Source organism: Limanda limanda, chromosome 12 (assembly GCF_963576545.1).
Source record: "Limanda limanda chromosome 12, fLimLim1.1, whole genome shotgun sequence".
In the NCBI taxonomy this organism is placed as follows: Eukaryota; Metazoa; Chordata; class Actinopteri; order Pleuronectiformes; family Pleuronectidae; genus Limanda; species Limanda limanda.
The window spans coordinates 18,716,826-18,787,176 of NC_083647.1; the positions used below are offsets into that span (position 1 = coordinate 18,716,826).

General features: G+C 42.6%; 6 protein-coding genes across 7 annotated transcripts in view; all 6 read right to left on the bottom strand.

Moving 5' to 3' along the window:
* Window positions 1–4,282: 4,282 nt before the first annotated feature.
* col10a1a (collagen, type X, alpha 1a) lies at window positions 4,283–7,883 on the bottom strand. The gene is made up of 2 exons (XM_061083292.1): window positions 7,754–7,883; window positions 4,283–6,105 (listed from the first exon to the last, which is right to left on the bottom strand). Exons 1-2 carry the CDS (start codon window positions 7,881–7,883, stop codon window positions 4,283–4,285), a joined length of 1,953 nt encoding a protein of 650 aa, XP_060939275.1.
* A 17,827-nt stretch (window positions 7,884–25,710) lies between these two features.
* si:ch211-266g18.9 (transforming growth factor-beta receptor-associated protein 1) lies at window positions 25,711–30,477 on the bottom strand. The gene is made up of 11 exons (XM_061082130.1): window positions 29,790–30,477; window positions 29,411–29,605; window positions 29,091–29,245; window positions 28,109–28,191; window positions 27,641–27,991; window positions 27,414–27,471; window positions 27,188–27,331; window positions 26,662–26,796; window positions 26,438–26,582; window positions 25,932–26,353; window positions 25,711–25,848 (listed from the first exon to the last, which is right to left on the bottom strand). Exons 1-11 carry the CDS (start codon window positions 30,475–30,477, stop codon window positions 25,711–25,713), a joined length of 2,514 nt encoding a protein of 837 aa, XP_060938113.1.
* Window positions 30,478–32,193: 1,716 nt separating this feature from the next.
* On the bottom strand, window positions 32,194–34,405 carry fhl5 (four and a half LIM domains 5). The gene is made up of 5 exons (XM_061082955.1): window positions 34,241–34,405; window positions 33,909–34,083; window positions 33,103–33,272; window positions 32,766–32,952; window positions 32,194–32,345 (listed from the first exon to the last, which is right to left on the bottom strand). Exons 1-5 carry the CDS (start codon window positions 34,400–34,402, stop codon window positions 32,194–32,196), a joined length of 846 nt encoding a protein of 281 aa, XP_060938938.1. The 5' UTR covers window positions 34,403–34,405.
* Window positions 34,406–42,330: 7,925 nt separating this feature from the next.
* On the bottom strand, window positions 42,331–45,800 carry fut9a (fucosyltransferase 9a). 2 transcript variants are annotated; one of them, XM_061083139.1, is made up of 3 exons: window positions 45,760–45,800; window positions 43,643–43,756; window positions 42,331–43,306 (listed from the first exon to the last, which is right to left on the bottom strand). In XM_061083139.1, the coding sequence occupies exons 1-3, from the start codon at window positions 45,798–45,800 to the stop codon at window positions 42,331–42,333; spliced, it is 1,131 nt and encodes a 376-aa protein (XP_060939122.1). The 2 variants fall into 2 exon arrangements, with proteins under 2 accessions (XP_060939122.1, XP_060939123.1); XM_061083140.1 differs by lacking the exon at window positions 43,643–43,756 and having other exon boundaries at window positions 42,331–43,421; window positions 45,760–45,769.
* Window positions 45,801–50,153: 4,353 nt separating this feature from the next.
* Window positions 50,154–58,224, bottom strand: manea (mannosidase, endo-alpha). Its single transcript, XM_061082365.1, has 5 exons — window positions 58,107–58,224; window positions 56,725–57,334; window positions 51,767–51,876; window positions 51,279–51,355; window positions 50,154–51,122 (listed from the first exon to the last, which is right to left on the bottom strand). The coding sequence occupies exons 2-5, from the start codon at window positions 57,224–57,226 to the stop codon at window positions 50,489–50,491; spliced, it is 1,323 nt and encodes a 440-aa protein (XP_060938348.1). The 5' UTR covers window positions 57,227–57,334; window positions 58,107–58,224; the 3' UTR covers window positions 50,154–50,488.
* A 795-nt stretch (window positions 58,225–59,019) lies between these two features.
* Window positions 59,020–70,351, bottom strand: part of LOC133015203 (serine/threonine-protein phosphatase PP1-beta catalytic subunit-like) — a 15,136-nt gene continuing 3,804 nt past the window's right edge. Inside the window, exons 2-8 of the mRNA XM_061082345.1 lie at window positions 68,515–68,646; window positions 62,497–62,727; window positions 62,300–62,404; window positions 62,135–62,206; window positions 61,751–61,902; window positions 60,600–60,734; window positions 59,020–60,497 (exon numbers count right to left, since the gene is read on the bottom strand). Coding sequence (XP_060938328.1) covers window positions 60,393–60,497; window positions 60,600–60,734; window positions 61,751–61,902; window positions 62,135–62,206; window positions 62,300–62,404; window positions 62,497–62,727; window positions 68,515–68,646 — 932 coding nt within the window. The 3' untranslated portion in view covers window positions 59,020–60,392. The remainder of the gene's footprint in view (window positions 60,498–60,599; window positions 60,735–61,750; window positions 61,903–62,134; window positions 62,207–62,299; window positions 62,405–62,496; window positions 62,728–68,514; window positions 68,647–70,351) is intronic.

Below are 70,351 nucleotides of genomic sequence, written 5' to 3' on the forward strand. Positions count from 1 at the left end.
GTGTGAAAGTGCGAATGTGAGTGTGAGTGTATTTTTTTTTTCTACATGAAACCATGACTGTGTTGACATGTTGCTGAATTTGACATATTTAATCTTAAGTATTTGGTGCTGGGCAATTGGATGTAGCAGCTAAAGCTGTGTTTCTGCAAGATGTGACACATTGTGATCTTTTTTAAAGGGAAACCAAGTCTTACATGTTGTCTTTGCAGTGCACAGTTGTTTACAATTCTTAAAGCTCGATGCTCCTGTGGACACGACCATTCCGGAATGAACTAGACTTAGTTAACTGTCAAAAACAATAGATGCTCATCACTTTCCATTTAGATTTCCACCATTTCAAAACTCTGTAGTAATGCACGTTGTATAGACTTTGATATTACTGGTTTTATGACTGAGATGTACCTAAATGACTGAAGTTTTTAACAGATTACCCATTGTAAATGAAGTTTTTTCTTGTTTTTCACCATTTGTAAGATTGAATAAAATTGGGAGATGTTTTAAGCAGATTTTTTGCATCAAGCTGTGATGACTACACCACTTCAAATCGACGCTACAAAAAAGCACAAAAACGAGGGGCCAGGGGGCGCTAATCTCTGAGCAGCATCTTTTTTTGTACATAATGAGGCTTCACTTTATTCGATGTGGAATGTAACATTGCCGACAAAGTGTTCCGTTTGTTTTTTCTGTGAGCACTGAAGAATAAAGGACTGAAGTGTGAATTGGCTCATTTTGTTTAACGTGTGGAGCGAATATAAAAACATTCCTCACATTAATACCCGTAGCTTTAGTTGCTCTGAGATTTCTCTTTAGATGGAGAAATGCACCCCTTGAATTCTTTGCCTTATAGTGCCCTCATGTGGTAAAATACCAAAAGGATAAAAGACATGTTACAGGGGCAGTTTTACAAAAAAAACTTAAATAGTTTGTACAGTCTCAACTCTTAATAGATGAGATGCAATAACTTCTCACACTGAATTATAAATGGGGTGTGTAATTACAATAATTAGCTTAAAATAATGAAATTACATACAAAGTGTCAAAATATTTGAGAGCTTTTTGGATGTATTGATTGACACATAAATGCTCTATCCCATCTTTATTTATCAAATCCAACAAAACGGCATGTGACTGGCCTGTTTTGGGCCTTTTCCTATATTGAAAATCCAATAATTAAATCATTGAATATGAGCTCACACAGACAAGGTGAAAATACATGAGTATGAAATGCATAAGTAAGATCTCAGCCTTAAAACAAAGGGAATACCTCGTTAAACCATTTTTCAAATAAAAAAAAAACAATGAATAAACCCTCTATAGTATAGAATATAAAGATGAACACATGTAGAAAATAGTCAGCAGTGATCCACAACAGAACACCTTCACCACAACCTAAAAAACGTGATAGTCACAAACGTGTTTTTTTCTCTAAACCAGACTCATTTGCATTGATGCAAAGTGAGATGTGTTTTCTGCCTCTGTAGTTTTGAGGTAATGACTCCTAAAAGAAACCACAGCGTAATTATGTGATGAGATTCTGGGGTTTGAGCTGCATCTCATTCAATCACAGAGCTGCTGCTTTTCACACCATAAACGACAGCGTTTGAAACAACAAACATATTTGGTGATGAAAAGAAAACCACTGCAGCCAACCCGACTGAACTGGTGCCTGCGCTCCCCATCACCGCGCAGGGATTCCTTCCTTGAAACCACCGGGATCTTTTCAAGAATAGAAGAGATTACAGCAGACCTGGCTGTTTTTAGACGCCCACAGCTGCAGCACGGCACGCTCATTTCAAACCCATTTATTTCCTTTGCACACATATTTACCCTGTGTGCTGCAGCTCTGGACACCGCAGGAAGGGTGTGTTTTACACATAATCTTTCTATTTTTGCTTCCTGGTCATTACATCCATCTTGGTCAGGCTGTTCAGGCCTTTGCTTCCCATTCTGTCCCCCATGCTCAAATGCAGCTCACAGCCATGACAGTTCCCATCATGCCACGGTCTCATCCTCCTCAGGGTGTCTTCATATACCAGGTTGTTCCTCAGAGCATTTAAATAAACACAGATGAGTGAACCCTCCAAAAAACAAATATATTCCAAAGGGAAATGGTCTCAAGTGCAGCAGATAATTTGGGAGTGTGGCTTGTGGAGTTGACCAGAGGCAGCTCCCCGTCTGGGCTGCCGTGGTCCCACCTCTCGCACTGACCACATCTCTGAGTCCCCTCAGCTGTAAGTCCCCAGTGGTTTCCTTCAACCAGCTTCCTCTCAGTTCGGTCCCCGGGGCCCCTCACCTAACCACCACCTCCCTCTCCCTCCCGGGGCAGATCAAACAGCTGCTGCCCGGCGAGAGGACCATCCCTGTCCCTCGTTCCACACGCCGACTATTTTCAGCACACCAACATCCAGACTAGCACGGTAGAGACGTTTTTGTAAACTGTGGCTGCCAACAGAAAACCAGCAGCCATCATGTGGGCAGAAGATTCATAAATTATGATCCTCATCCATCTCAGCTTCTTTACGGGAACCATTGCTGGATTTCCTGAGGCCCCATGTCAGCTGGTTAAAGCATTAAAGTGGACTATGAACTTAGTTGTGTTTATTTTTTCCATTTCTTATTCAAGTGATGCAGGTTTCTAATAAATCTAGGAATGTTATTTTGATTCTGTTCCTTCTATACTTCTACTTCACAAGGTAAATATTTGGCTGAGTTCCAATTTGCATATGGTGAATATGAAATGATAACTATGAAGTTCCCCAAATGATAAAACATATTGTGAACCTAAAAAATAGGGTTCCTTGTTACAGGAAAATAATTACTTTTACCTGACACAAAACATGCTATCAAATGCTTTAAAATGCAGTAACATAATAATACAACATTTAATAATATCCATCGAGTCATTCATCCTCTATAATGCTTATATTTCAAGTGTTGTAGCTGGAGCCGGAGTCAATCCCATGCTGACATTGGGTTCAAGACAGGGTTCACCAGATTGCTAGTTTACCCCAAGTGAACACTGAGCAGGCACACTGATCATGTGGCTGCTCGCCTGTTTATACTGATCATATGACCACTGGGTATAAAACAGCCAGAGGAAGTGTTTGCCCTTGATGAAGGCCTGAATTGCTGAAACCTGTAGGCATGTTTCAATACCTGGTTCAATAGCCTTGAGTTATAGAGGCTTTTGAATTGCATAACTTGCCTTTTGATTGAGCATTACAGCTTTTACTTCTGTAGAAAGGAGGTGAATTATTATATTGGCATAGACTCATGAGAATATGTTGAGTAATATGACACCTAAGTGAAGTATTATTTCCAGCAGCTTATCAAAGGGGGATGGGATCACCTATGTTGCTCTGGGGATGATATTTCACCAACTATTCTCAATGGTTTACAATGAACTTATTTATATTTTTGCATTTATCTTTTCTTTCTTACTCAGTGGGGCTGATTCTGTGTTGCAAAGGGAAGTAAGCAGATGCAATTATTAGTTTGTGACTAGTTGCAAAAATATAGTGTTGAAGTGCCCAGGAACAGGAAATCAGTGTAACCCCAGTGCATGAGGAGGCTGGTACCAACAAGTCATTTGTCTTTTCCCATTTCCCATTCAAAAAGTGCTCATGAGACAAAACGTTTGTTAAGACATCTTTTATTTTTGGTCACTATGCTTTACATGACATAATGCCTGTTCAGGGATATAACGATGTTGAGGTTAAACAAATGCTGTTTGTATGACAGAATTTGACTGACTAATTTCATCATAATGATCAATTTGACTGTCATCATTTCACAATATTCAAGTCATGTACAAGGACAACAGTTACAACATGCTGCACAGACAGTATTTGTGTAGTTTTGAAGATTATTGGTCATCCGAACAAAAAACAAGGTTGTACAAAAACAAACAAAGAAACAGACAAACACTTAATTAAGTCTAACCAGTTGAAGTCGGTATAAAAGAAACAGAGTGGAAAAGAAAAAGTCATGACACAACACAGTTGTAACGCCTCCATTTCACATGCCGTCTCCATTACAAAAGCTCACTGGTACCTTTGTGGATTGCTTCCCCCATCCCTGATCACCTGTTTTCATAAATTAGTTTTCCTTCCTCTAAGCACCCATTTCTTGTAGATTTCAAGTCGAGATGCTACTACTCCTCAAAGAACTGTTAACTGCCTGTCTGTTTGGTTGAGATGAAATTAACAGGGAGTTTACTTTAATTTGAGAAATAGATTGCAAATTTAGTTGGTTGGCTTTTGGGAACTATTGTATCAACCTATCACGTTGAAGCAATGAGGAACCCAGAGAAAGAGCAGTGGACATTTTCGGCCGCAAAGACACCATTGGCCTCATCATCGGGGATCTGGATGAAAACTGTGTCCTGCTCGTCGAGCAAGAGGACGGCACTGCCGGACATCTGGTCCAGGAAGCCCTTGCTGTACTCATCATAAGTGAACATAACAGGCTGGCCATTCTTGTACAGAGCAACCAGGGCATTGGCTCCATTGACATGGATGCTGTAGGAGAAATAGTAAACTCCGGGAATCTGGCAAGTGAAGATGCCAGACTCGGGGTCATAGTGATTCTCAGCATTGTACACTATCTGGTCAAACTTAATGGGGCTGCCAGCAGCAGGGTAAGGGGTAGCCAGAGAAGCAGTGAAAGCAGACATGGGGGACTTGACCATGACCTCGCCGTAGCCTTTGCCCTTCTCAAACATAACCTCACCAGGGGGACCTGGGGCACCAGGAGGTCCAGCTGGGCCAGATTCTCCATCAACACCATCAGCACCAGGCAGACCAGGGGGACCCTGTGGTCCGGGGATACCCTTAGCAGCCAACCCAGAAGGGCCAGGGTTACCAGGGAGACCTGGGTGTCCCTTAAGACCGGGAGCACCAGCAGGACCTTGAGGACCACCAGAGCCTGTGGCACCTGGAGCACCATCAGAACCAGAAGCACCTGATTCACCTGCACGGCCGGGATGACCTTTGGGTCCAGCAGGGCCTGGAATACCGGGGGAACCTGGGGTACCTGGGGCACCTACATCACCTTTGGTGCCTGTTGCTCCACTACCACCTCTGGGTCCAGGAGGACCAGCAGCACCTGGGTAACCCTGCTTACCTTGGAAACCTTGCACTCCCTGATCTCCCTTGTTTCCCTTAGATCCCTGAGCTCCAGTTGCACCTGTGTCACCTTTAGAGCCAGCAGCACCAGATTCACCTGAGAAACCTCTCTCACCCTGAGGTCCAACAGGACCAGTAGAACCAGTAGCACCAGTGGCACCAGTATATCCTGTATGACCTTGCTCTCCCTTTGAACCTGTGGCACCAGGGGCACCTGTGGCTCCGCTCTGTCCCTTCTCTCCATTTGCACCTGGCTTTCCATAACCTGGGACTCCAGGGGCACCAGTGGCACCAGCAGGTCCTTGATGGCCTTTAGCGCCAACTGGACCGGGCATACCTGGGGCACCATTGTCGCCTGGTTTACCTGAACTACCTACACCTGGGGCACCAGTGTGTCCCTTAGGTCCCTGTGGTCCCATGGGACCAGTGGCACCATCTCTACCTGAGCTACCTGACTTTCCTGGCTCTCCGGGGGCACCTGTCCTACCTGGCTTTCCAACTCCAGCAGCACCTGGTTCACCTGATTGGCCCATAGCTCCTTCAGGTCCTGTCTCACCCTGTGGTCCAGGAGCTCCCACCCCTCTATCTCCCTTTGCACCTGGAAGTCCAGGGATACCTGGGTGTCCCTTCAGACCAGACTCTCCTCTAGGTCCCATTGATCCAGGAAGACCTGAAGATCCAGGCTTTCCAGAAGCAGAGAGTCCAGCAGGGCCGGGGGTTCCAGGAGAACCTGGTGCTCCCCTAGGTCCCTGAGAGCCATGAGCTCCAGTGTCACCTTTCTCACCATTTTGTCCATGGCTGCCAGGTTTGCCAGGTCCACCAGGGGATCCAGGTTTTCCAGCAATGGAGCGGCCGGGAGCTCCAGGAGGTCCTGGAGGTCCCTCGGGTCCAGTCAGGCCTTCGGCACTCTCACCTGGGGGACCAGGAGGGCCAGCAGGTCCCTCAGGGCCGGGCTCACCTGCAGGACCAGGCTCACCAGCTGTGAAGAATGAAAGAGTGAGCATCATTGGTACCACCAAACAAACAAAACCACTAACACAAGTGAAAGTAGTCATCAGCTGTGTCTCACTAAAATTAATATACTATTGATTTACTTTTCATAATATTTTTGATTAGTTTGCTTATGCTTTTGTGTGTTGTTCCCTGAGAAAAAAAAATTGATAATTGGTCCTTATTCATTGGTATTTTATTACTGAGGTGGATCAAGTTTTGTTCCTATCAACAAATCCTGCACTTTTGAGGAATGGCCACATGGAGCTAATTGATTGATGCTCTATATATTAAAAATTCAAAGTATTTTTATAAAATGTAAAAAAATGTCCATACTTTCTTATTTATAAAATACAAATATTTAAAGTGTGCTGGTCCTAAAGCTGCACAGAGACCCGTGGGGCTTGTTTGTGAAACAGTGGGTCTAAATGAGACGGAGTCGTTTTTATTTGTTGCCTTGATGTGGTCACATGTGTAAAAGGCTCACTCCCTGGCGAAATGTTTGGATAAAGCCAAACAGATGTTTCTACTTCTGTGCGAAGCAGGCACACCCAAACCAACCACACTGCTGGGTGACTGGACTGTAATTGACAGTGTCAACCTAAAAATAATTCACTAACAGCTACTTTCTCAAATAGAAATAGCAGTAAAATTTCGTTTTTTTCAGCAACAGCAACTTTTCATATTCTGTAATGCATTTTAGTCCACACTCTAGACCAGACCATAATTAACTTCTTTTTTTACATGTAGTAGATTTCTGCAAGACTCTGAAGATAGTAGAAATGTGGAAATTGTTCTGCTCTGATTAGATAATCGTATTTTAAAGCAAAGTTAATGTACGTTAGAGAATGACTGAAATGTGCCTTGTATGAAGCACAAAACTGGCAACATTTACTACAAAATTCACTGAAAAGAGAGAAAATAAATACCAGATTTGATAAAAATGCATTACATACAAAGTACTAGTAGTAGTCTCTAACATTTGTGCTCCCTAAAATATTCAGTTTCAATTATCTAAACAAGCACAATGGAAATGCTTTACCAGAGTTCAGACAGAAAGTTATAAAAAAATATAGAAACATTAAAAAAATATTAAGAAATAGTGTCTATTGTGATAACTGAAATGATCGTAAAATACAAATAAAGTTGTAAATGTGTTTGCCTTAAATGAATAAGAGGAAAATTCAATATTAAAATAAAAAGAAATTGTGAAATGATCTTTGTATCAAATCCCAGGACTTCCAGCAGAATGAAACTGTAAAGCTCTGCACTGAGTAAATATCCTGGTGTTCAGACTCCAGATCTAAATGGACTGTGTGATTGGAGCAGCACACACCCTGTTACAGCCTATCAGAGCACAAGGAGGTTTCAGAGCGAGCTGGAGTTGAGTTTTCAGAGTAAAGTGCAACTGGCTGTGGCTAACATCCGTCTGGCTACTCATGCTGCAGCTCACACTGGCCACAATAAAGATGCTTATTCCCTCGCAGAGGTAAGACAAGTTTAACTTGAAATGTTCCACAAGGAAAAATACGTTTTTAGGGGAAAAGATCTTGACCTTAAAGGCTGAGTTTGTGAAAAATAAAAAGTAGAAATGTGATGAAGAAACTTTTAGAGCTAGGAAGTTTTGCTTTTCTTACCTTGGCTCTTCACAGAGTAGGGCTGATACTGAGGGGCGGCCTTCACCATCTTCTTCACCATGTACCGCTCTCCATGGGCGGCCGTCAGGGTCACCACAAGGAGGAGGATGCTCGCTACACGCATGTCCATCTTGCAAGGTCAAATCTGCAGGGAGAAGAAGAGGAGCAGTCAGCACAAGTGTCTACAGGAAGGTTAAGTTTTCTCTCTTTTTGAAACAGTTTTTACAGCTAAGTGCATATGTTACTCAGCTTCACAGAAATGCAATAAGCTGCACATAAGACAGGAAGAGCTGGAGTAGATGTAGCTAAAGTTTGGATTTAGTTAAAGCATTCTGGATCATCATGAAGCCAAAATCTGCCCCCTGTTCCCCCTTAGCCTGCATCGGCCTGCACAAAGCCTGGATGTAGCCTGAGCTCATCCAGAGATAGAGCAGAGAAGAAGAGGAAGAGAAAACACAAACATACCGGCTTCCAAAGAAGGTGAAAAAACAATTTCCTCAGCACCAGTGAACCTCTGGTGCTTCTGTATATCCTTAGGGTAGGAGCACAAGTGAGGATATGCTGCCTCCCAGTACAATGATGTGGGTATTTATACCATATCTGCCCCTCGCATCATCACAAAAAAAAGGAGCCCCCACCATGCAAGTACCTCCCTCCTTGGTGCGAGGCTGTAATTAGCAGACAGATCTGCCCAAAGCGGGGCATGACACATCAGGATGCCTCCATGTCTTGAATATCCAGACACATGATTACCTCTTATTTCAGCTCTTCTTTCTGAACTTTGAAAATAGTCGTGTTTGAGGCAAAAAACATAAATAAACGGATGAATGAATGGACCACTGCACCGAACCGACGACACATTTTCTCTCCCACCCTTGTTCCGTTTATATTTACAAGTGTCGAACATTAAAAGTTTATATGCTCGGGGCATGTTTATATTAATGGATGTTTATTGTACGGCTCTGAAAATAGTCACCAGAATGGCAGAGGTACCTGTGCTGCTACACAAAGTCCGCATTGAGGATGTACAGGACCAGACTGCAAATTTACATGGAGACTCGCTTTCACCTGTCCTGACCGTCTGGGCTGCTTCATGCCGGCCATGATAAGGTAAACAGGAGAAGTGGTGGAGGTTGTTGCACGGATGACAAGAAAGACGGAGATTTTAGACGTCTTAGATCGAGAGAAAAATAATCCTGTTTATTTCTAAAGCAACACCGACACCATATTTAGTTTTTTATTATTTATTTCTTGTTATTATTTGTGGGGGTGTGGCCAACAGGGGACAAAGTGGCCTTGATTTCACTCTCTATTTCAGGACAAACATTTTTCTTAGGTTTGTGTAATTGAACTAATAAAACTATATAAGGAGCCACTGGAGGAGACATTTGCTGCTAGTTCCTTGTGAATGCAATCTTCTGTCCTAAGGCCCTTGTATGCACTACTCATGTTGGGACACCAGAGGGCAGGTTTCCACCGCAGCCCCTCCACGGAGCAAACAAGGTTCTGCTCCTGCTGTGAAGGAGAAAAAGAAGAAGAGGGCCCTGCCTGCTGTGGTCACTTGATATTTTTGGCCCCCTCAGTGTGTATATACATCATCAGAGGTTTCAGGCCTTTTTCCACAATTACAGCTGGTTTCTGTCACAATGTTGTATTTGCTCAATCAGCTCCATCCTCCAGTATTATCCTCCCTCGCCCTCACCCTCCAACTCGCCTCGCTTACTTTGAGATCCTCCAACTGTAATTTCTCAATTCCAGGCCGGCCACATAGGAAATGCATACACCCAAATAATCACATGTTCTGGAACGGGCGAGTGGCCGTAAACGATGTGTAGGGTACTCTGTGTCCCATCCCAGAGTCACCCGGAACATGGGAGTGTTTGTGGTACATGCTCTTCCTGTGTTCATATGATATATATAATGTGCATCCAGCTGACACGAGTGTATATTTGCCGAAAAGACTGGGATGAGTTGCACAATTGAGGGCTTCAACCATGTTTCTATATGAGGCGCCTTCTCTACACATAAGTGTGACAGCCATCCCTCACCAGGGTTATGATTAAAGATGCTACAACATGAAGCTTGTGTGAACCCCATACCATCTTCTTTTTTTTTTTCCAAATTAGAGCAAATTATCTGTAATTTTCCAAAGTGCTACCTTCTCTGACTTATAGCTCTTCATCATGTTTGGCAAGCTTTGTTTAAGTTTCTCTCTTCCTGTCAAGTGAAAAGATAATGTAATTTGTGATCTTAATTTCTTACTGTTTTAAATTCTGACAGGAGAGATGATTTACAGTGAAGGAGCAGAGGTGTGGTACATGTGACATAGGAGAACCAGGGCCGTGCAGAGACATTTAGAGGGGCAGGGGTACACGGAACAAGATTTCTAAAACACTGTACACCAACACAGTTTTCAGCATAAACCACTGAATTATAGCAACAAACAAACATCATACCATCTAATTCCACAAATATCTGTCTGAATATATGAACACAGATCTCACAAACTGTTCAACTGTTCTACGTCCTCAGATAAACTACAGCAGCGGTCTGTAAGTGAATCAAACTCAATCGCTGCCAGAACACTTGGATAATTTCATTATTTACCACAGACAGCCACACAGCAAAGCTGCTGATCTTCGCCATGGAAACAATATTCCTAGAATCACACAATTCAACATTCAATTTGTTGCTGCAATGCTTTATATCGAGCTGAATTACGGAGCTTTGATTTTGAAAAGTTATGAACGAACGCTTAACAGATATAAAATATCGGACATGCATGTATGAAAAATGAACAGCTTATTAGTAAATCTTTCAAAGTTATATACGAATCACACAGAGGAACAGAAATAAAGAAATTCTGTTTCATTTTATGAAAAACACGGACTATAAAATCATGTTTGCTTGTTGAGAACAGGCAATGCACTAGAAGTCTAAAAGTTAGGAACAGAATTTCCCCGAGAACTGAAATTATAAATTATCCCGTACTTCTCTTTCACGTAAAGTACATGATGTGATGTAAATTGACCAATAACAGCCGGGTCATTTTCTTTACAGCAGTTAAGTTATATATAATCTTTAAATGGGCCACGGGGCCCTCCTTCACACACACACACACGCACACACACACACACACATACACACATACACATTTTATTTCACATGTTCTCTTTTATTTTATCAGCTGAATAATAAAATCCTGTTTACCCGAGTACCAAGCAGCGGGAGCTTCCTGTTTTGATGAGCTACTGGTAAACACCACACCACACGATGCTAGTGCCACCAGTTTTATATATATTTTGTAGTTATACTATATTATTTTTAAATCTCTGTATGCCGGAGCCCCGAGTGGAGGCCCAGGCCATTCCACTTTTTGTCAGATTGAGCTGAAATGACAGAGCAAGGGAGGGTGGGGCTAGGACTTTATATGTTTATAGGTTCCGATAATTTCAGTTTATTTATGTTTTTCAAACATGGTGAAACCACCGCAGAAGAGGTTCTCCGTTCTTAGTCTGAACGTGCTCAGAAAAATGAATCATCTCTTTATGCAAAGAAAAAAACAAACAGCAACAACTTACATCTGTAAAGAGGAAGAAACATCCAAGCAGTGACCTTGGAACCAGAGTAAACTCTGGTTGTTGTTTATAACCTTGCAGCATATTCTGTATTTTCTAAACTCGCCACCATGCTCATTTGAACAGGACTCTGTGTCCTTGTCCTTGTACTGGCAGAGTTGAAGGCTGTGAAAGTGCACGACCCGGCCCGTCTCTGCTCGGCTCATTATGGCGCCGCAGAGGCTTGATGTGGTCGCCAGGGCTTATTGTAATAACCATTAGGAATTAGGTTAACAGCCTTCAAACTGAAGGCGGTGACGCTGCTTTTCTGTTATATTGAAGAGAGCCTCTCACTGTAAAACACACACATGCTTTCAGTTTCATCTCACTTCACACACTTGATAACATAAAGTGATTTTTACTGAGTTCAGACAAGGCGAAAAATGGTTAATTATGAGTGAGACACACCCAAAGTCTCAGAGAAAGCTGCTCAGCCTCTTTCAGCGTTCGGTTCATTGTAGATTTTGTGTTACGCTTGTGGATGATAGTTAATATGTAGAAGAATATTATGAAGCAAAATGTTCATGTTTTCCAAGCGGTAAAATTGAAGACAAAAACATGCATGGGAATCAGTGACAGGGCAAAAATGTCCTTGTCTGATCTTCCTGAAGGACAAACGCTGGCATTGTGAGGTCCAACTTTTTGTTCAGGCCTGAGTCCATTTTTAACTACAGCCTGCAGATTGGGCTTAATTCCCCAGAAAGCGCTGCTGGACAGTTTTCCTGGCAATGTTTGTGATGTTTGTGCTTGTACTCTGCAATGATAACAGAGTTTGAGGAAAGGCCTTTGCATTTTGTCTGTTTTCGTTCGCTCCGCTGGCCAGGAATTGATGTTTCTGGTTTCCTCGCCGTGCTGACTGAGGCTCAACCCACACCCAGGAGGAGAACATAATTGGCGGTTGATGTAAGGGGGGGACTCGACCGAGCACGTGAGTTAGTCAACTGCTAAAGATACACCATCACTGCTGGGATACAAATTTAATGTTTCAATAAACTCCAAGGACCACTAAGAGCTACTTTAAACTTTATGAATGGCAGACTTGACGGGGGCCTGTGTGAGTGATTGTTGGGGAAATTAGAGAGTCCTGAAAACAAACACGAGCCCAAATGGAGCCAGAAGTGTAAAAGTAACTGAAAAATGGTGGTGGTGCTACTGATGGTGGTGGTGGGAGCCAAGTTTTAAGCTCCACAATGGAAGGAAAAAATGTTGTGGATGAGAAAGTAAACGCTGGGTGTCGTCCAGCAACTCTCAGGTGTGTGTGTGTGTATGAACGCAGAGCAGTGAGTTGACGTGCAAGCTTTCCTAAGCTTCAACAAACAGTCCGACATGAGTAAAATGCTCAAAGTTTTCTTAGTTCAGGGTGTTTTATCGCGTAAACACATGAAATGTTCTACATAATTAAGTCGATAAGTTGGAAAATAGTTGGAAATTTGCACCCATGCGCCGCTCGTGATGTTATCGCCCGAAACCGCTGTCAGACACGCTCCTGAAAGCCAGAAGCGGCTCGCTGCCGCTCGACCACGTCCAGCGCTGCTCTATCTGATATGATTTGTTTCTGCTCTCGTAGCTCAATTTGCTGTTCAGTTTATTTCTGGAAAAGTCTGAGTCAGCCGCTGCTTTTAGGCGTCGTTCCTCGTCCTTGTTTAACCGAGGAAATCAAGAGTTTCAGAGTGGCAGCAGCCAGAAAGTAATTTAACGAAAAGACCTCAGCCAGACGCTTTATGAGGTGCTGCAAAAATGATTATTGTGCACACGATGCACTACAAAGGTAAAAAGGTCAGAATAATGCATAGATTTTTTTGTTTTGTCCTGAAGCAAGGAAACAATCCCTACTTCTCATTCATTATGACTTTCCACTCTTCTCTCTGGTTCACCTTCAAAAATTCCCAGCAGACAGGCTTCTCGAGGTATCTGCTTATTGTGGGATCATTTAAAGATATCAAAGCTAAATCAAACCACCGAAATGGGATTTTGGAGCTTAAGTATAGGTGGTGGCTTTCTGTATTTAGGGATAATAACTAATCCGCTACATCAAGCCTGCAAAAAGTTGAGGTTTTACTGTCTGTATCAGGCAGCGTCAGCCGTTTCACAATCAGCGCTGGAATAAAAAGAAAAAAAAAACTGTCAGTAAGTCTTGAAGAACAAGGGGGTGAAAACGTGCAGCAGCGCAGAGGCGGATTTCTATTTGATTTGTCAGTTTATAATTAAATGGACTTTAATGTGTGTGTGTGTTTTTAGGGGGGGGGTGTTACTTTCTGTGCCTGAAATACAGAACGATAACCAAGAAACAATATTTAAAGGTTCAGTGTGTAGAATTTAGTGACATCTAGAGGTGAAGTTGCATGTTGCAGCTGAATACCCCTCACCTCACCCTCCCCTTCCAAACACAAAAGAGAACCTCTGGTATAGCCTTCCGCTGTCATGAAAACTCAAAAGGTTTTTAGTTTGTCCAGTCTGGGCTCCTGTAAAAAACATGGCTGCTTCCGTAAAGAGGACCCGCTCCCTATCTAAATATAAAGGGCTCATTCTAAGATAAAGAAAACAACAATTTGAACAATTTAGATGACACACACGAGTGAAAACATCACTAGGATTATTTTTATATTAAATTTCTGCCAATAAATCCCATTCATCTAAATCTTACACTCTGAACCTTTAAACAACAGAATGTCAGATCCCTGGCAGGAGCCGATAGTTAGCTCGGTGCCATAATGAGGGACAAGACAAGTGTTGTTTCCCAACACCATATTTGGACTGTCTCACAGTAAGTGTCGGAGCTAAACTGTCAGTTAGCGCCCACACAGTTCACATATCTCTGCCCGTGCTCTTCAAGTATATATATATACTATATATATATATATATAAAGACGTGACCACAGGAAGTTAGCCGGAGCTTAACACGCAGCGTGTGCAAAACAATGCCGAGGTGGAGGCTCGACCAGCCTGTGGTTTCGAGGTTTGTTTTGCTGGCTGATGGACGCTGTGTGGGCCGTTACTGCCACCAGAGCCAGAAAAGTAGTTTAACTGCGTCTAAATGGGAATAATACTACATTATATAATATAAACAAACAAAACGGTCCTGTCCACTGTCTGAAAATAACTTTGTCGTTTTGCCTTTCTAGTTAGTCATGGCGAATGATGCACACGCAAACTTTGATGCTATGTCATAATATGAATTATCACCTTGAACCTTAGTTTTAAGAACTGTTGTACAAGTATAATTGATCGAATCCAAGTTTGGGGACAATCGTGGATCAACATGCAACTGACCCAAGTAGGATCAGAATAATGGGTCAGATCCAGGCATGTATTTTTTTTGACTTTCTTTATCTTTGTGAGAGTGATTCATGTATTTCAGTGGAAAAATCAGACACCTTTAGGGGACTGATATTTAATAGTTAGTCAACAGTGGTTAAGCAAATTACAATCAGGATCTAGTGAAGGTTTTATGAGGGGAGTGTTGGGCCTTGGTGGAGTAGTGGACTCTACTGAGTGACATTCTTGTTAAAAAGGTTTTAGCCCAGACTCTGAATCCATTGTGAACCAGGTCTGCACCAGATGTGAGCTACAAAAGGCTGTTTCAACCTGCCCAAACATTAACAGATACATATCATACCATCTGTTTAAGTCCTATTAAGTAATGGCCTCATCCCTCTGGTTGCCTCGAGTCAAAGGGCCTTTAGTTACAGGCCACGTCGAATGTCTGGATTCTCGTGTACCTGTTTGCTGGTCTAGAAATATCAAAGCCACTTGGTTGAAGTGCATTTGAAACATCACAGAAACCAATAACAACTCGCTGATGTGACTATTATATACAATTAAGAAAAACGCCAAATATGCAGTTGGTTTGTTAATTGAACTCGGTTGTAACCGAGCAGTCAACACAAATCTTCCCATAAGACCAACACTCCAGGATTCTTTGAACGCGCTCTCACTTCACGGTGCAGATGTTTTCGGAGTGTGTTATTGGCGATCCACAGACACAAGAACATCCCAGAATAAATCAAGACGAGAGAGCACACAAACTAAAAGTTTCATTCCCTATGGTTTGCACTCTGGTAGCTGGCTCCTGGTTGTGTTTGTTTTCGGGGTTTACGGGGACCAGACTTCATGTTTGCAGGATATTTTGAAGAGATGAACCAAAGGTGGATCCTGAAAATGCAAAAACATCGGTGTCAAGAGTTTGTCCAGAGCCTCACATGGCCTGCGACTGTGGAAAAGGAAATTTGTCTAGCCCAGCATGGGTCCAGGGTATTTCTTGGCTTTGCTGTGTCTTTTGAATGCCCACAATAGAGGAAACCATGGCACATTAAACACGTCTAACCCCAGGTCATTTCATAATGTCCCAGACAGTCAGACAATACAAATCTGAAAACAAAGCTCAAAGGCTAAAATTGTCCATGTTGCGTTTGGTGAACATTTACTCTGAAATGTTCTTCAGGAAGCTTTGAAAGCACGAGTGGTTTAATTTCTTCCTCTCACAAAGAAACAGCTGAGCACATCTGTAAAGGGGCTATTAGACCTGCACTTATATGTAATGAGCCATTAACCCCCATCCATTTTTTAGCAGGTAGTGCTGGTGTTCAGGATGATGTGAGCACTTGTAATTCTATAGCTTCTTACATGCACTTCTTGATGAAAGGCTTGTTGTGGAAAGGTTAAGAATTGTGCTTAATGGGCTGAATCCTGGCTGGATTTGTGTTAAATCATGTATGTGAGCCAGCAGCGTTACACAAATGAAAACTGTGGTGATGTAAATGTATCAATGAAATTCTGAAGAGCTTCTTGGGGGGTCGTCATGTTCTATTGCTTTTTTATACACTTCTCAAAGGCACCAGCCCTGGACGCAGAATTCAAGGTATTTCTCCTCGTGTTGATCAACATAAAAAGACAGAAATAATAAATTCTTCGAGGTGGTCCGCGAGGCCGAAGCTGCAAAGCAGAACAAAGAGTTTGTTATTTTGATGAGCCAACAGTTTCTGTGTGCAGCGCCTGTTTTACTGTGAGGGCTTGTCCCGTCCCGAGGCCGAGCCAAGTGGTCTTAAACACAGAAAGAGTGTGAGTCATGGTGCTCTGTAATTTGGGCACGCTGCAGCTGTCTTAAGTGACCACGGCTGTAGACCTGTTAACCGGGGCCTGATCCACATGTAAAACTTTCCTTTCCTTCTAACATAATAATTATAATGTCACTTCCCAGGGAGCTCTACCTCAATTGCAGCATGTACAGGTTTAACGGCAATGACAGCTTGCTGGAAGATCTTTCTAGGACAGGCCTGATGACTATTTTGGGTCTCTGACCTTCTTTCCCGACAAAGATCCTCTGTTAATCTCTTCTATAATTCCTGTACCAAATCTCCCTTTTCCTGCATAATGCACTTACTGTAAATACCATTTTCAAAGGTTATGGGTTTTGCTTCCAAGGCACATCCGAAGCCAGTAAATATATGTCTTCCTCTCTGAAGCCGGAGCTGGACAGTTCAGTCTGGATGGCACAAGGTGAAGCGCTAGTTGTGCTGAATGGCAAATATACTGTATGGGGCTTTGAAGAGTTTCCGATTGGTGTTTTTCTCCGATATTTAAAGGTCTGTATTTTAAACAAAAATCTCCAAATGTGGAAGTTTGAGGTCCTGCGGTGAAGGAAGAGAGAATTACAGTCCTAATACTGGTGTACTTCTTCTGCTGCACTGTTTACATTGGGCTAGTCACATTCTGGTCAGTTTGCGAACAGCTCGTGGTTGAATAAACCTGTGGTTGTAGCCGCTGGTAGAGTCCAGACAGACAGAGAGACAGACAGGTGGACTGAAACCATGTCTGGAAAGTCCTGTAGTGACATACTTCATGGGCAGCAGCTTTCTCAAATGACCGTTTAACAAAGTGACAGACATTTGACAACATGGCTCCCAAAGATGGAAAAAGGCTTAAATATAGCAATGGCTGTTGCTGCTGCATCTCATTCAGGTTTTTCTTTCTTCTTTTTTGTATTTCCGCAAATAATTAGTTTTAAGCTGCTACAGTAATCATCTTTATAATTTTCATAGCAACAAATATTTCGTTAAATGCACTATTTTTATGTCTTTGATATTGCTGCATAGTGTAAGCATTAACAACAATCAGCATTAAAGTTACTACTTTCACTTTCCAAAAGCCAGTGAGAAAAAACAACGTTAGCTCTTGTAATGCTTCTACACGTGTTTGCTTTTTCGTAGCATGCTAACCAGCTAGCCCTGGCCTGATTGGCTGGTCTCATGACTGTATGGACGACATGACGGCTCCCAAAAAGTGAAGCCAAAACCTCTTGATCACCTCTTGGTGGCCGACTGTAGAAAAGGTCATAAACCCTCCTCCTCCATGTTAGTGGACGGGACAGAAAAATCCACGTCAAATAATTATTTTTTCAAAGATGTGATTGACAGGTAGTTCTCATCACACTGAGGGTTGTTTAAATGCTGATTTGTTTTGGAAAGTTTGAATTTAAATTATTATTTGATGCTATAAAAACGTGGTGAAACATTTTTGTAGAATGGGACATGGAGACGTGTGTCGTCCATCAGTCTACTTCGCAGCTGAGAAGTGACGGCGCTGATCATTGTGCCGCTACTCCTGTCACTTTACATGTACCAATTTGATGCTACATTAATATAAATATACAGCTCTAATTATTATACTTCAACATTTGTCATTAGAGTATTTATTTCTGGTTTCATTGTGCTTTTAAAGGGAGGAACAATGAAGGCCCACAGCAGGTTGAGTAAACGCCTCTGTGCTCCACCTCTGTTCATCTGAGGATTCCAACAATACTAGATATATTTTTGTTGAACAATAGCATGCAAGATATTTTGGTTGACCTGAACGTGAGGTCAAACCGAAGCAGAGCGATTGGAGTCAGGTTTTCATTACAGTGCGTTTCTAATGACAGAGGAAGACACAGTCCCTCTCCTCCTCCGGCTGCTCTGTCGTTAAGCCGGCGTGAATTGCACCCATTTGCTGTTTTTGCAACAGATCTGAAATAAGAGATTAAAAACCTAAATGAGATTAGCTTCATGTTTGGACTCTTATTTAAAAGGCCGTCGCTATGGCTTCATACACATTGTGTGAAGCACCTCAGCTGATTGCTCTGAGCATTATCCCACCTACACCTCAGAGACAAGCGGTTTGCTTCATTGAAATTAAGCTAATTATATTCCGCGCCTGCACACATGCAGCCACTGTAAGCTATACTTTCACCCGCCATTATCTCTCCAAGGTTTCGTGACTGCGAAACACCCTCTCCAAATTAAAGGTCGGAAATGTGCCAAAACCTGACATTATAAACTCAGGAGCTTTTTTTTAATGAGGAGTAAAAATCTGGCCCAGTCTCTGCAGGCTCTTCTAGTTTGGCTTAACATGAGATGCATCTTGGTTGACTTGTTCTCCGGTCTGTGCACGAGTCGAGGAGCTGAGGAGCCGAGGAGCCGAGGAGCTGAGGAGCTGAGGAGCCGAGGGGCCGAGGGGCCGAGGAGCCGAGGAGCCGAGGAGCTGAGGAGCTGAGGAGCCGAGGGGCCGAGGAGCCGAGGAGCTGAGGAGCCGAGGCGAGTTCCTCCAGACGGTTCAAACTTTCTGCTCTGTGATGAAACGCTCCTGTAAACTGCAAATGTCAGTAATCACCGGGGAATAAGGAAAAAAAAGAGTCTGGTATGTGGAGTCGCACCTACGAGTCGCACAAACACACACTTTGTCAAACACGCCTTCAACAGACAGCTGCGAGATGTTTCAAACCACAACCATCACAAAAAATGAATCGTTCAACTGCGGCTTTTACATTTGAATGTAGAACATTTTGTTTTCATTCACGATTTGAATGAAAAATCTCTTTATTTGTATTGGTATTAGTAGAATACAATAATAAAAAATAATAAAATCATCCAAAACCTTTTTTAGGTTTAACTTTAACAGGGACTTTTAGACAAATGAAACTGTTTAAACCTGTTAGTGTTGTGTCTGTTTTACTGAAGATTCTTTGTGCTTCCAAAGAACAATTCAAAGCATTTAAAAATAGCTCCAGCACTTGTTGCCTCAGATACCCCCCCCCCCCAGGTTTTTATGGGCCTCTTGCTCTGTTTTACTCATACATATAATCCTTGCTGTTGCCATGGTTTCGTTGCGTCATTAAGCAACATGTTAACCCTACATAATGTCATGGTACAGAGCTCAAGCGGCGTCGGTGACTCTGTTCAGACAATGGAAAGTTAGAAAGCTTTATTTAAAACTCTGTGATTCACTATGCCGTCACCACAACCATAACTTGGCTTTGATATCTTGTTGTATCTGGACCCACAGTGTTTGAGCATCTGCTGAAAGCTGAATGACTCAGTCAGCAAATTATCCGTCACAGATCACATGGACCGAGCAGTGGTGAGAACAGCATTCAGATCAGGCTCACAAGCTAAATCTGGAGGCTCCTGAGGGAAAAACTAAATTCTGCTCTTTCAAGTCAATGTTGATTTATTTGATTTTATCATCTGAAGGTAACCTCAATTTTTTCAAACAATCCCTGACATCTGAAATGATACGAGGGGCCTCAACAGTCAAAATCACTGGTTTTATCTCTGGCGTCAGGCCTGTTGTTACAGTTCAAGCAAAGCAGACAACTGCCTGGGGCTTAATACTTAACCATTTCTAACAGTTTTTACCTTATTCATCATTTTGATATCAAAGCTGTTTAAAGATTGGAATGTTTGGTATCATATGTGTCTTTGGTCCCTTTTGCCTGGGGCCTCCAAATTTCCCTGAAGCACTCCTGTTTGGCACACAGTTCATAAGATGCTTCTATCAAATCATAATTTTTTTATTTCCTTTTCAAGTTTTTTATCAGACTCTGTGCCTTTTCCTCTGCAGGTACAAAGGGTCTCATACAACTTTTACATACATGCAGTATTACTCCCTGAGACACGTATCAAGTCCTCTCCATGTGTCACACTCGAATGCACTTACAGTCGTTACTGTGCACATCAGGTTCCAAGTTAACTGATAAGATTAGTCGGAGTGCAAAGTTCACACAAATTCATTTGGTTTAATCAAAAAAAAATTACATAATTTTTTCCTGTGTACATTTCGTTTGGAAAACATCTTGTACTCTTTGGTAATTGTTATTTGCATGTTTTCCTCGATGCTGATGCTCAGGCACTCCTGAAATACCCTCCAGTACGGGTAAGTGTTGGTTCATGAAACCACAAAGTGCAGAGATGCCGTGCAGCTTCACGTCAGCAGAGAATCCTTCCATTCTTCTGCGCTCGGGTGTAGTTAGAGATCATGAAAGACTCAATGAAAACCCTGCGTTGGATGCGCCCAGAGATATATTCGATCGGTAGAAATAGAATTGTAATTCTATGCTAAAATACAATATACCTCTAATTTGACTGAGTTCATGATAGTTTGTGATAGTTCAGGGTTGTTCATGGGACTTTTTCCATCTCTAAATACAATATTTAAGATTTCTTCTGCAGATGCTTCAGCTCAATGGATAAACGAGGCCTTTTTGGGGTTGGTGTTGGATTTCTCCCCCCCCGGGGCCTTTACCGTGCGGGTTACAGTAAGCGTCCAGTGGTTGCTATTAGGGGACATTTTTAACTCCTGGCCTATCTGTTGTGGTGAAGGGTGTGTGCATCTGTGGGGAGGATTGGCGCTAAATGTCTAATTATGCGTGATTCTATGGTCTCAACTTTCCCAGGGTACAGTAACAGTGACGTGCGGCACATGCTCTGTAATCAGTGACGTCAAACACCACATGAGGCGCGAGCTCTCAGATAGAGATCAGGGACCCTGCAGTGCCGAACTCCCATCACTTCTGCCTCTTCAGAGTTTTAATTGGTTGTTTCACACGGGACAATCATATTTTTATCACCTACAGTTTGCCAAATTGACGTCTTTCATTATAAGCAAAAGATGTACAAGACAAAGAAATCTAAATGAGGCAAACTGTCGACAATATATATATGTGCTTGGTTGTTTAAAATGAATTTCTTTCGAAATATGAGGTGATCTAATCTCTTCGTTTGGATTTTGTGCTGCTTAAAATATAGATAATTAAAATCATTTTTAACACAAAATGGTATGTAACAATGAAGGAAATAGTCAGATTGTGGTTCCGCCCAATTTTGAATATTCTTAGCAGGTCCATTTATGTTCCTAGAAATCCAAAAGCTCCAAAGATAAAAGTCTCAACATTAAATAAGAAAAGAAAAATAATATTTCAGGTGGCCCACCACAACTAGACAGCTTGTGCCGAGTACTTAACTCAAATTCACTCCTAGAATAGAGCATGAGTTGCCAAAAACAACTCACACTCCAAAAATTAACCCTCATACTTCATCTAAAATGGAGTCATTAGTCAAATGCATCACAGTTATGTTAATAACTCATAAAGTGTTAGGGAATAAATCTATTTGTGGCTGAGTCTGGGGCAGAGAAGCAAGGGAAGTTTGATGTTTCTCTGAGATTGATGGTGAGTTTGATGGAAACTGCCCCTGAGGGGCAAACTGCAGGAGAACAGAGTGTGAGTTAAACATTTTAAGCAGATGAGCATTCACACCCTTTCATGTAGGAAACACAAACTGTAAACAACCATATCACGAAACACAATGTGACTCATATGTCAGATAAAAGTGGCTGTCAAATTAAAAAGTGAATATGGGGGGAAACAACAACTTTCGTGTTCCCCTCTAAAGTCAGACTACCCTCCCTTCTCTGACCACCTTCTCCCACCCATTCATTTTCATACAATCCCTAGGCACTATTTATAATAATAAAACTTACTTATTTTGGAAAACTAATCATCTTGAGGTAAATAAATGGTATTTTTGCGCTAATGCTATTTATCCCGAAAGTACCAGTTATGTGCGTAATTAAAGCATAAATCTCCATTAAAGCATCCTGTCAAACAAACTGTTTTTAACACTGTAAGTGGTGAACAGTGAACAACAGCAGCCCTGTGGAGGCGATCTGACTCTATAGCATGCAGCATGATGTATATAACCGGAGCCTCCATGGATCAGGGCAGGGTGGGTGTCTGTGGTCTCTGTCTCTGCCCTGTGTGTCTCCTGTGGGCCACCCTACGCTGCTCTCCCAGTGGCGCTCAGCCAAACCCCAAGGTAGCAAGTCATGAAAATGAGAGTGTTGCTTTAAGGGTTTAAAAAAGACGCGCTTTGATCATCCTCTTTGGCTATTTATTCCCATACTTGTTCTGCTGTATCTACAGAATTAGTATTGCCGGGGGAAAGTGGGAATTAAAGTTCAATCGCTTAGGTTTTCTACTAACTTACCATTATTGCTACCAAAAGGGTTGCAAATTAAGATTCTCCTTGTCTTTCACCAACCACGAAAAGACTGAAAAATACGTCATAAGGGACATGATACAGTAATTTGTGGCTTTGACTATAAATATGATGCACGATGCACAGAGAAGCATTGTGTATTCATCTTTCCCAAAGGCTTTATTTAGTGAGGTACCTGCTGTCATTTTTAGGATCTTGAGGCAGCATTTTCTCCATGAGCTGTTTGAGAGTTGGTGCCAAAGAGTGGAAAATAATCTCCACTAAAAATTTGAGATTAAAAATAATTGACTTAAAGGTAGTGAATATTAAAACCACACTTTTTACCCTTTTGGTCTAATGGTGTCTTTCTTGTGGCATTTATCGTGTTACATGATTGCAAAATCAAGCTTTGTTTTCATTTAAATATCTTTTCGTTTTCTTCTCATCCTCTTAAAGCTCAATATGTCGAAAGCAGTGAGGCGGTGAATACTGCAGAAAGTACCTTAAAGCTGAATCATTACACTTAACAAAAATATTTTATTTGTATAGGTTATATTGGATATCATTGTTTACAATTTGTGTTATTTGCAAAACATTATTTTACAAAGACATACAAGTAAATAAAAAAGACATGTATGTCAATGTAATGTTCTTCACGGTGACCTTATGTAAGGTCGGTCTGATCCCAGAGAGATCTGATTATAAAACTCACTGCTATAAAACATATAAAATTTAATGTGTTAAACCATGTTTTATAGCTGTGGTGCCTGAGTCTGAACACAAGTACTGTATCATTTTCTGGAGCAGACATCTGAAACATGTCATCGCCTCAAAATCACAATTATATACAATCCTCAGTGAATTCACAGTGAAGTAGAAAACTGATACCCCAATGTTATGCATATATATTTTTATATACATACCATGAAGGCACACAAGGCTCTATATGCATCTCCTATAACTGCTTCCTTCCCTGCATGTAAAACTATGTTAACATGTAAACAATTACATCCTACAGTCCAGACAGCAGACATTTTTCCCTTAAATTTAGACGAGCACAGGAAGAAAATGTTCCTATTTTCCCTCCTAGCACTGACTCTGTGGTGACGGGGATATTTATAATGGGAGACCAATGTCTGGATCCCCACCATACTTCCCTCCAACTGTTGACTTTTGCATCCAATCCACTCCCCTCATGTGTAAAATGACCATCTGGCCAGCACCCCAGGGTGCCCTGAGTCCAGGCTGACGCAGGCACCAGACTCCAGTATTCAAGAGGGTTACATCCATCAGGGACTCATGATTTCAACTTATTTTATTTAATGAGAGATTCCACCAAATGTTGGGAGGTGTATTTGTTCTTGTGTCTGCGTATTTTTACCTTCTGGCTATTCGTGCCTGTTGGTCAACATCAAAGATGAGAAAAACATGTTTTGTAACCTCAAGCGTTCAAAACAACACGAATGTTCCCTGAGGATGTACCAGAGAGGACAGAAGTGGACACGATCCCAGGCCCTCAGGTCTAGCCAGCGGTCACTGGTCGCCAGGCACCGGCCCGAGGCCCAGGCTGTCGCAAGGCAGCAGGCCACACAGCGGGCCCATGTAAACTGTGAGAGGCTCCCTTCATGCAAGCGAGGGAGGAGTTGATGCTTCGGGCTTTTCTTCACACTCGCTTATTCCACGAGTGCTCAGATCGTGATTGAATGAGAAGCAGATTATCAAAATTACAAGGAGGTGGTGTGGAGGAGTGTGCATGGCAATTCTCCTGCGACCACATCAGAGAAAAAATAGCTTCTTCTTGAGGTTTCCTCGCATATGGGTCTATTTATTTATACGACTCAGGTTAAATTGATACGGTGAGAAATATAATGAGGTTTAATCCTAGTGATGCCCTCGAAAGGCTTCACCGCACTGAGAAATGTGGATGCAGCTCCTGATTGTCCTCTGCCCTCAGTGGGAAACAAAAACCTCATTAGCACGAAATCTTGGCGGAGGCTTCACAAAGAGATAATCCCATCCAACGGGCTCATAATTCACTATTTATCTACAGTGCAATTAGTCCCTCACCCCAGGCCAAAAACTTATGAGCAGTCCAGCCAAGTCGCGGCTCAAGCCCCTGTAGGCGTCTCCGCAGCTCCCGTCCCGAGTTGGGGTTAGCGCCGCGTCTCGACATTCTGACAGACGCAAACAAATATATCTCCACTCCACTGTCACCCGGCTCGCGACATGTGATTAAGTTTTATCTACAGTTGGTTACATGTGGACGGTGGAGTTCGTGTGTGATTATTGGGAATAGACGTCTGTGATAATGACACAGGGACGAAAAATAAAAACTGGCTCGGATTTCATATTCAAAGCAAAGCACACAGATGTTATTTGGCTGCATGGGAGATAAGTCTTCAATAGAAGTGACTCAAAGCTCTGCACCTTTTTACTTATCATTTCTAACCGGCCTTTTGCTTTTGAATGTATATTACTGCACAGGCTGGATGGAAACAGAAGTATCTCACGTGCAGCATGTTGACTTTCTATTTCCAGCTCCATGCAGACAAATATACACAGTCAGTGGAAACCATGATGGTGGGGATGCGTATATACAGCACTGGAGGATGGTCAAATTCCCTCTGGTCATCAGGGCGACCACGGGTGGTTTCCATGTAAAACACCACTGTCTGATCAGTGAATATACAGTATGTCCCCGAGTGTCCTCCACAATCCAATTTATGGCTATTGCTGTCTCTACAGTGTCTCTCGGAAAAAGCTCAGACATGCCGCCCTAAAAAAGTGCAACCCGAGCTCTATTGCCTTTTTGAAACCAGTTATTTACACTATGTATTTTCTTTTTTCTAATTAGGGAACCTGTCTGGTCCCGGGTCCATGAATTGAACCGTTGATGGCAGTTTGCTTAGATGACACGGTCTAATCTAGATAAATCATCAGGTGAGAAGCAGACACTTAACCGGCTTGAGATGAATGTGATTCCCGGGAGTGCAGAGGAACTCATAATGTGCACGAACAGGCAACAGACTGGGCCAGCGTTGTCTTTGCGATGCTAAAAAAAGCCAGAGCAGCCCACGTGCATGAGCTCGCCGTGCAGGTCACAGGCAAAGTGAGGCTCGGCGAGGACTCGCTGACAGACCTGACACTTCTGCTCCTTGTCCAGTCTGAGCATTGCTTTTGAGGCCTGCATCTGCAGAGGGGAGGGGTCAAAGGTCAGGAGGGTTCAGGGAAAACAAGAATAAACACAAAATCAGATTATGTTATTTAACTCACCCAAGTGACCTTGTGCCGCATGAGCTCCACCTGGGCCAGTGCCTTTTGCAGCTTCACCAGGCGACTCTGGTGGAGCGTTGCCCTCACGGACCCGACTAAGAACTGGGAGACAAGCTGAACAGACCAAGAGTCGGGCAGGAGCTGGACGACCTTCTCCGCTGCAAAGGCCCGCGGGTTGTCGTTCAGCAGATCCACCGCAGTGCCGCTGGGATCCTCGGAGCTCAGGTAGATCTGGAGCAGGGTGAGCAGCAGGGCCTGTCTGAAGGGAGGGTCCTGGCCCTGGGCAGCCCTGCAGCAGTAGGCCTCTGCAGCCTGGGGGTCTCGCTCCCGGTGAACAAGCAGCTGCAGCGCCCGGGAGTGGTCCCCACTCCTGCCGAGGAGAATGGCTGTCTCTACGTGTAGGGTCGTTGACTGGACTCTCTCTGCAATGAGGAGACAAAAAGACTCCTGCTTTAATTTGTGGTAGATTCTCCAATGATTTGTGTTCCTATAAGACGTCCACACACCGTATACAGTGGAGACGTCGTAGAATTTGGATTCCCATAACAGATGTTGCAACTTCCCCCTGGTCGACCTCAAATCTGCTTCCTCTTCCTCTCGCAGTGTCTGAGTAACATAGGCCAAGGCCAGACGGCTGTGATGACTTTCCTCCTGAGGGCAGATCACACCCGATGGTTATCATTGATGAAAGGGTCAGGCTGTTCGATCAGGCGGCTGCTGCTGTACTCACCTCGCTGCTTAAATCATGGATCAGGAACTCAAGATACAAAACCGACGCCAGCGGATATTTCTCCAAGAGGAGGAAGACGTCCTGTGTCTCCAGTCGATCGTCTGGAGGGCGGTTGGTGAAAATGTGCACACCTTTCTGTTTCAAATAAAGAAAAACTGTTTTTGGAGGATTTGATGACCCATAATTGCCCCATAATTACCTAATATGATGGAGTGGGTGGTGTTTTGCTGTGTGTTTGAATCTAGCTGTATTGTACAACTCTGCCCTCTGCAGTCGGCTTGTGAGCATTAACCTCCTGAAATCTGACCTTTGCTCGAAAATTACATACACAAAAATAATAGAGTATATTTCTGCAACTACAGGTTCTATATGACTATACCTGGTCTCTATATAAAGGTTAAACTTGTTACTATGTCACAGTAAATGAAGATCATGACATAAAGGAAAGATTTCATGATCGCCTGAAAAATACTATTTTGGAATGAAGAAATCAGATGAAATCATCCATTAAATGATAAATAGGCACCTCTTGATTTTTTTGCAGAGTCCAGTCTGCAAACTTCCTCACGATATCTCTGTCTTCCAGCTGACTGAGAGTCTGCACTATGTGTCCGTACACATCTGAGCAAGAGTCGTGTTGGTGGGAGCCGTCTGCAATCGTTACCCAAGTCTGACAGAATAAAACAAGATAAAACACATAATGTTTCAACATGGAGTTAATATAGAAGTGTGGAGTTTAAGGGGGAAATCACCTTTATTGCATCAGTTTGCCTCCCTTGGCTTTGATAGAGGGAACCTAACGCAAAAAATCTGAAAATAGAAAGAGATCAATTAGGAGATGGCCCATCAGAAATCTTTAAAATAATAAAATAATATCACAAATGCTGAATTATCCAAGAAAACGTTTTTATATCTGTGCACTGAGCGAAATCTATAGTGTGATCACAGCTCATCTATGTAAAAACATATTTATTCTCACCTGTTGTTTTTCTCCAGAGCAGGAACACAGTGATCCAGCCTGCACTCATTAGGAGAAGTGACAAGCTGCTGCAGGTTCCCAGTGTCTCCCAGTACCACGTACAGCCTCAGGAGGGCGCAGTCCACCTCCGCACTGCACGCTGAGTCTCTCTCAGTCCCCCTGACAGCTCGGAGAAAATCTGCCAGGAAGTCCAGGTAGTGATGAAACATGTTTGTGTCCTCCCCCCAGAGCACCTGGAGAGCCCCGCCCTTCTTGGTCCCCTGATCAAACTGGGACTGAAAGTCGTTGCCGAGACACGACCTCATGTCTGGGTAGAGGAGGATGAGTTCTCTGGGGTCCAGCTCGCCTGCACTGTTCAAGGGTGAATGCACATGGATTTGTTTTAAGACAAACTCACAACAATCTGTGATTTACTTTTCACAGTTTTAATATGGAGGGTCGTGTTGACTCTGTGGGCTTTACTCTCACATGAATAGTTCTCTGGCCTCGGAAAAACCCTCCCGGTAAAAATGAACAAATCCAGCCAGGCAAGTGACGGCCTTCTGCAGCTCCTGTCAGTGGAGAGATATTCGGTTCAATACAGGCGAACGTGACACGGCAGCTTCTTCAATCTGCCGACATGTGAGCTGAACTCATTGAGGCAGACGACTGTGTGACTCTCCTTCAAACCCAAGGGCAGTATTTTCCTCTTAAGGATATTGAGACAGAATAATTGCTGACACATTATTGTCAGTGGGCTATGAAATGATGAATTCAGAGAAATACTGTAATATAGCCAACAGCTTTACATGCTAATCAGCAGATGTTAGCATGCTAATATGCTGAGCTGGTGAACTATGACTGTATAAAAAGATGACGACATGACTGCTCCCCAAAAGTGAAGCCAGAGCATCTGTGTCTCCTCCTGGTGGCTGGTTGCAGTATAGGTCACATATCCCACCTCCTCCATTTAAGTGAATGGGACATGGACCAAACTAAGAAGTAAAATAAAAGTCAAGTACACGTTCTGTTGTTCATATCATGCTCATTTTTCCAGTTTGTTCCACCTATCAGTTTTGGTGAGGATGCAGATAAAGATCAAGGAATTGCAGACTGCTTTTCCTTTTTTATTCAATATAAGTAACTACTATAAGAACTAGACAATTATATAATCTACAGTGATACCTCTATTTTTAAAATGTCATATTTAGTTTTTATTTCCTTTTTAAACATACAGTAAAATAGATTAATATGGTAAAACAGCTGCTGAAGAAGTCAAGCAGTCTCTCAAAAGTTTTATTTTACATGATTAAATTAAAGAAAGAAGAAATAAATGCATATGTTACTAAATTATCCCCTATAATGTTGTTGTGTACCCTCTGAGGGGAAAAAAACACATTTGTCAGAGACATAATTTTCAGAGCTGAGACACGTTTTGCGTCTCGCTGTAAATTTACAGATCACATTTCACCTTGTATGAGTCAAGTGGACGACGGCTCTGAACCCCGTCCAGCAGCAGTAAAGCCTCCTCGACCCTCTCGTGTCCTACAAGCGTCTGGATCTGCTCTTCAAACGGCACCAGATGCAAACTGAAAATCTCTCTCTCTGTGAACACCAACACGCCATCTGAGGGGAGATGTGTAATGTGCAGGAACTGTAAGTGCAAGGGATGATGCAGTGGATCGGGGCAAACTGGGGCTAACGTGGCTTCATCATTCAAAAACAAACCCACAGATGGACAAGCTTTCAATGTGCCAGGATTAGGTGATTTATTAGCATCGCCTGGTTTACCTGAAGTGGAGAGCAGACCCTTCCCTCCATGGAGGCTCACACTCTGCTTGCACCGCTGATCCAACATGCTGTACACAGACAGCACTTGGGGCTGCAGGGTGAGGATGTAAGGGAAACATACTGTGGCTGCCAGCACCTCCTGAGGCCACTGCAGGGGGGGGCGCTGGCAAATCCCTGTCTTCATCACGAACATGCCTGGGGGACGAGGGTGAGGAAATGATGTCTTGGCAAAACAAATATCCCCTGGCTGTATGAATATATGTTGGACTCGTACGAGCTGATTAACTTTGGGATGGAGGCACATAATGACACATGGTGACGTCTGTGCTCGACAGCCTGTAGGACTAAATGTACCATAAAGATTTCTGGCAGCGCTTACCCAAAGATTCAGGCCCATTCAGGAGGAACTCCCCTCGTCCCACTGAGGTAACAATGACGCCTTGCTTGTTGTGATTGTGAGGAAAAAGCTCCTCTTTGCTCCCAGTCTCCACGTCCCAGAGGAGGTACCTGTCACAGGTGCCTACACACAGACTGGTGCCATCTATTGCCAAGGCCACGGGATCCTGTTGTAGAGACACCTCCTTTACAACCTCCCACCTGTCCACTCCCACCACGTGGATGTGCACCACTCTCCTGCGGCTGGAGGAAGTCACCAGCTGCACGCATCCTGCCCGAGCTGTGAGCAAGGAGTCGCCAACCTCAAACAGAGACACGTGCTGGATTTTCTTCAAGCCAGGAACCGGCTCCAGGGAGAACATGTTGAGGGCCGTGACGCCGCGGTCCCACAGGACCAGCAAGTGGTTGAAAAGCGGGACCGCTCTCAGTTGGACGACTGGGTTGCTGGAGCCCAGTTTTCTGGCTCTACCTTCTCTGGTTTGGCTCTGACCAGGACTCAGGTCTGGGTTGGTGCTGTTTTGTAGGATCAGGTGCTGCACTGTTGCATTTTTACTCCCAATATACAGATTTCGATCGAAGCACTCGAGGCACTGGATCCCGAATTTGTCCTTTTCTTTTGGAGCTTCGTGTTTTTCATAGATCTGTGTTTTTGTGAATGCTTTAAAAGCCATTGCAGACATGTAGTAATCTTTCACTTTGGTTGTGCAACTAATCTCAACGGTAACTCAAGTAAGAGTAACAAGTAACATTTCGCTGAAAAATCAAAACCACAGCACTTCTTCAGCGATATGTAAGATAAGATGTCCCTACCTCTCCGCTGTCCCCCCTGCCTCTTTGAATCCTCCACAACTTAATGAAGTGTAAAGTAGTTTCGCCTCCCCCATGTGACTACATCCTGCCTGGAAGTCAGTGTCAGCATTTCTGCTCATCCTGCCATGTGAGGACACTTACACAACTCACCCAGCCGCCTCGCTGAGAAAGCCAACTTTTACAAGAGTCAAAACACAAGGTGCGGCGAAGACGGCGGGTATTTCGAGGTGCCCGCAGTGGAGGTCACTTGAGATCCTTGGCTCGGGCGCGGACCAGAGTGGTGGCTCTGGTCAGCGGGAAAAGTAGAAAGGCAAAAAAGATCTGCTGATCAAACCATGTACGGGTGCACTGGTAGTGTGTTTACAATGTGCACGAGCTGGGTGTGATGAGGTCAAGAGGCAACAGAAGGTTTTTTTCATGGCAGTAATTGTGTAACAGAGCCATAAAAGATGTGGATTTTAAACCAACCAGTTATATTTGTTATTCTGAACTTTTGCCTCTGAGGAATTGTATATAAGTGAATGCACACACAAATTAAAATGAACAACAGCAGGCAATAAAATGACACCCATTTCAGCATGATGTACATAGAAAGGTCTTTATTGTAATAACCTTTTGTATGTTTTAAGTATTTCACATATGAGAAGCACTTATCATGCATACTTTTATATTTTTACATATTTTTTTCCCCATGCAGTCATAGTATGAATATGTAAATCTAGACAAAAAGTCAGAAAATATCCAGCAGATGGTTTGTTTTCAAAAACAAGTGGCATGCTGAATATTTTCCTAAGTGACATTTATTTGAAGGGTGTAACTTTGGCAAGGGAAGAACTAAGGACAGTTTTAGAATAATATGCGAGTCCAGGATAATTTTTTTCAGTTTCTTTAACTTCTTTTCTCCCTAAACCCACTTAACTGATTTCCACCACACTTGACTGGAGCCTGGGCCTGGGACGACTGCACTGGTGCAGCTGGGTATAAGGGGCGGATCCAGGAGTGTTTTCTTTTTTTCTTTCTTTATGTTTTATAAAAGATTAATAATTTAGCTTATCAGACTATTTAATTTGTAGCCTGAGTTAGTATAGTTCTCATTTTGTCAAAGTGACTTGATTTATCCATTTAACCGTCGAAATACAAAAATGTTTTTTACTGTTAAACAAGATTTTAAAGAGTATCATATCTCGGGGCCTGAAAAGTAATTAATACATTTTCAATTTAGAATTACTCTTGTGTCAATTGATCAATTGGTCAACATCAGCTCTAATATTTTTGTAACAGCATTTCATCCTTTTCACAATGGCACATATGGCATTCTAACCTAAAAGCTACACGTTTATTTATGTGGAAATGTGTGTGTGCGTGTGTGTGTGTGTGTGTGTGGGCAGTGTGTGCGTGCGTGTGTGTGGGCAGTGTGAGCGAACTCATGTTCATTTATAACACCAGCGTTTGACATTCAGAATTTGTTTATGCATCAGACACGCTGAGAAGAAAATTATTCATGACTCTACAGTATCTGTATCGGAGCATTAGGCCCTCCTGTTATTGGGATTAAGCAGTGACCCCCGGTGGAAAGATCACTTCTCCCTGCCACAATCGGTGCACAAGATGTTGTCGCGCTTGGTGAGGAAGCCGCGTCCCACCAGCGACATGGAGCACTGTGTGCAGGTGAAACACTCGCTGTGCCACTGGCGCTCCTCGAAGGAGATGTACTTGGCGCCTGCCAGACCTGCAGAAAACACGTGAAAATGGTAAATGGATTGTATTTACAGACCTTTTCCTCGTCTGGTTGATGACGAACACTGTAGATTACCACTCAAAGTGCTTTAGAATTTTGCCATTGACACACAGATTCATTCACGTCATCTATGTGCAGCACTTTCTCTATGACACACAGGGTTTACCATCCGGCCACACTCAGGACGTGGAATGCCAGGGACTGGGATTAAACCACTGACCCTCAGGTTCATGGTCGACCTGCTCCACCTCCTGAGCCACAGCCGCCCATATGTCCATGCATTTACATGAGATACAGGTCAATGCCACCTTGTTTATATGACAGCTCCTGCACAAATGCAGATAAGGGCATTGCATGTGAGCTTGAGAGCAGCGTGAGTGAATGAAAACCCAAGCACAGCCAGTGACTCACTGGTGATGGGCTTGGTGCAGCCCACACACTTCTTTGCATACAGGTTGCTGAAGCATTCGAGGCAGTAGGGGAAGTTCTCCCGGGAGGTGAAGCGCTGGCCCGACAGCTGCTTTCTGCAGCCGATGCATAGGAAGCAGTCGCGGTGCCACGGCTTGTCCTGGTACGTCACTCCACCTGTTGTGATGGACTGAAACACAAAACACACAGAGACAATCAATTATGTGTATTTCTCACTAGGTGTTACACATGCAGTAACAGTCATTACTGTTAAAACGCCTGAGTCAGGAGGATTGCCTGCAGCAGTCAATACACATGAAAGACTCAGCTGTAACCTTACCTTCTTACAGGCACAGCACTGGTAGGCAAATTGCTTCTCGAAGCAGGGCACGCAGAAGTAGCCAGTGTCTTTGGGGATGAAGGACTTGGTTCCTATTGGCTGCTGGCAGCGGTGGCACAGGAAGCAGGTCTCATGCCAGCTGTTCCCCTTGTATTCCATTTTGCGGGAACCTGGCACATGGGACGAGAGCAGCTTAGTTAGCATATGGTTCCTCCATGACAGAAAAGCAGTGCGGCTCAAAATAGTCCTGCTTGATCTGTGGGGAGGGGACGATGCGATCTTGATAATCTTGGAAAGAATTTTTGCATTGTCGTCTGGTGTTTTATATACTTTAAACTTTCCATTTTGATATTACCGCACATATAACAATAGATATGACATCACTACTGTGTAATTTTTGTAAGCCTGTTATTTTTTCTGAAGAAACAATCACCACAAAGTCCATTTAGTGGCTGTGAGCTTTCCTTTGCATCACATGATACCAGAAGCCTTTTTCATTGGTTATGATACTGAAGATGATTTCTTCTCATCCGTGGTGGTTTCAGTTGAGATTGAAAGTTTGTTTGCCTTCATTCCTTTAACTGAGTTATTTTTTCACTGTGAGAGATACTAGCAGTAGAAGCAAATCTTTCCAATTCTGAAAGTTTGAAAGTTCAGCCTTGAATATGAAAGTAGCAGAAGGATCAGTTACTCCTCTCTCCAAACATTCCCAAGGTCAAGAAGGAACTTTCAATCTTTCAATAAAATTTTCCTTATTTTTTTGATGTTATGATTGATTATAAACATGACAGTGTATGATAGTGTACCTGGCATGACGGTTTTCTTGCAGGTGGTACACTTGGAGGAATAGTCATTGGCATGGCACTCGGTGCAGAGCAATAAATCTTCCTTAGCGGCGAAGGCCTTCTCCACCAGAGAGCGGCTGCATTTGGCGCATGTGAAGCACTGCTCGTGCCAGTGGCGATCCTTATAGGAAAGGTCCTGTAGATATTGAACAGATTCGTTATTGCACTTGTGGTTATTCTGCAAGGTTAAATGTTTATTTAGTACATGAATAGTCAGAAATAAATACTTTCTTATTTTACACCTGTGTTACATCAAAGTCGTGGCTCTGTGGGCGATGGAGGTGCTTCCTTACCTTGCAGTTACAGCCAATCGGTAAAGAGCATCCCTCACAGCAGTTGGCGAACAGGCTCTCATAGCACTTAGTGCAGTACTGCATGTCCTCTTTCATTATGTACTTCTTCCCCAGCAGGGAGTCCTTGCAGTAATGGCAGTCGAAACGCTCGTTGGTGGACATCGTCGTCTGCTTTTCTTAGCTGAAGGTCAAAGAGAGAAGCAGCAGGAAGATTGGACAATAAAGTAAAGTGGGGAGAGATTAAAAAAGCTCCTTTAATAGTCCAGGCAATCTCTTACCCCTTGCACCAGGCAAGCAAAGACACCAAGCAATTTCTCTTCCCCTTCGTTTGCGAGAATCTGAGAAAAAAAAAGCAGGGTTGTGTCGACCTCGGCTGATATGGAGCAAGGATGAGGCTGTAAAGCTGGGGGCTGCAGAGAGAGAGTGGACCAGGCACCGGGATGAAAAGCGGTGAGGCAGGATTAGGGGTCTCCACTGTGGGGGATCGTCTATAAATACTGGCCCTCTTATTAGCGATAATCTCTGGGGAGAATTGACATGCTCCTCTGCATCATTCTGCACCTTTTAAGGGCGCTGATGGTGCACATATCACCGAGCGTTGAACTGATCCAATTATTGCTGCCTTATCACTTTGAAAGCAACAAGAAATGCAGTTTGATTACTAGCAGATAGTTTATAGTTTATAATATAGTTTACAGGCAACTGATGCAACACGTCAGGAAAAGATGAGATATATGCTTCGGGATATTTTTTGTTTTCTCAGTTTGGATTTCGGTGCCACAGCAGAGATATAGTCTGCCATTTGGATGCGTTGTCGTGTCCGGACACACTTGTGGCCTTTGTCAGTGCCTGCTACACTCACAGGCAGATGCAGATGGCTTATGAGAGGTAGGCGCCAGCAGCTTTTTGGTTGCCAGGTACTGAACTATATTGCCAGGACCTCTCAGTGGCTATTGAGAGTGCTTTGGCAGCACTTCAGATGGAGGGAAGCTGCAGGCCTGTGGATGTTCAACTTGTCCACGGTGAAATGAAGGAGGAGGAGCAGGAATGACAGATTAATAGAGACCATCTTGTTGATAGCGATACTCGTGTAACTCCATCAAATTCTCTTTGTGTGAAGCAGTGGGAGAAGAGATCTCTCTGGCTATGGTGATGTGTGTATTCAATGTTTGTGTGTGTGTGTTTGACTCATTAGGCTTATTAGGTTTCAGCTGTCAAAAATGCATCTGAAATAAATCAAATTGTCACTTTTCCACTTGGATATTAATCAAAATTCTTCTGTGTCTTTGACTGACACCCGGCTAATTACATTTTGATTCTTGGAACATGTGCTCATATCATTTTTCCAAAAGGATCAGGGTGGGGGCGGACATCTTCATAAAAATAGCCTAGGAAGACCACCAGCCCAGCCCACCGGCCTAATCCCTTATTTACACACACAGGAAGGTCAGTGACAGGGATGTGGTTGGGAGGAATGCAACTCTGTCTGGATGAACTCTGTCTTCACTCCACATTCGATCCGCTACCACTCCTCGCAGAGAGAAAAAATAAAAAACAACTCCGACAACAAATAATAAGCTGGAGTCCGTTCTTGGATCGACAGATGATGTTCAAACACGGTTCTGCGGCATGTGTAGGTGGTGTCTACAAACTTCTGAGGAACAACTAAAGGCTGTGTTATTTTTGAACTACACGATACATGTTATATAAGCCTTTCAGCACAAAGTAATCTCGGGAGCGGGACAGGTTTTTGGTCTGATGCCGTGCCATCCTTCAGGTTCTTCTTATTTCCAAGCGGGAGGATCCTGGGGAAGATCTAAGGTTATCTTTCTATCTGGATTAAATTGCCATTGTACTGCACCCTGGCTCCCTGCTGGTGTCCAGATCGGCAGCCACATGTCACAAAAAAACAATGCAGACCTTAAATAAACCCCAGAACCAACTGTAGGACGGATATAGTCATCTCCTCTCGAGTAGTGTCTAATCTTTGTTGTGTGGCTGCACAGTCTGTCATCATGTGACCACAAGCCGGGGCGGAGGTGACCCATATTCACCAGAATACAAAAACTCATCTTTTAGATTGAGTTGGCATAATATCAACATCATTTGGGGAAAAAAAATTGCATTTCAACAAAGCAGATTAGTGTACATTCTGTTTATATTGTCGGACTTAATCTGCACTCATGCATGCGTGTTTGTATTTGTATTTATTATAACTGCTCTGATCTGATGGATAGCAGGTGCTGCTCTTTGTCTCGTGGATTATTAACTTGTACACCAGACAGTGCCAACGCTGCAGAGCAAAAAAGCTCGCTGATCTTGCATTTTCCTTTTGCCCGCTTAATCCTCCGATGTCAACTAGTGAGCAGCTGCCAGCAGATCTCGAATGCGGCCTGTCCAGCCCTAATAAAAAGGCCTTTGCTTGACCCGGACTCAGGTGTCCTCTTATCTTAATGTATTCAGGCTTTACAATAAGGTGTCAGGGGCTGTTTTCCCCCCACATTAATCGAATGATCTCACAGAAGAAGAGAAGCATTTCCTTTGGTGGCTCCTTTGAGGTGGTGACTTGCTGCAGACTGGTCAACGCGACACAGTTGAGGTTCTCTGGAGCACAAAAGCCTCTCTGCACCGGAGTTGACAACTGGTTGGCATGGTGATGACAGCATAAGTGGGAGCCATTAGGTTGAGGCGAGGGGCGGCTCTAGTGGTTAATGAGTGGACTCACACAGACCGGGCCCTTTGAGAAGGCCTCTGCTTGTCTGCTGCGACAGGCAGAGCTCGCTTTCAACGTGGCGTTTTTCAACTGAACAGGATAGCCACACAGGGGGTTGCCGGGGATGAAGAGATACAATCTACCATCTCGCAAAACCTTACACCCCTCCAGGGAGGCCGTGTGAGGGCCCTGGGTAATGCCATCACTGTCCCTGCCCCTCCTCCCCCGGTTCTCACCAACGTGAGTCATGGTGTGTGTGGGTGACAAGACCTGTCGCACAGCCAGACATATGATCTCCTCTGCTGAGGAGAAAAGAAAGTTGGCCACTCCTCGGAATGCACAACCCATTAAAATGTTCCTCCGCTTCCATCTCATTCCTCCTCCGAGTCCGGTTGATTTAATGGTGTTTGTTTAGGTGAAGGTTTTTGGTGCCAGCAGCAGATAGTGAGAGCATAAAACACACTAAATGAAACCTTACACCTGGAGTTTGTAAGACGTGTTGGAGCAGAAAATAATGATCAATTATTTAAAGCCAGATAAAAAAAAGGCAAATAACAGAAAGGTTAACCTACATTTGACTAAACCAATCTTTACTAAACTGCATAGAGCTTTAGAGGACAGAAAGAAACAACAGGTATCATCGCTTTTGTTGATACACTCTACACCTCTACTGCAACCCAAATAAACAGGCATGAGTTCAGTGAAAACTCTCCAGAGATTTAGATGATTCAAAACATCCATCAATATGCAGGTGAATCTAACACGGTGTTCATTTACTTATTGGTCAAATAGGATTGAAAATATGAATTTAAAATTTCAGAAAAGGTAAATGGTCAAATGTTTGCTGCTAGAAATATATTATATATGTCACACACATAGCAGAAACTAGCTGTAAACGTAACATTGACATTATACATTTTTAAGTTGCTATATGACAGACTTTATAGCAAAGGATTAGTTATTTACACGTTCAGAAGTTACAAAGCAAGTCCAATGTTTAAGTTAAGATACTGCTGTTGATGCTAGCTGCATTTCGTACATGCATTGTACAGTTAGAAGATCGTACTGTTATCATACACGAGAATAGTATGATCTTCTAATGTAACGCTTGGTAAGAAATAGCCTGGCATCATCCGAGTATACTTCACATTTGAGAATGGGTCTAGAGCCCTTAATAAAAAAAATTGATTTCCAGCGGGCGTTATCATCAGAGCAACAAACCGTGTGTCTTAGGGCAGAAATGTGAACCCACAACCATTGTTTGTTCTTCTTATATAAAAGCTAGCTCTTTGGATACCATCTCCAGAGCAGATTCAACAGACCTCCCTACGTCAGTACCAGCCAACCTGGTTATCATGGACCCATTATGGACCAGTGGTTGTGACTGATCTGACCAGTTTCAGGACATGATGTGAAATTGGTCTGAATGGGAGGGCGACCAGACCCAGTTTGTTAATTGGTCTGGTTTAGGGAAAAAGAAAGTCAATAAGTGCGTTTCCCTGAGGAACAAGAGATGCAATCTGTTCGGTAATGTTCTGTAATGTGTTTAAAACATGTCAATGCAACATCCAGTCTTGATTTCTGCAATCGGGAGAGACATACCCCCCCCCCCTCCCCACCTGAACTTTTACATTAATCCCCAACTGACATCAGTGGATTATTTGTGCCACTGATCCAGGCAACACGCATTTGTCAGACACTTTGACCTGCAGAGTTGAGTAGAGGCCGTTGACAAAGGAGTGTCATCTTCGCTGCGTGGTGCAGGAGATGACTTCAAATATCAGAGTGCTTGCGAGCACATGGGGTATCTAACAACAGATAGAGGATCGAGGCGTAACCACCACAACACACTCTCTTTGCCCTCATCAATCACTTATCAAGGGCTTTTGGATTGCTATTTATACCTCTGTCTGCATTACATGGGACTGTAGAACAGCACAGGCATCAACTGTGGAAATCCCATTTAGATGCATGAACTCTGTATTAGGTGGCACCATGTAAAAGATGTCGAACCCAACAAACTCAGAACTCAATACATTCGAAATACAATTTGGAAAACATGCTTATCGTCACATTTGTAAGGCAAATATATCGTTATAGCCAGTAGCTTGTTAGCTACTAGCAGCTAGCTCGCTCAGTATGACGGTAAAACAGAATCCACTTAACCGCACCTCCACAACTGACTCTAGCTTGTAAAATGTAATTTGTTAAACCGCCTGTAAAATGGTTAAATTGATGTTTCCGCACTTTGGTTTCTGCACAGTTGAACAAACAGCAACAAATGAGATAAGGCCAGCGCTTTGCCCCTGCTTTAGTGGTATGGTAAGTCGGACAGTCCAGTTTTTAAATATATCCGTCTCTTTGTTCTCCTTTTGAGATTATCCCTCTTTATACTTTATCCAATGGTATATTATAAATATATAAATAGGCCTGAATATTAGTCAGTGATGATGTAAATAAATAAAGGGGGATTTTACATTTGCAAAAGACTTCTGGTCTAGCAAGTCGCTGGATGAAAGGAAACGGCCAAATCAATATCTATAGCTAAAGAGCACTGAACGTAATCAAATTAGCCGTGTAGCTTGACGTCCGGTACATCAGACACAGACCCGGTCTACCTGGAGCAGAGGCAGACCATACAAAAGACCTATCTAATTTCTGAAAGTGGACTTCTGTCTTTATTGCATTTTATGTCGCTGTGATGTGGATGTAAGCAGCAAAGGCAACATCAACTCTCGTTGCTTCATCCGTGTTTGCTCATTTATCCATATCTTTATTTTCTTTGACACTATCAGACATCTACAGTTCAAACACAACATTTGGCAAAATACATTAATTTGGCAAAGAAATAAAAATAATGAAACCTTACTGATTGACTCACTGACATTTTCAGTGAACTGGCAAAAAAAAGAGGAGCATCTTCATGTTGAATCACACAAGAAGATTTCATCTCACTTGGGTATACAGTGTTTTTTATGAAGACTCCAGCAAAATCATGGGCAGGTCAGACAGTATCCAGAGACGTCCTGATTCACTCTCTGGTGATGGGACACACTCACGGACTCACACACGGGGACAGAGAAGGTTGCGGCTCCTCGTGTTTGTTTTTGTGCAAAGAAAAAAAAAGAGAGAAAGGAAGAGAGGCTGAAAAAGACAGACAACACGAAGAAAGGAACAACTTTTTGTCTCTTAAAGTCGCTGAGCCTCAATGGACGAGGAACCTAATTCCGATGATTAGACTGTACAATATGAAGCCCACGGGCGCCAGGTTCATAGTGAATCTGTGGGACAGGCAGAGGTCTTGCATGAGTTTTTTCGATCTCACAATAGCTCCATCTAAAAGACAGCCACCAGCACAGTGACTCACACAACTCCACATGAATGAAAGTGCTATATCTCTGCTGCATTTGAGCGGGACTTCTTTTCAATTAGGTCACACCAACAGGATTACTGCCTATAAAAACTTCTCCAGTGTAAAATTACCTCCCTGGACGAAATCGTCCACCTTACAACACTAACGCCATTGTCTCTGATGCAGGTTATTATTTTCAAGTCTCTCTCTCTCTCTTTCCTTTCACGTTGATTCACAGTCTCTTGAAGCACCAGCTTTACTTACAAAGGAACAGTGAAATCACATCCACCGCCTGACGACACTCGCATGTTATAAAGAGATTTAAACATTAAAAATATATACAACACCACTGTTTCCTTTCTCCCCCCCCCATGAATGCAGACACTGCAGGGATCCCTCTGTCTGGTTCACACATACAGGAATGATCTGTGTTAGTGGGCTGGATCCATCCAGTCTACAACAAGGTTTTATATACAGGTTTTCGTGATGGCATTCAGAGCCATATTCTATAAGAAAAATAATTGGATTCATCAATATTTACATCAATGGTCCCTTTTGACAGTGTGAAGACGTATCAAAATGATAATAAACCTGACACGTTGGAGTACTCTGACCAAGAAGCCACGGGCTTATCTTGCATAAAATGTTGTACTGGTTTTGCACAGTACCTTTGGAAAAATGTTACCATCTTGTCAGAAGCTGCAGAACGCTGTTTGACACACATTGATTGTGGTGTAATATCTACAGATGTAGAGCTGTCTGTTAGTGGTGTGATCTCGAGTGGTGTGGTGCTGTAAACAGGAGTGTAAAAAAAACAAAAACAGCTTTAACAAGCAACTGCCAACTCCCCGAACAGCTCTGGTGTAATGATTCAAAAACAGAAACGTGGAGGATCTCGCCGCAAGCACATTCTTCCTAACATGTGGGCAGATCTCACCTCGTCTGAGCTGGTCTCATTCACACTCGCTTTAACCATATGCTGCGGAAAACAGTTTCAAAAAATCAGTAGTGATAATTGAGATGAAATTGTCGATGAGAGAACAGAAGCAGCAGCATAACAGAAAGATTCCGTTATGTGTTAATTTTGTGCTATTTTTGTCCGTCACATGGTTAGAAATTACTTTTCAAGATCAAATCACTATGCAACATAATGAGCGGTGTGGGAGTTTCACATCGCAGCACAATGGCTCGGCACTGTACCATCGCCATCCACATGGGATCCCACCGCACTGTGACACATCACCAGTGACAATGAGCGATTCGCAACACGATTAAAATAGTAACCTCCCTCTCACCGAGCGGAGTCACATCTGCTGTCAGAGACTGTGCAAATGCAAACTTTGAAAAATATGGAGAAAAGAATTACAGCTACATAATTTCCAATATACACATTATGTACATGACACATTTTTTTTCACATTTGAGTTCAGTAAACACTGCATAGGTGACTGCATCACTAGCACGGATGAAATTGTATCTTTTTTGAATCGTTTAATGCCTCACTTGAATAAATATCACATAAATATTTGCACTTTTCTGTCAAGTCTACTTCTGCAGCCAACACTATTGCAAGGTCCGCTGTATGCCACTTCATGAGAAGGTGAGTTTTAAAGAAAGAAAAAAAACAGCAAGCTTGCTTTCAGAACATCATCTGTCGTTCACGCGCACATGCATTCATAACTCATAGTAAACAAAGAAAAATTGAAAATAGCAGCAAATGTCGTCATGTTAAGTAAAACATGGGTTAACGCAACAATAAAAATGTAGTGCATTTGTAATTTCTTAAAAAATAAATACAAATAACAATGGATTAAAGAAAAAAGGCAAAGTAAGGCTTAGCAAAATTGGCTTGCAAATAAAAAACACAAGATGGACATCTCACTGGGCCACTGAACCACTAGAAAAACATCAGTCAGGATCGCTCGACAGAACAGCCAACATGAACCTTCATGTCAACCGAGGGACAAAAAATCTTAAAGCACTGCCTTCAACAGCAAAACAAGCCCTTCATAGCCCTTCACAGCACTATCCACCCCAGTACCACTTGTCAAGGTTATTGAATGCCTTGTACTCCTTGTGCCTGCGCAGGTAATCACAAGCCAGGCATGTGTGCTCTGCCCAGAAATAGGCCTTCTTTACTTTAAAGTGCCGCCGCCACTCAAAGTACCTGACGTACATTTCTTCGTTTTTGTCCAGGAGAAGCAGGTAGTCCGCCAGCTCCTTGGGCGAGGGGAAGTCATCGACGTGGATGAAGGCATCTCCCTGGATAAAGTTCTCATAGTTCGTTCGGGGCGGGCCGAGAACCACCGGCACTGTTCCCACTGAGAGCGGGTTGTACAGTTTCTCTGTGATGTAGTCCTTGTGGATGGAGTTCTCAAAAGACAGGTAGAACTTACAGCTGGCCATGGTGGGGAAGTAGTCCTGGTCGGCGATGTATTCCCCGAAGGCTTGTCCGTAGGCGTGAACCTCGATGTGTTTGTACAGCTCGTTGTAGTACTTCACCCGCACGTGGTCCTGGTTCCAGTTGCTCACAATCCAGCAGATCAGCTTGTTTTTGCTGGGTGGGACAAAGTCCTCCTCGCCCTCCGCTGCTACGATGGACCCATAAGGCACTTCAATGTCAGCATCCTGACGGTAATTGAGAGTCAGGTTGAAGATGTTCTCGATCCCGGGCAGCTGGGACGAGTGAGACGGCGACTCCAGGTTCATCCACACCCACTTCTGGAAGGACGGTCGCTGGAACGGCGGCAGGTTGGAGAGGTCGGTGCAGATGTCTCGGTGATGGATGATGACCCCATCTGACTTGTTGTAGAAGTTTCTGTCGGCCGTGATGAAACAGCCCTCGATGTTGAAGAGAGAGCTGCAGACGCTCAGGTCGTAGGTCTGTCCGAAGGGCCAGAGCCATATCAGTACGGTGGTCACGTTTTTATCGCTCTTGGTGGAGAAGAGGCTCTTAACGTGGTCCGTGGATGCTGTTGACTCGACGGGACCTGACAGCCAGCTGGTGGACGGTTTAAAATACATCAAAAACAGAGTGACAAAGCATCCCAGTATGAACGTGCCGAGCAGAAGGGGTCGTAGGATTCTGTGAAAAGGTGCAGATGGCATACTCTGTCCTGAAAAGGGCAAAAAACAGGAAGAGAAAAGTCATGATCAACAGGATGCAACACCGGAACCAATCACATCCTCAAGTAATGTCTATTCCAATGGAACATTGATTGTGAATGTCTCAATTTAATCCAGCATCCGCCTCTTCTTGCAATAGCTTAAGAGTACACACCCTCTGCTATGGGATCAATAAAAGGAGTGACCTCCTCGGGCGCATTTTAATAAATACCTGGTGGATTTGACTGAATGCTGAAATCCGAGCGGGAGTGGGCGTCGTGGGGGTCGGAGGGAGCAGCTCCTACATCGGGTCGACGGCGGGATCAATCTTCGTTGTGAATCAGCGCTCATAGAAAAAGAATTGCAGGTCACGGCTAAGAGAGGCCTCTTGCGCAGAAAAATAATGATCCTTAATCATCTAATGAGGCGCGTTTGATCTCGAATGCACGGGTCCTCTTAGCGATGCCTCCTTTACATGAGCAGAGGGAGAGAATCAAAGAGAATCGGTTAGGGAGAGGGGGGGAAAAAAGACACAAAGCATCACCAAGAAAACACAAAGCATGCATGTGTTGCAGGTTATGAGCTGTCAGCGAGCAGGGGAAGGCTTCATCTCCACAAACAACTCAACGGATGAGCTGGAAAATAAAACAAAAACACTACGGTTATTGCAAAATTTCCGGCTAATAATGGTTGTTGTTTCAAACGTTGCCAGTTAAGCTTCGGGTGAAGGCTTCAAACTGTTATTAGCTTTTGGCACACATCTTGTGTACTGTAGGAGAATGCTGCCATCTTAAGGCAGAGCCGAGTAGAAAGGCCTCCCCTGACTCTACAGCTCTCTGGGGCTCTACACACCTGCATGCTGCATAAAGAGGCCATACAAGCAGGAATAAACATCCAGAGAGGATTTTGTTTATCTCATGCGTCACTGAACCATATTAACACCAGTAATTGAAGCTCAAACGCTGATATTTTCCACATTATGTGTCCGGAGCGCCATGAGGGGATTGATATCGAGGCATCGCCGCCATCGCCAGCATCATGTGTGTGACTTAGTTACAGAGATGTGCACCACGAACTCGGGCCAGATGAGTGCTACTCCTTTTAAAGGCTTACAGTATCAATACATTTTCATGTAGGCAAATCCTCTTACATCGCTGAACCACTCTTTCTGCCGCCGTGATAAGCTCTTTGCTTTACAGAGGAAGCAGCCCTGCAGTGCACATGTGGCTATACCTGCGTACGTTGGTGCCAGGGAGTGGAGCCATCAGAGCTGCGGAGATCAAAATCAAGGGGCCTATTAAATGGGCAGTGTGTGGTGATAAAGTTATAGTGTCTCCATGGTGATGGTGCTGAGGTCAGAGTATTTGATATGGGAGGGTTACACGGCTCACAACACTTGTTATTTTCCTCCCACCCTCCCTTCCGTCTTCTGAGCCCCGGAGTGGGACACGTGCTCTGCCCAGGCGTTCATTCACATTTTTAAAGAACATAGCTGAGGTTTTTTTTTGTATTATTTTTTTTGTGTCAAATGTATTGTGATGTATTTGGGACACAGGGAGAGGGAGAGAGAGAGAGAGAGAGAGAGAGAGAGAGAGAGAGAGAGAGAGAGAGAGAGAGAGAGAGAGAGAGAGAGAGAGAGAGAGAGAGAGAGCATTGCATGGGTGAGTAGTCTGCAGCAGGGTTTGAAATGTCTGGAGCGAGGCAGGAAGCACAGATATGTTTTTCAGTCACAGTGAAGCACCAAATTCAAGATGTGATTTCAGTAACAGGTATAAAAGGACACGAATGAAAATGCTTGACCCCTGCAAACCCACAAAAAAATCACATATTGGCCATTTACTTTGATTTATGTGTGTTCTGTCAGGAAGGCCACGGCACTGAAGAAGGGACACTCCATCCCAGGTGAGAATTAATTTCCACCCTGTGAGCACTGAAGGTCATTTTAGAACGTGATGCCATATAGAGGAGGAAAATGGTTGTCTAGTGCACTGAAGTTGATGAGGATATTCACATTTCTTGCGCACCAGAGACGTGCGATACGAATTAAACCCATGGAGGAGGATGATGCTGGAGAGAAAAAGCCTCAAATATGCAGAGGAGTCCAATCTGAATCATGTCTATTCCCTCGATATGAAGTGTGCATGTGCGCTATGATCATAAGGAGGCTAAGAAAAACAAGCTTCACGGTGATACAATGGGGAAAAAAGGCACCGATGATTTATAATTAGCTGGCCGGGAATTGTCGTCAAAAAGAGCAGGTACCGCTGCTGCTGCTGCTGCTTCAGCCACGGAGGGAGAGGAGGAGGAGGAGGGGGGGAGATAGAGGAGAAAAACAGCAATTTCACTCACCATCTTGACAAGCGTGAGTCAAAACAGAGCTTTCCTCTCATTTCCTCCAGAGCACCGGAGCCTCCTGGAAGGCAGCGCGACGGAGGAGGATGCGTGGATGGACTGCGGCTGCAGGGGAGAGCTCCTGCCCGGTGCGCGGTGTCGTGTTCGCAGGGATGGATCCGGAAGAGCCCGCATCCATCCTCTCGATCCGCGATGATACCTATGCACGGTTTGGCTGCAGCGTGCGCGCGGTTCCTCTGCACGCCGACGCGCACACAATGACGGCTGCAACCACGCACGCACAAACACACGCACGCGTACGGAAAGGGAATGAGCAAGGAGGAAAAGCACGGGGGCATCGGAGGCTACGCCAGCAGCCTGCTCGCCGGAGTCATGGCTCGTCGGGGTGTGAGGAGGACGCCATGGAGCCCAGGGTGTGTGATGCGATGTGGAATGATTCCCTGCTGCCTGCCCATGCGCTGCCGTCCTCTGTTTACCGTCAATGCAGCTGCAGGCTGTGGCGGAGGCTGCGTGCACGCGTGTGTGTGTGTGTGTGTGTGTGTGTGTGTGTGTGTGTGTGTGTGTGTGTGTGTGTGTGTGTGTGTGTGTGTGTGTGTGTGTGTGTGTGATGCTGAGATTAGTGCACGTTACACTTTTATCATCAGTTTATGGTTCAGATGAAAAAAGACGGGAGAGTGTGTGTGCAGGGATCAGCAGGTTTCCCCCTCACATGACTGCCAAAACAACACAAATATGGGGATGTAGAGTGTTTGTGTGTGTGTGATGCTGAGATTACTGCACTTTACACTTTTATCATCAGTAGCCTATAATAAGGTTCAGATGAGAAAAGATAGGAGAGTCGTGCATGTGTGTGTGTGTGTGTGTGTGCGTGTGTGTGTGTCTGTGTCTGTTTGTGTGTGTGTGTGTGTGTGTGCAGGGGTCAGCAGGTTTCCCCCCTCACATTACTGATACCAAAACAAAAACAACAAAACAACAAAAATATGGGGATCTAGAGTGTTTGTGTGTGTGTGTGTGACTGCCTCTCAACCAAAAAGGCTATTAGAGGTGGTAATGCGCCACCATCACCACTGACTACCTTACACACAAGTTGTTATAGCACTTTATGCAGATTTCCAGGTAATTAGCAGAAGCTGATTGGCTGCTTATCCTGTAACAAACAAAACACTAATGTCTCTGTGAAGAAGGTGGCTGAAAACATGGTGTGTAAATCAGTGTCACCAGGTTTGGACATTTAAAAGCCTTTGGTTTTGGTGAATCTAAATTGAACTCTTCAATTGTCCAAAAAACTCATTTTCAACCATTCAAAAGGTTTGAAACTGTCAAATTCAATAGAAGCCTAATTTGAATTCCAAAATTTCCCATTACACATCCGAGATAGAGAGGATATAGATTCTGGCTGGAATCTTTGAATAACCAACAATCAGCCAATCAAATTGCGCTCCAGAGGTCATGTGGCGCTGATGCTTAACTGTACAGCCCCCTCAAATCTTAAAAACATCACCATCCACGTCTTATTAATAAATAAAGAAGACATTTGAAGAGGCACTTTAGAGCGTCCAGGAAGCATAGAGGGACCACACAGCTCCACTTCCTCCCACAATCCAGAAATGAAGCCATATTATCTGGGAACGCTGCCATCTTGGGCATCTGGAGGTTGAGACCAGTGGTGAAGTCTCAATACACGCACTCTACCAATCACGAGTCAGGCTCAGCTTCAGTTTTATCCTATTTCATAGCATCAAATAACCACAAAGCTCAATGTAAATACAGTCGCTAATTTCCCTCTTCCCACATTGCTTTGCCCCACTGTAGGAAAATGTGTCTTCTCTCACATGACTTACAAATGTTGACACCACAAACAACCTGTGTGCCTGCACTCAGCTGCTTCCTCTCTCACACCTACAGCAACAATAGGAATTAACCTTCGAGAGGTGAACCAGAGTTTGTGAGGTGTCTATTGTGTCCGATCCCTGAACGAACCAGCGGTAACCAAGGAGTTAGCATCACTATGGAAACAGTTATAACAGCAGTGCCCAAACACTCCTGATTCAGATCAGTGCGTGCGCACAAATACACACACACACACAACCACACGTCTCTATAGTTGAGGACCCTGATTGAGTTAAAGCAAGAGATAACACCCTACATAACCCTAACCATCACAACTAACTAACTAACCCTAAACTTAACCTAATTCTAACCCTACATTCAAGTCTTAATCCTCAAACAACCCTTTGAATTTGTGAGGAACAGCAAAAATGTCCCCACAAAGTCAAAATGTCCCCACAATGATGGTATTGAACCAAAATTAGCCCTCATAACTAAAGAAGGACAAGCACACACACACACGTAACATATTTAAAAAGCACAAAGACACACACACATTATAAGTAATACTTATTAATAGTTTTATAACATGAAATAGGCTAATACGGTTAATTGACCACAAGGTATGTTTACATAGAAACTTCATTCAATCGTTTTAGGTTCACTCTCACATTTGTTTACAGAACCAAGAGCTAATATCAGGAAGTGGTTCTATAGAGTCTCACATAGATACTGTGTGAACGGTGCCTGGAGGAGGCACACAGATATTGTGGATCGCGCGTCAGAGGTCGCAATGGTGGATCCAGTTCGGTGGATTCTGTATCGTGCCTGCTGATCGTAGTGGTAATGGAGGATCCTTTGTCGCGCTGGCATCGGCTGATGGTGGACCACGACCGAGGCGGCAGCTGATAATGGATTCTAACTGGCGGCAGTGGACAATAACTGTGGACTATAGTGGATCCCATCCTGATGCTGGATAGTGATCTTGCTGCTGACCAGAGACTATGATTGCAGCAGGACTGCTTCACATATAGTATTCAAAAAAATGTTTACCCTCATCGATGCTGCTAAAAACTTTAATCCTGATGATGTTTTCTTAACACTTGACATCTATTGCACTTCTGTGTCCGTCCTGGGAGAGGGATCCCTCACATGTGGCTCTCTCTGAGGTTTCTACATATTTTTACCTGTTAAAAGGGTTTTTAGTAGTTTTTCCTTACTCTTGTTGAGGGTTAAGGACAGAGGATGTCACACCATGTTAAAGCCCTATGAGACGAATTGTGATTTGTGAATATGGGCTATACAAATAAAACTTGATTGATTGATTGATTGATATTCACACGTTCGAGAAGACAATTTTTTAAATGACATAAGAGAACACACACTGTATAATCACTCACCACATGAGTCTTGCAAATTAAAAGGTTGAGTTGTGGCTTCTCCGTATATATTCACCTTCCAGCTGTGTATTGCGTGGTCGTTTATCCTAAATATGAGAAGATGAGCCGAACTCGGTTTTGTTCAATCAAGTATTTATTTAGAAAAGCAATGTAAGATTTTATAACAGTGCTTGGTTCCTCCTCGTGCGCAGGCGTAGTCCATCCTCTTGGCATTGGAATAAAGAAGTGAACAGGACACACTCCCAAGGCCTTGACACAGCTGATGCCATGAGGGCCAAACTGGCTGTTGTTGGAGAAAAGATATTATGTTCCTGCTATATCGGACGTTCTGTTTGTACAAACATTCGAAACAACTAAACCAAAACAACGAAAAACAAGAATGTGACGCACATACATTCTAATTTCAAGATTAAACACTAGGAAGGAAAAGGTTATTATTAAATCATGTCTCATTTAGCTGATGATTGTCCCTGGAAGGTGCCGATTTCAAATGTAGGACAGGAGGTGTGCAGCTTTGTGCAAGTGGATCTTCTCCTCTTTCCTTAGCCTGACATACACAAATAACAGAATACACACGAAGAAGGAAAAGGTTTCAATGTAGAAATGACAGCGTCACCTAACATTGTTGCAGTTAACTATGAAGGGCCCGTGGTATCTAAGCGATACCACGGTGTAAATAGGTGATGATGGTGTTGGACGTCTGATCTAAATTTGAGGTTATGGTCACCAGCACATATTTGGTGGCTGTTAAGTAGGAGTGGCTAAAAATACCAATGTAATAAATAAAATAAAAAACTGATTACGACTGTTCCTGTTGAAATTGATTTAACCTTTAAATACAATCTTAAAATACGGCTAACTAATGATCATTTGCAATCATTCCATTTCTTATCTGCCCCTGTGTTTTAATCATGGATTTGTTGCAATTAGTTTGGATTATTATTATTAAGTGGGTCATTATATATTATTTCAAGTTGCTAGGGCAACAGAGGATTATCAGCCTATACAGCTAACTCTGTCTCGTTTACAGCGTTTTGTCCGTTGATTAACTGTCCCTATCAAATAAATACAATTTTACAGCACAAATATGGCACATTATGCTTAAAATAAGAATCACTTTATTTGAACGATGGGGATTAAGATAACAATCATGATCTTAAAAAATATGAATCATGCAGCTGCACTTTATTTGTTTCTATTCAGGTTTGATATAGTCACAGTTTACAGGAATCATGCTGCAGTTTCAGGTGGATACATTGGAGACGGTGACAAAACACTTGCTGGTAGCGTTATTTATCCCAAAATGTGCCAAGGCGGTTTCAACAAGCAAAACTAAGACATCAGTTAAATTAACAGTTAATCACCATAATGTAAAAAATTAAGAAAGTGACGTGGTTCACCATATAAGTATTCATCAATTTCATTTCATCCATTCTGTAACAAGAGCTCAACTAAGTTTTTATGTCAACACTTTTTGTACCATGAATTCTGTGGTCAGATCATTCCTGCCACCTTCGTCGCTCACCACCGAATATGGCAGCCCATTTGCGAGTTATCTCCAGGTAGATTGCAGGTTTGTTGGGCAGGTAGTCCAGGTACACCGTCTGGCTCGTCTTGGGAATGGCCATTTCAATCTGCGTCCCCTCGTGCCACTCATTAAAAGATGTTATAGATATGAAATCGGGCCTGGCCTCTAACGCCTTGCTCAGCGAGGTCTCGTAGTATTTGCCGTTTATGCGGTTTCGAGTGTTCTGGAGGTTCCAGGGTCGAATGCTGGTGTCTATATACCCCGGGCCCACACTCGGGATGAAAATCAGGTTGTTGTCTTCGCAGTATGCTTTGATAGAGTCCCAGTTCCGCTGAGTGGATCCATAAGAGAAGCCATTAGTGGCGAAGTAAGTGTAGACACCATCGAATCCTGACGTCACGATCTCCCTCTTGTGTTTCTCCTCGACAAGAAGGGCGATGAAGATGGCGTCGTATGGGGTGTCCCTGATGCTGTCAGCCTCGGTGTGTTTCAGCAGCTTCGCCCACTGCTCGGAGTTCATCAGATACGAGTCGTACACGTAGAAGAGTGGGAGCAGCTTGCCAGTGTTCGTACGGTACTTGAAAAACGCCGGGTGCTCTCCGTATCTGAGGAGGAGCGTTATCAGATTGATTATCAGAGAGAAAAATGTCACGGGAATCAATAGACGGATGGAAACACAGTAATTATCGATTAATGCAACGAGTCGTGACAGAATGATTCGATGAGACAGTGTGAGACTGGAGGAATGCAGCACTACTCACCGCTCTATGATGTATTTGACATTAGAGAACATATTAACTTCATCTCTGTCTTTGTACGGCTCAATGTGAAACGCTACCTGTGAACACAGACATCACAGCAACATAAAAACAGCAGCACAGACATTCCAATCCACATGTTTGTTTTATTATTTAGAATATTATGGATTACATTACTGATAAACTGGCAGATAAATATAACTATATCACAATGATTCCTAAGATGGCATTTTCAAACACTGAGGCTTGATACTTCACAGTTTAACCATTAATATTATTCAAAACATATGTTATAAATAACTATAAATAAAAAGATAACACAAATACAACCAAATGCATAGAACTGCTATCAAGAAAATAGATTTTTAGGGGTAAAATGTAAACATGAATTCACAGCCAGGTGATAAATCGGTAATGTTATTAAGTGACTCTGTCATCATACATTTGATCAGCTTTTGTGTGATGAGACTCATTAATATCTGCATACAGACCTTAATATGGTATTTCTGAGCCACTTCCAGCAGCAAAGGCACAAAGTCATCTGTTGGTTCACCGTTGTCATCCTTCATGTCAGGAGGATACCAGGAAACAGCAATGACCCCTGGGAATAAACACAGATACAGGTCAAACATGACTGAACGAAAACCCTATATAATAACTATAATAATAATAATAAATGCATAAATTAAACATCTTGGATGTTTTTCAAGCGAAATGTATTTTCTCGTTCAGAGAGAAAGTTAGAACTCATTCAAGTGAATTTAACACATGAAGAGGTTTGCCTGCAGAAGGAAAGACTGGTGACTCTCCTCTACAGAAAGAAGCTCAGGTTTGTTTAAAGCGTTGCTGGATTGGTCTCTAAGTGCTTTTTAAATGAGTTAGTAAAGGGGCCTGAAATGTTGAGTGACAAAGTTACCTTATTAAATTTGATACACTCAGGGGCCTCAAACCGGGGTTATTTGGTCTGCTCTGACCATAGACTTTATATAACGATGGACATGACAGTTCCCCGAAAGTGAAGCCAGGGGATTTTCCTTGCCCCCTGGTGGTTGGTTGCTAAATCCTGCCTCATCCATGTTAATGTATGAGATACGAGATAAAAAATATAGTTTCTGTCATTTTAAGAAGACACTGATGTCTGTACAAGTTCTTTACTCCCGCTAAGTTTGCAGACATGGCTAAAAACCAGCTGCATGTCATAACCTTTTTTTTTGTCAATGCAACAGTAACTGGTCCAGAACAGATAAGAAGACTATCAACAAATAAAGACACATTAGCAGTTACGTGCACAGACATTTTGGGGGGCAGGTGCTCAAACCCAAGAAAAAGGACACCCATCGCCCAAACTATTTATGAAATTAAAAACATCAATAATAAATAACTAAAAATCAATCCCTCAGTCAGTTTTTATCTCCATCTTGTTGTGATGACACTTATCTCAATTTGAAGTTGATCCGATGAAAGCCCTGGTACAAGTACATCAAAGTAAAAATGTGGAATATGGCCAAAATGGCCACTAAATGCAAAATAGCAGGCTTCCTGTTGTGTTTTTCAAATTGCACCTAATACTTTTTTGTTTGTTTAGTCATGATACACCTGTATATTGATTTTTGTGAAGACCGGTCAATGTGAACACGTTCCAGGGGTCTTGGGGGGCACAGTTGAGCCATTTTGCGACGCCCATTGAAAATTCCTTCAGAATACGTAAATTTTCACCACTTTCTAACTTTCTGTAAGAATTTGAGCATGGTAAAGCCTTCAAAAAGACAATTCATTTGCCTGAATAAAATAATAATAAAAATAAATGTGTAGAAAGATAAAGACAGAAACTGCACTGGTACAAATACATGATCCTACAAATACAATAATCAATTAACAGATTATCTTACAAATGTGTTGCACTACGTATAAATTATCTTAAACTATATTATCCTACAAATACATTATCATACAAGTACAATATCCTACAAATACTTTACCGAACAAATACAATATACTACAAATACAATAATTAAATACATATTTTGATTCTAAATGTCATAGTGACCTTTTGTGCTGACCTAGTTTGTTTTCTTTATGAGGCCAATTCTGTGGCCTTAAATTTTTACTGAGCTAGAAAAATATCATGTGGTTCGACCAAATGTGGTGCGACCATTGCAGAATGTTTAACATAATAGATATATGTCCTAGATTGGGAGTTTTGGGGCTTTTTTAAATTCAATGGTTTATAAAAATGATTTATACACATAAAGTACTTTAGAGTATTATTTTTTTCTAATATTTCAGAAACAACGGTTTATGTTTAATTTTTGTACAAAATCATGAATATATACCACCCCAAAAATGTAACATGTAATTTATCCCGGTTATTATGAATTTATTAGTAATTTATTATTTATTTGTGTTTTTTTATTTTTAACAGTTTACATTTATTTTACCAATGCCACTTCCAAGCAAAATATGCAGCGTGTTAATTCTGACCCTGTAGCAAGAGCGGAGAACCTTGCTCAGAGAAGAGAAGTATATATAAAACCTTTTTAAAATGAAAACTACAAATAAAGCAACATGAAGTACATATTGCTCTTATGTGTTTTTCATTACTGGACCAAATGCACATTTGCATTAAAATGTTCATCTATCATTAGTCCAAAATATATTTTTGATTTATGGCATGACAGTACATATCTTTTTAAGCTACAAGAGACAATATAACATATAACATATGACATATAACATATATAACCTATAACCTAGCAAAATGAAGCAGCAGTTCACCGGGTGAAGGAATGGGGAATATTAAATCAAACTAAAATTTCTAGGGCTGCAAAGCAGCACTGGGCGGGCCCAAGCACATGCATTTTGAAGCGTTGCATGCGTTTTGCCTGAAAGAATTAAATAATGACTGAGGAAATATTGACACATAGAGCTGTTCAGGGTTGGACTCTGATCATGAGACAGAAGTTTGGTGGTGATAGGACAATGCAAAGTGGAATTATGACAACATCATCTCTTTTGGCGAAGGATGAACCTACGCCATACCTCAATTTTTACACGGTTTGAGGAAATGTCCCAATTTTGAGAGAGAGAGAGAGAAGTCATCTTTGTAAGACAAAGATTCCTTTGATATTTGACCACTGTCACTGCAGGAGTGGAGTTGTTCGTTTACGGCTCAGCATCATAGGATCCATTGTCGATGTATGTACAGAACATCGTGTTTTATGGCCAGAACATCGTGTTTTCATGGCGTGTAATCAAACTTTGACGCCACGGTCACATCGTGTGACGAAAAAAAAATCCCTCATACAGTTTTTATCTCCATCTTGTTGTGATGACACTTATTAGGGCCCGAGCACAGACATCAAAGGTGTCTGGTGAGACCCTATTGAAATTGTAATGATTATTATTATTATTCAGGCAAATGAATTGGCTTTTTGAGGGCTTTAACATGCTCAACTTCTTACCAAAATTTGCAGAAAGTTAGAAAGTGGTGAAAATTTACGTATTCTGAAGGAATTTTCAATGGGCGTCGCAAAATGGCTCAACAGTGCCCCCCGAGACCCCCGGAAGGTGTTCCCATTGACCTGTCTTCACAAAAATCGATATACAGGTCTATCATGACCAAACAAACAAAAAAGTCTCTGGGTGCAATTGTAAAAACAAAACAGGAAGCCTGATATTCTGTATTTAGTGGCCATTTTGGCCATATTCCACATTTTTTCTTTGATACACTTGTACCAGGGTTTTCATCGGATCAACTTCAAATTGAGATGAGTGTCATCACAACAAGATGGAGATAAAAACTGACTGACGGATTTTTTTTTAATCACACGGTGTGACCGTGGCGTGGTGTCAAAGTTTGATTAATCGCCATTAAAACACGATGTTCTGTAACGCGGACATACATGGACCATGAATCCTTTGATTTCAGTCTTCCTAGATCAAAGGAAACTTTATGTCTTGCAAAGGTCACGTCTCTTTCTCTCTCAGAACTGGTTATTTTTGTTTTTTCAGACAAAAAGCATGCAACGCTTCAAAATGGATGTGCTCGGGCCCACCCAGTGCTGCTTTGCAGCCCTAAAAATGTTAGTTAATATTAATGTTGTATTGTCTTCTTTTCTCCATCGCTTCTTATCTTCCTTCCTTGTTTCCTCCTTGTTCGCTTCCTTTCTTTTTATTCAAATTTCAATTAAATGCAATTATTATTATTATTATTATTATTATTATTCAGGCAAATGAATTGGCTTTTTGAGGGCTTTAACATGCTCAACTTCTTACCAAAATTTGCAGAAAGTTAGAAAGTGGTGAAAATGTACGTATTCTGAAGGAATTTTCAATGGGCGTCGCAAAACGGCTCAACGGTGCCCCCCGAGACAGCCCGAGACCCCCGGAAGGTGTTCCCATTGACCTATCTTCACAAAAATCGATATACAGGTGTATCATGACCAGACAAACAAGAAAGTCTCTGGGTGCAATTGGAAAAACACAACAGGAAGCCTGCTATATTGCATTTAGTGGCCATTTTGGCCATATTCCACATTTTTTCTTTGATACACTTGTACCAGGGTTTTCATCGGATCAACTTCAAATTGAGATGAGTGTCATCACGACAAGATGAAGATAAAAACTGACTGACGGATTTTTTTTTAATCACACAGTGTGACCGTGGCGTCAAAGTTTGATTACACGCCATTAAAACATGATGTTCTGTAACGCGGACATACATGGACCATGAATCCTTTGATTTCAGTCTTCCTAGATCAAAGGAAACTTTATGTCTTGCAAAGGTTACGTCTCTCTCTCTCTCAGAACTGGTCTCAATTTGAAGTTGATCCGATGAAAGCCCTGGTACAAGTACATCAAAGTAAAAATGTGGAATATGGCCAAAATGGTGGCCAAAATGGCCACTAAATGCAAAATAGCAGGCTTCCTGTTGTGTTTTTCCAATTGCTCCTAATACTTTTTTTTTTTGTCTGTTCATGATACACCTGTATATCGATTTTTGTGAAGACCGGTCAATGTGAACACGTTCCAGGGGTCTTGGGGGGGCACCGTTGAGCCATTTTGCGACGCCCATTGAAAATTCCTTCAGAATACGTAAATTTTCACCACTTTCTAACTTCCTGCAAATTTTGGTAAGAAGTTGAGCATGGTAAAGCCCTCAAAAAGCCAATTCATTTGCCTGAATAATAATAATAATAATCCTTACAATTTCAATAGGGCCTCACCTGACCTTAGATGTCAGTGCTCAGGCCCTAATAATAATACTTCTTCATGAATATAAAGCATTATATTTATACAGTGCAAAGGTCTTGCAGAGATATGAAATGTGCAGTGGGAGTAATACTGTAGGGGTTAGTGCTTATTTCTTTCTTATTTCGTTCCACAAACATATTAAACACTTCACACAACTTTTTCCTAATTTGAAAGTTGAAAAGAAATCCTCTTTTACCAATAGCTGCAGTACGTAGCTGCTGCATGTGATCCTCTATAATGGAGGGGTCCTTGGAACTGTAAGCTCCCAGAGAGGGGTAGAAGTTGGACCCGATGTCATCAGGCGGGCTGTGTCTCCCTTGTGGATACCCATGAGCCACCTTCAAGTCCCAGTGTGCCAGCTGCGGATGGTCCCAGTGGATGTATTTGCCATCGAACTTGGGGTTCCCAAACCACGTGTAGTAGAAGGTATGGACATAGTAGTTTGGAGGAGGAAACCTCCTCAACGTCGCCTCCCGTTCTTCATCTCTGTCCGACTTAGCAGCGTTGTTCATTTGAATCTGATGGGGTTTATTCTCGTTTTCTCTCGGGATCTGATCTTCATTCTTTCTGTCTGGAAACACGGGGCCGCTGAATGGAGAGTCCTCTGGGGAGAGAGCCTTCAACACCAGCGTTATGACGAGGGCGAGCAGAATCAAAGCTAATAATGTGATGCAAGATTTGCGCCTGAACCTTGCCATCCTTTAGTCTGTGCTGGAAGAACTCCACAATTCATTGCTGAGGCAGCAGAGAGGGACTGTTGTTGGAGAAGAAGCCATCGAAACTCAGTCAGTGAGATTTGTTTCAGTCTGGAGGTTTGAGGAAAAAAGAAATATACATCAATTAGTCTACGAAAGATTGTCACAATTGATGCAGTAATTGGTTTGGTCCATTAATATACATGAACATAGCGTTTAAAAATCTAAATTTCAGTTTAAGGCTTTAACTATTTTCTAAATTGATTAACCTGCTAATTATTTTCTTGATTATCCTTTAATCTCTAAATATTAAAAAATCCTAATCAATATAACACATTTTCAAATGTTAAGGCCTGAAGTGCCTTGAGATATAATGTTTATTGTGAATTGATGCTTTACAAATAAAATTGAAATGCCATCTCACTTGTAGTCCAATTAGAAATGTTTAATTGACTCTGATGTTAAGCAGCTCAAAGAATATTGCTGTATCTAATAGCTGTATTTTAACACTACTACTACTACTACTAGTAAGTAAGTCAAGTCCATGTTTGTTTCTAGGTGAAATAATGAAATGTAACGGAGAGTGGGGGGGCCATGAGCCAGATCCGCCCGTGACAGGGCTATGTTTGGAATGACAGCACTGAATGCGGAAGTCAGGTCAAAACCACAGAAACAGTTCAAGTCCTTTGAGTTTATCAAACATATTATATCAGGTTAGAGATTTATCGAGAGAAAATGAGCATAACAAGCAGATCCGCTGCTGCAAAGATGAACTTTGGACTTTGGAGCAGAAATGAGTTTGATCCTCAGACACACAACAACACCTCCGGGCTCCCGTAGTGAAACCAGGTCTATTTGAATCTAAAACCCGTGTGTTCGATACCTGGTTCAGTCCCTGTCGTGGTGCAGCGGACAGGACATCTTCTCAGAATGTCCCCACGTACAGAGCGACCTGCACTTCTGGTTCAGCAGCTGTCCCGACTGACACAGCAGATCTGGAAACACCTGGACTGCGACAGAGGGTCGGCGGGGACCCATCCATGTTGTTTAACGAGCCGAGGTCACGTGGTGAGTCCCGAGGAGTCGACGACAGCCACAGGAGCAACTTCCACTGAAGCACAGAGTGATGTCGCCCCCGTTCGACGTGGGTGATGTACTGCACTGAAATTCTCGATAGAATCAGAATCAGAATTCTTTTATTTGCCAAGTATATTTGCACAAACAAGAAATTGCCTTGGTGTCATTGGTGCACTGAACATAAAACAACAATATATAACAAAATAGAATAAAATAGAATACAAATATATACAGTAACAGAGTTATGGGCATGTGCGGTGCTAAGGTGCAGAGATTGGTGATAGTGCCAATAATATATAAATTATAAATTATGTGCAAGGGGGTGGACAGAGATGGATAGATGGACAGATGGATAGACAGACACACAGACGGACAGACAGACAGATAGACACACCGGATAAATCTTCAGCTCAGGGAACATAATCTACAGCACTCTCCCCTTTCTGAAATTGAAACTATAGGTCTGTATCTTGTCTCACCTTGAACTCACTACACATTTCCTCCTGCTTGTTTTAGGGCAGAAAAGAAGAGAACGAGAATACAACCAGCAAAAGACATCCTCTTTTACCTGAGTATGATGTGATGACTGTACACAAATTTCACACTTTATGCCTCTTCATGTGTATAAAGTATTGGTTGGATGCTGACACCGTGTAGAGGGAAAAGCAACTTTTTCATGTTTTTGGAACGCACAGACACAAATAAATACAGACAAAACATTCTTTAGTTTCCATCCAGTTTATTTAATGTATAGACTTTCAAACAAACTCGTACAAATTGCAAAACAGCTTTTGGTAACACCTCATTGTTTCCTTATTATCGTCGTTAGGAAATAAATAAAGTGAGTAGAAAGTAAACAATGTGAAGAAAGAACGCAGAAGTCCAACAGAAGAAGAACACCACAGAGAGCAAAGTAGAAAAAGCAATAAAGAAGGAGGGAGAAAAGAAAAGAAAGAGGCAACTGTTTGCAGTGTACTGACGCTGAAGCGCTGACCGGGCTAATCGGTGGTCAGCTGAATAGACAACTGAAGTACCTCCAACATTTTTTTTACTGACGTTGTTATGAAGAACCCATCTTGAGCTGTCGAGTTTAATTTACATCAGATTTGTACTGTAATACTATATTTGCACACCAGGTGGTGTCACAATCACACAAAACAAAACTGCCTGGTACTGGGACCCAGTTCCTACTCAACCAGTTTTCATATTCTGTACCTGAACTAGTTCAGTGATATCTGGGAAACTATCTTGGGGAAAAATAAGAATTAAGAAATAGCCAATGGAGAACGTCCACAAGCTTGGTTTGAGAAGCGGCATGTTTGTGTGTGGGTGTGGAATTGAGGCACGGGGGGGAGGGACATAACGGAGTGGAGGAATTGATGCCCGGGGGAATATGTGTTCGAGAGGAGCGTCTCCACTGTCGGCAGCAACTGATTCAGCCTCTTTTTTTTCATTCAAGCCGGTCTCTTCACATTCTTTGCTACTCATATGGACGTGGACTTTTTCAACGGTTAAATATACAAACTGTGCTTGTGCACAACAACCACGAGCGATAATGACTTCAAACTGTTAAACTGGAATCTAAGAGATGTTTTTTGTGTGTACGGATTTAACACTGGCCGTAAATATCAATCTTATTGAAATATATTGGCGGAACTCTCTCTGCTTTATCAGAGATCAAGGCAAGAACAATATTCATTTCTGTTTAACTGAAAACAATTCCTTTGAACTCAGCCCCTCTACAAGGAGAAGGCATTATCCATACACGAGACGGAATCTCAGAAAAAAAAATTCAAGTGGTATCGGAAGTAAAACCACCAAAAGATTATTTGTTAATAATATCAAAAATACCAATAAACAGGCAAACAAAAATAAAACAGATTGGTCACAGCAAATTTATGTACACATACACATTAAGAAAAGAGCTGTCAGTGGAGTCGGAGGGTGAGTGGGGAAGAAAGAGGGGAAAAAAAGATTTGGGCGATTAGATGAGCCCCATATCTTTGCTATCCAGGGGAGTTACAGGGGTTGCCATGACGGCAGACTAAGGACGGACCGGGGAAGAGGGAGGGGAAGAGCTGAGGCTGAACGTTCACCTCTTCTTGGGGGCTTGGGTGGTGCGAGGTGGGGTGACAGGCCGGCCAGAGTTTACCCCACCATACTGGTACTTGGCCTTCTTCTCTGAGGGCTTTAAGATCTTTAAAACACATAAACAGAGAGAGAAATAAATGTATGTGAGACAGAGTGTGTATGAAGAAAATCTTTTAAAGCATAAATGTCCCTGCAGGCTCTACATTACCTGAAAGGAGCACATGAGGGACTCATCGACGCTCATCATGCCGCCAGCGTTGTCGAACTCCCCGCAGTAGTTCGGAGCAGAGAAAAGTGTGACCAGTTGGCGTTTGGCAAAAAACTCATAACCATCCTCCACAACCTGTTAGAAGACACATGGGATTATTCCAGCGCCCACGGTGATCAATACTTCAGAGGCAGATCTCCAGCTAGTAACAGACTCAGCCATCAAGACTGAGTGTACAAAACCACCTACGGCTGAATCAATATCAAACGCGCAGAGCACAAATAGCTGTGGACGCTCCTGCTAGATGTTCATCAATTAACAGAGAAGTTTGGTCCTTTATCATCCATCTGATGTCTTGTGTTACAAATGCAGACAGCAGCTTTTTGTTCTCTGAATCATATTCCATTTTCAATAAGCAAAAGCATTTTTTTATTGATAATATCTCTGTAAACTTAATATCAATAATAAATGGAGAAAAATAGATCAAATGAGAGCGGAAAATTTGGGGTTAAGCTGTTGCACCAGGTCTAATAATACTTGTTTTAGGACTGTGGTCTGTGCCTTTATATCAGCAAAGTCCTTATAGGCAGTTCTCGCCATTTGGCAGCCGTCTTGGTGACCTCTCTGGGCACCTATTTTAGGATAACTAGAGCGGGCTCGTATCTAAATGAAAGGGGAGAGAGCGATGCTTGTATATGGTCATTGGCACCTAAAAACTACATGTTTGGAATCACCATCAAACATTTAATTTGTTTATCACAAAATAAGGCTTAAAATATTTGTTGATGTTTCCAGAGCTCTTAAACAAATGCAAGGGTTTATGTCTGATGTTTAAATAAGCACAGTTGATGCATCACACACATTTCTTTGACATCAAAATGGACTTGCTATGTGTCCCAGTTCAGCTGGCGAGGGCTCAGACACTTCATCTTTAAGGTTACATACTTTTCTTTCTTCAGGTTTCTTATAATGTCTCTGGTATCAGTCACAGTCATTTCTTGCATTGAGGACACACAATCTAATGGAGGTGAGCCATCAATGCAGTGCATGTCCAACCAATTTTAGGTCCCGAGATTAATTTGCTTGCAGAGTGCTTCTTTGGAATTACACCTCATATCCAGCCTCTCTACCTTAGCTTCCTTCACAATTACCTGGTGGGCTCTGCAGATGAGGTCCAGGTCGTGGCGGTTGAGGAACTTGCTGACCACGTCTGCTCCGAAGGTGAAGGAGACCCCGCGGTCATTCTCTCCCCAGCCTTGCACGTCCTTATCGGGGTCTGACCACAACAGGTCGCACAGCAGACCTGAGGGACACCCAGAGAGGAGAGAGGGTGAGGAGGGTCATATGAGTGTGGAAGGAGTTAAAATAAAAGCACAGGCTGACAACAGGGAGAAAAGAGGTGCTGATGTAACACAAATGATTTACTGATATAAGAGCTGTTGGTTCAGGAAGAGAAAGGCTGGAAGAAAATCAAGAGAGAAATCAGGAGGAAGTGAATATGTTCAGATTCAAGGATGAGCATGCACACATATTACCTGTATCAGGTACATCTGTTGGCCTCATGATCCTGCGAATCTGCTCCATCGACTGCAAATCAGGCGAAAGCCCTGAAACAGAAATAAAAGAGGAATATGAACAAGGTCATCAAAAAAGCCACTTTTTTCCGATTTCAGAGAAGGGTCGAAGATGACGTCTCTCACCTCCATGGCAGCAGAAGATCTTCTCGTCGATAATAGCAGCAATGGGGAGGCAGTTGAAGCAATCAGTGAAGGTCTTCCACAACTTGATGTTAAACCTGCGCTTGCCTGTTGAAACACACAATCACACGTTATTGGAACATTGGTTAAATAGGTACTTCAGGGATGTTTGTGTTCAGGAGGAGTTTATTTCTACCTACACTCATCGTAGAACCCGTAGATGCGGTTGATAGAGGCACACTCGTGGTTGCCCCTGAGCAAGAAGAAGTTCTCCGGGTATTTGATCTTGTAGGCCAACAGAAGGCAGATGGTTTCCAGGGACTGCTTCCCTCTGTCCACGTAGTCGCCCAGGAAAAGGTAATTTGCCTCTGGAGGGAAGCCACCATACTCAAACAGCCTCAGCAGATCTGTGTACTGGCCATGGATATCACCTGCGAAGAGGATGTGAGAGGACACGGGGGGACAAACACTGTTGAATACTTTTTTTGAGACAAAAGAACAATCAACGGCAGGACAAACAATATTTCTAGTTTCTTCCTCTCTAAACCACAGATTCAGCTCCACGTATGCATACACACAGCTCCTCTCTATCTGAAGCTGAGTTAAAGAACACAGCTATACCTGCAGGTTGGTGGGGATATATATCAGGGACTTTGACTAAATAACCGTGGCTATTACTGTGATCGCAGAGGTAAGGTAATGGATGCACACACAAAAAGAGACATTAGAGGAGCCATCAGATCAATGCCATGGCCCTTGGGACACGAGCTAGCAACGGAGAGAACATCTCCAATCCAGGCTAATCGCAAAAATAAAGGACGCACATCCAGATAGTGGCATAAACTGACTAATTTTAACAGCTCTCCCAGGATTCTCTCTCCTTTCTTTGACACCAGTCAGACAGGGATGTGCTGGAGGCGCGCTCACAAAAGCACAGGATCTCTGCAGGGGGAGCCTCGCTTCATCACCTGGCCAAGACCTGCTTCCTTTTTTATCCTCCTGCACCAACTGAACAACTGCTCCAATTTTGGGTTAAGTGCTCCAGACAAGGATGACTTCAGAGGGCATCTCCAGAACAGCAAGGACAATAATCACAGGCTTCATTGTGACCGAAGCGGAAAGAAAATGCGCCACACTCTTTTTATGGCAATGCTTCATTACAAGATGGCACCAAATAATACAAATGAAAATAGGTCTTGTTAAAGTGTGCAGCTGTCTGGCCTTGAGATAAAAATAAGCTATAAAAATTGCAACTTTATACTGGAGTCTTGAGAGTGGCTGGGATGTAATTTGTTTCCATGGTGCCTGTCAGTGATCTCGGCACCAAAACACAAACCACAGCTGGCACCAAACCTATACGCCTGCACGGGCCTGTACTTATTTTTGCCCGTGTCTAAGGGCTGCACGTAAAAGCACCGTTTCTTTTGCAAATGAATGATTACATGAATGTCTGAAGTACAGCTCTTATTCTCGGTGCATCATCAATCATTTCTCACATCCCCAACCGGCCCTGCACAGTTTTGATTCAAGTGCTGCACGGTAGCAACTTCACAGTCCTTCACATCAATAATACAAAATCAATGAAACAAGTCTTAAAGTATTAATACAGCGCTAGAGTAACATAATCCAGGTCACTCATTTTGAGCTTTACCTTCTTTTAAGAGAGAACGAAAATGTGATGGTCAATGAAACGATGAATTATTAGAATGTTAGTCTACCACAATAGTAAAACTAGTCATATCTTTAGTCTTCTGTGTTTGGGGATAAGCAGTGGGCAATTGTTTCAGTCTTACCAGTGGGTTAGACCAAAATCACAGAGATAGATTTTCACCAAAAATGAAAATGAAAGTAATATTACTTGGGTTTGTATCTCCAGATTATAACATTTTGGAGCTGATCGCTCAGGGTGTGGGCGGGGGGGACGACACTCCTGCAGTAGAGCTGTATGCTTGTTCCAGCATGTGCACAATGAAAGCAGTATCAGATGAGTTTATACCGAATCCTGCCGACCTGCAGAAAACAGTAAAATCTTTATGGATATGGTTTTAATGGCCACCTATGCGGGTCCTTGGTGCTGCTGATTGTGACACACCATGAGTACAGCACTCCTGTTCTTTTCAATGCCATTGGATTTCACCTAATAACTGAAACTAATGCGACTTACTTAGCAGCACCACAACTACAGGATGCTCACATGGTCATTCCAGTTTGAAAGGGATGGCATCACTCCTACTCCATTGCCTACTGGGAAAAGTTGAAGTCTCTATTGCACAAATCAACTAAAGCTGGGAACTGACATTTGAACTTTTTGAACCTACAAATACTGTTTTTAAGTCTTTGAGGTCAGAAGCCGACAGAGGACTGCGTAAACACAGTGGACATCACACAGAAAAACAATAATTCTTGCTTATGCCTGCACCAAAACAGAAATGGCCATGAAGCAGTAAACAAGTAGCATTCTTAATTTATGAAGCTGTTTTCTGAGTCAAGGAAAAGAAATGTAGGGCCAAAGCCACATTTTGATCAAATGGCATATGCAGACACATGGCATCATAGACTGTAATCTCTGAAGCGACAGCGGAGATGAGTGAACTTTGTAAGAGCCGGGCTAACTTCAGCTGAGCTGTGGCTCTGTAGTAAAAGCTGGGTAAACTGGATTATAAAATAATGCTCCTTCATTCATGGCATACCAAACTACCGCTGAGCTTTGCTGATATTGCCAGTGCAGTGGTCTATGTTTTTTGTTACTTCCCCTTCTCAGAATGATTTAGCGGCCAGTGTTTGATTGGCTTTCGGTTTGAAAATGGCCTGAGCTGAGTTCAATTTCATCAAATTCTAGGAGTCGTTGCAGGATCTAGCGCAGTCTGAGTTATTGCTGCGCACATGAGTTTGTGAGCTTCACCGAGAATTTCTATTCAGCAGCCCCGCTGCCTCCTTCCTCACAACAAATTGTAGGATGACAGTGAATTATTTACTCAGGACTGCCTCTGCAGAGTCAAAACAGTCCAAGAATAGCAGCACAGAGATGCAGGGTTTTAAAAGCTGAGTAAAAGGCAGAAAACAAAAAAACAACAACAAAGGGAAGGTCAGTCTTATAAATGGAGAATATATATCTCAAGACAGCACAATATAAAAGCACAGTTCATACGGCCGCTCTACAATAATAAACGTGCACATCAGTAATCGTATTCAGTAGTAATCTTTTGAGTGTGGTACATAAATGGATATCTATGGAAAATACAGGAAATATATTCATGCTGCAGTGCTACAATGTAGCCTACTGAAGATAAGGCTAAATGGTAAATAAAAATATTGCCTATGCTTGCACAAGATAATGTCAATTATTGGCGAAGCATTAGAACACTGGTTGTTAAATGATAAAAGCGATGATCAAGCATGCTGTAGTGTGACCTTGTGCAGTCAGACCACCAGCTGGTTCAGAAGCACCAACACACAAAAAACAACAGCAGTGTGAGGAACACTAAACAACACTGTTCAGATTGAAAACAACAAAAACACTCAAAAACTGCAAAACTAGATAGTGTGTCTTTGCTTTTCAATACAGCATGGCACTTGAATTATTTATCTAAAAACAAAAGGGAGAACCGGCAGACGTTCAAGAGAAAACAGAAAAAATGATCTATGAAAAACTAAATATGTGCAGTAATTTATTTCAGGATTCATTTGAAACACCGCATGCAATTAAGTAAATTAAACTGCATCTTAAAGGTCTGATATAACAATGTTGCATGTAAACACCCCTTCAGTCGAGGTGACACAGGGACAGAGGTTCATGTGAGGCTTGTATTCTGCTCAAGCAGTCTGAGTGAGTGCAATCAAATTTTTTTGGACCAGTGGACAGAGTTTTCATGCTGATCTGCAGTGACAGGACAGCAACAACATGAAGGATGATTGTACTCAAAATTCCCTCCTGTAGTCCACAGCTCTGTAGATAAGGATTTTGTCATGGCTGATGGATTTGGAGTCACATCACTTCCATTCAAAGCGCAATAAAAGGGGATCTTTTCTGAACAGGAGGCTGAGGGGTAGAGTGGTCATCTTCCAACCAGAAGGTCGGCAGTTTGATCCTCAGTCTTGCCCATCTGCATGCCGAAGTGTCTTTGGGCAAGATACTGAACCTCTAAATGGCCCCCTCATAGAATAATTGTAAGGTGATTTGGATGAAAGCGTCCACCAAATGACATGTAATATAATAATATTATAATATTATGATTACACTAACCAGAACATGTTTTAATGTCCACATGAACAACTGGCAAGTGTTTGAATCTATCCTTTATATGGGAAAATGTCAGTTTGCATTCTAAAACAGTTTTATCTCCTCCTCTTCAGTCTGTGAACGGTTTGTGCTACTTTTTCATCAGACAATAACAAATGGCGTCATAGTCAACCGAGACCAGACACTGCTGAGGGTTTAGAAATTATGTGAGAAATGTTCCCACAGAATCCAAACAATAAAAACGAAGCAGCAGCTTTTGGTCTTTCTTCAGCTAATTCAACAGGCTAACAAATGAAGAGCATTTAGTTCTAAACCAACACAGGGTTATTGTGGTTGAAATTCATCTGCTTGGTAATTTTGCAAATGGTTGTGATTATAGTTTGCCGTTAATAATCATCATCTGTCGGAATTACTTTCTAAAACATGCTCACAATGAGGGTTTGATTATTGTTATTATTTGTTAGGGAACATCATCGTCAACAATAACAAGTGGAAAAATCCGAAATATGTATTACACATGTGAGAGAGAGTGAGTTTATGTAGAATCTGATCCGTGTGACTTTAGTAAATAAGTAAATGCAGTCAATTCCGGGTCTTTATAGTGAGAACTGGTGATCCAACAGTTGTGGGTTAAAGGTGAGAAATCAACCTGTGGTAAGAGGCCGTAGCAACAGAACAAAGAAAGAAAAAGAGACACAAAGAAACCCCACACTGTGACCAATAGCACCGCTGCACACTCATGCATATTTTACAAACACGTGACAGGGTCAGGTCTACATAGATGAATCCTTCACAACCAGTCGACATGTTTGTTGTTGTCCCGGAACTCTCGACTTTGCAGTGCCCTCTAGAGAACTTGCCCGTTTTTACATCATTTGAAATTGACATATCTCGTATCTCATATCCCCGTACGAAAAAGCTGCTTGAACAAGCCTTAATAAGACTCACAAAATAAAAAATGTTGTCTATTTTACAACAATCAAACCAAGTAAATATGTGCAAGCAGACACTTGTATGAGGAGAGAGACAGGTGTGTACTCATGAGCATAAACAGTATATAAGCCTTTGTATTGTATTTGTATTTGTACATGTATTAGTCCAGAGTTGTTTGCAGTTGCAGCACAACGCTGGGGGAAGAGATAAAGCATGTGGGAGTATGCCGAGATGTGCAGGAGACAGATAGAGACCGAGATAGTGCTAAGTATTTCGGAGTTAACTTGCAAAAGTGTGGTTTGTCAATGTTACGCGTGTATGGCAGTGATACACATTCTGTTCTGTGTACACGTTTCCCCTGAATTTACCTTCTGTAACCCACACAGGGCAGTGGCTGAATATATGACCCAGGCTTAGGCAGCGTTATCCCATCTGGTTACATAAGTAAACTCTGCGTCAAAGAAATGGATTGCTGCTCTGGTCTGTGCTCTGAAGAGTGGGAGTTTGCCACTGGTGCAGCCGACCTGGAGCTTTTCTGTTTGAGCTGCTCTTTAAGACTTAAGATGTGTTTCCACTATCCAACATTTGCCAAGGATGGTAGGCAAATATTCAAGCTGCATGTAGTACCGAGACTTAAATTAGTGGACCACAGAAAAAATAAATAGAGCTGACATTTTGTTATAGTAATGTGTCAATCCATAACACAGCCTGTCACGATGTTTCATATGAGTAATAACATCACTCTAACAGCAGTATGTCAATACAAGTCCTGCAAGAAATTGCACAGTGGCACTGAATTAATTTTCAGGAATCAGGAAGATATTGGACAGGCAGCTATTGCTTAACTTAAGTGTTCAGACCAGTTACTTTCATATTTATGCTTTTAATATCCCAGCGCCTGCAAATATCGGATTTTAGAAGTGATTTAAAGGAAATGTCCCATTAGAGTATGTAACAGAGGGAAAAAAACAAGTGTAAGTAAGACAAAGTAAATGAAGTGGTGAGAAAAGGAACTAAAATGTGCGTATAAATCTACATCACTGACCACAGATCTTCAGAGGAGCCTCTAGCTCCAGCAGGATGGGCTGGCTGAGGAAGATCTCCCTGGACTTGATACAGAGGCCCCGGACCTCTGCCTCCGTCATCTGGACTATCTTCCCCGGGCGACATCCCCGAACTGGAGAGGAGAGAAAAGTCAATGGGTTCACATTTCATTGTTAAAGGTAATGCAGCAAGTTCGGGAACCCCCGACACCACAAAGATTATCAGAGCCAGGCCATAATAGAATAGTTTGCAGCCAAGGGGGAAAAGAACCGTTGTGGCGGAACCACAAAGCAATCTTAAAATCTGATGAGCTGTGGGGGCGTAATGACTCTGTAGCTTAGAGCTGCTAGGTCTCAGTCATACTTAAGAAGCCCACTGCTTAGACTACACCAGCAGCTTGCATCTTCAGCAGTGGTGTGGGTTTATTGGCTGTGTAGTTGCACTGTTAGCTTAAGCCGCCTTTCTGGGAGTCTGCCACGGCTCTGGGTGCAGATTTATCAGATTTACACTGAAGAAAAGAGGAGAAAAGAGGGAGAGTTGCAAACTGGCTACAGTCAGCAGCTGAAATAGTCAGAAATAGTGTGAATAGATATAGAAAACAGCTTCCACATCATATTACCTGGGGGGCAGACAATATAATTAAATCTGAAGTTTCATCCAGTTTAAAACATGTGTGTCTGAAATTAATTGGTTTGTTTGAGTGTAAGAGAGTTCATGCAAAAAAGTACTGGACAGATAATCATGGAACTTGGTGGAAGGATGCGGTGTGGATCAGAACCCATGGCTTACGCAGGGATTCTCACGTTCTTTAACATTGTGACATTTTCAAGCCTTTACCCAATGAATAATTCATGGGTCTTGATTTTTTTAAAATCTGGCACATTCAGATATCTATAAATGTGTGCAGATTGGTGGATGCATGTGCTCCACTGAGTGCCATTCTCGTTGATATTTGTGTTTTATTTCAGTTTTGGACAGCCTGAAACGAAGACACAGTTGCAGCTACACAACAATAGATTTGTGCTAATAGTAAGCACAAGCTGAAATGCGAATATGAATGTTTAACAGGCTAAAGAGGGGTCATACAATATCAATACCAAAAAATCAATCGTTCCTTGTCACTTTTTATAAGATTACATATCATTTAGCTGAAGCTTTTATCCAAAGCGACTTCCAATAAGTGCATTCAACCATCCCCAACAAGCCCCATAACAGCAAGAATCATGTTAGTACATTAGCTTCAAACAAAGTCCTGCATGTATTTAATAATGTAAAAGCAGTAAATGGACTGCATACAAACTTCGCTCCTAGTTTGACGTCACTGCATGAGGATTGATGACAGAAACAAAAGCGGTTAACAAATCCTTTACTCAGGAGTTATGTAATGAGTGGCCACTTTGCCTTAAAGCTTGACCCCTTGTGAAACAAACATGTGTTCTTAGAGAGGACGTTTCCTTCAAGCCTTTTACTTCGTCCCTTTTTGTTTCCTCAGAGGAAACACAATAAAACTGAAGGGACAAACGTGGAGCAGTGTCAAATGGATTAACTTGTGTACTAGGAATTACCAAAGCTTAGTGAATGTGTTTTTGTGCAAACACAAACGTGCTACTTGCACACCCAGTCTCATTAGTCATCTAATTCAACCAATTCAGGGAGAAGGGAATGAACCAAAGGAACATGCATCCTCACAGGCGGTGAATCTTTGAGCCAAGAACTGTTCTAGGTCTCCAACAACCTTCATCAAGGGCTGCTTGACATCATCCATTTTCTCTATCGCCCATCTACTGTATCTGCACTGCTTCATACCCATGTGTTGAGCAGGATGTCAAGCATAAAAT

What these genes read in the sequence shown, in the direction of transcription:
- col10a1a (XM_061083292.1), bottom strand. Translation starts at nt 7,883, where the DNA reads ATGGACATGCGTGTAGCGAGCATCCTCCTCCTTGTGGTGACCCTGACG. An exon ending in CTACTCTGTGAAGAGCCAAG is followed by an intron (nt 6,106 to 7,753) that starts GTAAGAAAAGCA and finishes CATTCTTCACAG; the next exon opens with CTGGTGAGCCTGGTCCTGCA.
- si:ch211-266g18.9 (XM_061082130.1), bottom strand. Translation starts at nt 30,477, where the DNA reads ATGGCTTTTAAAGCATTCACAAAAACACAGATCTATGAAAAACACGAA. An exon ending in GAGGCCAGAGAACTATTCAT is followed by an intron (nt 27,992 to 28,108) that starts GTGAGAGTAAAG and finishes ACCCTTGAACAG; the next exon opens with TGCAGGCGAGCTGGACCCCA. An exon ending in CTCTGCAAAAAAATCAAGAG is followed by an intron (nt 26,797 to 27,187) that starts GTGCCTATTTAT and finishes TATTTGAAACAG; the next exon opens with AAAGGTGTGCACATTTTCAC.
- fhl5 (XM_061082955.1), bottom strand. Translation starts at nt 34,402, where the DNA reads ATGTCCACCAACGAGCGTTTCGACTGCCATTACTGCAAGGACTCCCTG. An exon ending in CAAGAAAACCGTCATGCCAG is followed by an intron (nt 33,273 to 33,908) that starts GTACACTATCAT and finishes CCCATGTGCCAG; the next exon opens with GTTCCCGCAAAATGGAATAC. An exon ending in CTGCACCAAGCCCATCACCA is followed by an intron (nt 32,346 to 32,765) that starts GTGAGTCACTGG and finishes TGTTTTCTGCAG; the next exon opens with GTCTGGCAGGCGCCAAGTAC.
- fut9a (XM_061083139.1), bottom strand. Translation starts at nt 45,800, where the DNA reads ATGAGAGGAAAGCTCTGTTTTGACTCACGCTTGTCAAGATG. An exon ending in GACTCACGCTTGTCAAGATG is followed by an intron (nt 43,757 to 45,759) that starts GTGAGTGAAATT and finishes TTTTTCTATGAG; the next exon opens with CGCTGATTCACAACGAAGAT. An exon ending in CATTCAGTCAAATCCACCAG is followed by an intron (nt 43,307 to 43,642) that starts GTATTTATTAAA and finishes ACCGTCCACCAG; the next exon opens with CTGGCTGTCAGGTCCCGTCG.
- manea (XM_061082365.1), bottom strand. Translation starts at nt 57,226, where the DNA reads ATGGCAAGGTTCAGGCGCAAATCTTGCATCACATTATTAGCTTTGATT. An exon ending in CTCAGAAATACCATATTAAG is followed by an intron (nt 51,356 to 51,766) that starts GTCTGTATGCAG and finishes CTGTGTTCACAG; the next exon opens with GTAGCGTTTCACATTGAGCC. An exon ending in GTCAAATACATCATAGAGCG is followed by an intron (nt 51,123 to 51,278) that starts GTGAGTAGTGCT and finishes GCTCCTCCTCAG; the next exon opens with ATACGGAGAGCACCCGGCGT.